General features: G+C 46.6%; 1 protein-coding gene across 1 annotated transcript; it reads right to left on the reverse strand.

Moving 5' to 3' along the window:
- Positions 1-2,672: 2,672 nt before the first annotated feature.
- Positions 2,673-36,960, reverse strand: LOC138450587 (neural cell adhesion molecule 1-like). Its single transcript, XM_069604846.1, has 9 exons — positions 36,576-36,960; positions 20,867-20,953; positions 18,166-18,378; positions 16,559-16,705; positions 14,893-15,027; positions 10,790-10,907; positions 9,972-10,135; positions 8,359-8,557; positions 2,673-5,313 (listed from the first exon to the last, which is right to left on the reverse strand). Exons 1-9 carry the CDS (start codon positions 36,625-36,627, stop codon positions 5,253-5,255), a joined length of 1,176 nt encoding a protein of 391 aa, XP_069460947.1. The 5' UTR covers positions 36,628-36,960; the 3' UTR covers positions 2,673-5,252.
- Positions 36,961-72,089: the final 35,129 nt, after the last annotated feature.

A 72,089-nucleotide genomic window follows, 5' to 3' on the forward strand; every position in this document is an offset into this window, starting at 1 on the left:
TTAAAAGATGTATGGTGTAATGTATGAAATGTGAAAATCATAATCCTCGTGGTACCTGTGTGATTGGTGTGTCTGTTGTAGGTGCGCATGTCGTAGGTGTGTGTTTCTTAGGACCATGTGTTGTAGGAGCATGTGCTGTAGGAATGTATGCTGTAGGAGCATGTGTTGTACAAGCGTGTGTCATAGGAGCCTACATAGTAACAGTGGGTGTCATTGGAGCATGTGTCTTAGATGCATGTGTAGTAACAATGTGTGTTGTCAGAGTGTGTCATAGGAGTGCGAGTCGTAAGTACCCATGTCATGGGTGTCTGTGTCGTAGGTGTGTGTGTGTGCCGTAGATGCACGTGTCATAGGTTTGGGGGTCTTAATATCATGTGTCATTAGACCATTTGTTGTAGGAGTGTGTGTTTTAGGAGCATGTGTTGTAGGTATGTGTGTCATAGGTGTGCATATCTTAAGAGAGTGTGTCGTAGGTGTGTGTGTCATAGGTGCATGTGTCATAGTAGTGCATGTCGTTGGAGCGTGTGTCTTCAGAATGTGTGTCATAGGAGTGCATGTTATATGAGCATGTGTCGTAGGAGTGTGTGTGTCGTAGGAGCTTGTGCAAGAGAACAGTGTGTCATAAGACCATGTGCATTAGGACCCCATGTCATAGGTGCATGTGTCGTAGGAGCGCATGTCGTAGTGAGTGTGTAGTAAGAGAGTGGGTTGTAGGAGCGCATGTCATAGTAGTGTGTGTCATTGGAGCGTGTGGTGTAGGAACATGTGTCAAAAGAGCATGTGTTGTAGGAGTGTGTGTAATAAGATTGTGGGTCATACGCAGTGTTTTCCTTATATATATGAAAGCTCACATTAAAGTGACATTTTATTTTGATGTGTGTTTTCAGAACAAACAAACATGGTATATACCTTTTACAAGTCTCGGGAGGCTAGCTCAGGGGCAACATGCTCGCCTTGGAAGCATGACGACACGGAGCAACACAGGTTCGATCCCTGGGTTTGCGCTTAGAAACATCTGGGTATTAAGCGCGTTATAAATAACCTCTCATATCATATCATACAATTCGTACTTGAATTAATGAGCACAAACTGTACAAAGAGCTGCAAGAGTTTTACAGTCTGTACATTACGAAATTGAAATTTCCAGAAGCCTGACATCAAAGTCAGCCTTGACTATAATGTGAGTTTTCAGGAGATTTAAATCACGTAATGTACGAATCGTAAAACTCATGCGCCTCTTTCTACAGTTCATGCACATTAATTACAGCTGAAACCTGACATCAAAGTCAGTCCAGACTTTCAAGTGAGATTTCAGGAGAATAGCATAATGTGTGATCTGTGAAACTCATATGCTCCTTACTACAGTTCATATGAAATATGTGTTATGTTATGTTAACTGAATTTGTGTAGCGCACTTTCAACCAAGGGCGTCTTGACGCTAGGAGGCACACAAAGTTCGAGAAAATCTGCTTCTCTCTAAAGGATAAAAAAATTCGAGGTGGAGTTCAATTTGTAGCCGAACATATTGGACTAGGCTTAATGTATACAAATCTACGTGGAAGAATAGATGCTGATGGCAAAGGCTTCTGGCATGAAGAGCACTATGGCTAGCGTCTTCTAAGTGCAGTTAGAGATATGATCGGCCGTGCAGGATTTGCTTAGCGATTAGGATACCCTGTTTATATTGGCTACGTTGTCTCATAATACATATAATAATTGTCTTATAATACAAGGTCTTATAATGTTCATCATACTTCATCTGACATTTTTCTTCTAAGTGAAAGTTTTACTTTTTTTGGATAGCTTGCCCTTGCATGAATCATTTAACAATTCTCATGAGTGTTTTTCTTTAATGTTTTCTAATGCTTTGTCGAGGAACAATAAAATTGAGAATATCTGAATACCAAATATAGAAGTCTTGGTAGGCCACAACAAGGTTTTGATCCTAGGTCTCCCCTTTGCAAGAAAATATGATGTCAGGGAACAAGGCCTTTTCCAGTGGCGGGTAGAGGCAACCCACCGGTAGTAGAGAGAGGGAAGGAGACCGTGCAGTAATCAGTAGAAAGTGAAAATGTTAGGTACATCTCTTTGAACCTCAGAAATAAAGATCAAATCAAGCGTATGATCTGTTCATTGGATAAATCAATTTACAAACTGGTTACCTAGAATGGATTCCTATGGAATCTGCCTCGTCTTTGCACCTGGTCAAGGCCAGGCGATTCCATAGGAAACCATTATTAAACACTGCCTACAAAGCATATTTGAAGGGAGCATTTACTTTTCCAAAGACAGAGTGGAAAATGGAAGAGTAAAGGCGAGTGTGCTCTGCTTTTTCCTCTTGTCCACTCCACCTCGTGGAACTGTAACATTTTATGTATACAATTTAGATGTTTGTATTAAATCACTCCTTATATCGGATCCAGAAAAACAGTAAGCCAATTTTCTTCAGGAAAAATCAGATCAGAGGAAGTAGAGGTAATCAGGTTGAGAAGTTCTACTGATTGCTGGGTGCTGCATGCTAAACTATAGGGCGGCGTTTGAGGAAGACACACAGGGAAGGAGGCAGAGTCAATGGTTTGACACCCAGCTTGATGTAGGGTTATGGCAGTTGGTGCCCCGAAGGAAATGATGGTGTATCCGTCATCCAAATAATAAAACAACCACAACAAATCTATAACAAAATGGCGTTTATTTGTCACGTGATATCAGGTAACATATGATACATTTCATACAGTAAATCTTTTTACAGCAAAAGTCAAAGGTCACTTTATTTTTAATCAGAATGCTTTGTAAATAAGCTTAAAATGGTTAAGGGAGAATGGCCTTGCTGTTTAGAGCGAGAGAAAATCACAGGCGTAATTGATCTTTAGCATACATGGAAAGCGCTTGAATGGCGCTCATTCAGAAATGTAGTTCATGAAGACATACATTCTAATATTATTTGTTCTGAAGGCAGCTTTACCAAAGTAGGAAGGATGAGCAGCTTAAACGTTCTGTGACTTTCAGCTTGACAGATGTCTCCTCAGCTGCAGGCACGTTGCTCCACTGAGCAATGTTACCATCATGCCCACATATCAAAAGATCAAACATATCAGGGCTATCATTGTCAATATTTACAATGCAAAGCTAGCTGTTGGTTACAAGTTCGAGTTTTTTTGTCATTGTGCAAAATGCACAACCTTCTGGTCAGAGGAAGCAGGCTGCTGAGGGAATGTGGTGACCCAGTCCGAGTGTGGGAGCATGCCTCAGAAGGAGCCCAACACGTGCACCTTGTGCACAGATCCGGTGTGGTGGTGGCCTTGAAGTGGAAGTCACAGGAGCCAGTAGACCTCTTTGTTCTAGGGGTTATGTGGGTGAGAATCCGATTTCATGTATTATTGTTATATCATGTGTCTATAAGCCCATGTTGTGCTTAAGTGATTATGATTACATTTACATTGTGCAAGAATTTGGTGTGCTTTGTGCCAGATAGAGATCTGACCACCGAATGTGGAGCTTATTGTACAGATTTTAACATACTATAAGAAATCTCTGTTTCTGTAAAGAAGGCCTGACAGGCATATTAACCCACAGACCACGATTGACCTGAAAAATGAAAGTACATTTAGAAGTGTTTTACAAACAGACCCTGTCTAAGGATACCAGGGGGCCATACTACAGAAATGTAGGACTGGTGTAAGTGCCAATTTTTCACGCTATAAGAACGAGAGCAAAAACTGCCTAAGTGCAAAACACATATGCTCTCAATACATTGGACCTCATTACGACCCTGGAACCGGCACAGCTGCCACCAGGGTCATGTTTTTATCGGCACCCGGCAATGGGGACTCACTGGGGCATTACAGCCCTGGCAGACCCGGTAATTCCCCATTGCCGGGTGCCGGTGACAATTACTCCCCATTCCCATTGAGTCCCATTGGTCCCATTGGACTCAATGGGAATGGGGAGGACGGATGCACTGGCACAATTAACAAATGGTGCCGGTACATCCGTCAATGTCTGCGAACGGGTGCTGGTCCACCCGCCAGGTCAGACCTAGTGGGCAGAAAGGCACCGGCTCGCAGACTTGTAGTTTGCCGGTCCTGTAACAACAGTGCCGGTATCTTACCGGCACCGTTGTTACCGGACCGGCAAACTTGTAATGAGGCCCATTGTTGCCCTAGTGCAAATATTGTGTACAATTGCACTTAAACTGGTGCAAAGCTTCCGCAATCGGGCCCAGGAGGACACCTGAAACAATAAAGATTGATAACCACAGATATCATTGCTCAGTATTGAGCAGTACCAGTCTTCTTGTATGAAACCCCCAGTAACCCTTGCTTTCACGAGCTCAGTTACCAACTCTGCCAGGATTCTTGGACGCAGTTACCACTAAGTAACCTTCAAATGTCCAATGTCAAGCAGTCCCATGCTTCATATACAACTTCAGGAAAGTCCCAATACCCCCTGGTTTATCTTGGACATATTGCCTGATGATGTATCATCTGAAAAGGGGCATTAGACTGCCAAAGCCAGTCTCTATTTCCGAAACCATTACACATAGAAACATCCCTGAATCATCCTATGGTTAATACAAATTCTGAGGACTACCCCCACCACATCCCAGCAAATAGACAGAGAACCCGCTCGGCAGGGGGTAATTAGAAATACATTTCTTCACACAAGTGTGATTGGTGGATCTACAGAGGCCTCGGCATCCACTGGTTCTCTCCAATGATCAGAGTCCGTTTGTGTGGAGTGTCTGTCTCTGTTAGCCAGAAACTGTGCATGCTGCATGGACAATTCAAACCTCCAGGAATCTCGAAAAGATGATGGCTGACATCAATAAGACTTCGATAAAAGGTTGTTCGGCTGAGAGCACTCTATGGATTGATTGCTCCATGAGAGGGGGTCCTTGTATATTGAATGGGTGACAATGTTGAGCAGGAACCCGGTACAAAGGCTGTCCTCAATGGCCAGCAGTCTTGCATAGAGGACGGATAACTTCAACAGGCACGAGAGCTCCGGATACAGCATGGCCATTTCCAAAAGCAAGAAGCCTTGTATACAAAATGTCCAACTCCATTAGTCAGGAACCTTGTATGCAAAATGGCCGGCAGGCCAGACCATGTGCACATTTCAACTGCCACAGTCGCTGGCAAAGGAATAGCGATGAATTCCCTCCAGCCCCATTGGCACACAACAGTTTATGCAGAACATCTGCCCATGTGAAGTTTGGAGGCTGACTGTCCTCTCAATCTCCACAGTAGACATCAGGCTTCAATACCGGAGACGTTGACCACTGCGCACCTCGCTGACTTTTCAGACGTTTTCCTAGGAAGAAAATAGAGAAGTGAGAACCACTGCACTTCCTGTTGCTTTCTCTGGGTCAGAGCACACAGGAACACACAGGTACTTAAAAAACGTTTGTATTTTTGGGAAAAAAACAATTCTCAATCAAAGGAAAGTCTATAACGGAAGTAGGTAAAACCAACAGCACAACAGCAAACAGAGAAGAAACAAAGGCTTGCAGTGAATAAGATCTACAAGTCAAAGACAGCCCCCCTCCCAGAACCGACAACTCCACCAAATAAATATTTCATCCAGAAAATAAATGTTTTGCATGGCAAAGGTTTTACAACAAAATAATTCACAGATAGTCAATGAACACCTGCAACAAAGGAGCACGTAACTAAAAAAAACATCATGCCCTTTTCGATACTAAGATCTTGGGAAAGCACTTCACACTCTGCCATGTGTGAGCCCCAAATGTTGAAGATCATGGTAGTGTCAGCAGTTGATATAGACAAGATGTAATGATCCCAGCCACTCGAGTCGCACCACTCTCATTAAATGTATGCCTCATAGTTCAGCTCATTCATTCCTGGCATTGCAAATTCTTTCCTGTTCTAGAGCATTGTAGTTGACTCAACTAATCAAAAATGGCGGATACCTACTTTTAACAAAACTACACTTGATCCTCTTCTATAATCTTGTTACCATCCCATCTCAACACTCATCTTGTGAGTGTAGAATAGATCGCCAAAAAGATAGTTGTTGGCTAAAAATAAAGTCTGAATTACTTAAGACTGGGCTAAAAACACTGTGTGCTCATAAGTGTACCAAATGGATTCAAAGGTTCACTACGCATGTGCGGCTGGACATAATGGGCAATATCCTGAGCAATCCCATCTATGAATGATAGGTTGAGCCATTATAGGCCGGTTGTACATTACAACTTCTAGGTTCCTGGTGGTCTCAGACTGTTAGTCACACACCTGCCACTTGCAGATCATCTCAAGAGCCCAAAGTCATGATCACCCATTCTGAGAATTCTCCATTGGCTCCCAGTTGAGGCCTGAAGACGGTGTAAACTAGTTGCTATCATAATACACTTAAGTGTATGTGTAGAACAGTTCTAAGCTATATACCACACCGAGATCTGCAATGAGAATCAGCCAGAAAAATCCCAATCCCTGGTTTCACTTGCTTATAGGTCTTGCACAAGACCGATTTGGAAAATTAAAGCACCAGGCATTAAATCGCCACCAAATCGTTTTCTCTAGAGTGTGCCGATCCATCCACTAATCAGCAAAACGACAATAAATAGCACTGAATGGGGGCAGGGAGAAAAAAGGGCAGCAGAGTGAAGAGATGGGGAAAATCACTTGGAAAGGTTGACAAAAGATGCATCATCTGAACATGAAATGAAGAGCAAGCGACCTGGGAGACCCCAGAACTAGTGGCGACTGATGTTAACCACGCTAACATTTGAGAAGGCCTCACCTATACCTTTCTGGCCTTTTCTAATCCCCCACACAACCGGTATTCCTTGTCACCTGTGGCTATTATGCACTTCTCAGCGGCTGTGTGCTATACTGCACTGCACATATGTGTTATTTTCGTGTTATGTGCATATCTAAACAGCAATTTCGTCCAGAAATGATGGACAATTGTGTATTCCTAGGGGGCCAGAGCAAGGAGGCATCTCCATGGACATAACGAGTGTTTAGTCCTCACCAAGAAGCTGCGCCACAGACCAAGTTTGATTTCAAACTATTCATTTTATTCAAATATTACTATTCACTAAGGAGAGGCCCTCTGATTGATGACACATGTTTCGGCACGCCTAGTGCCTTTTACAAATCAGGGCATTTCTTTTAACAAACCTTTGCATTACATATGTGTATGTTGCTCTTTCTCCTGTTATTTGCTGCGAATTTTACGGGTTAATCCCACCTATCAAGCATCTAGTCCCTCGTCTTGCTATGGCTCTCCGGAGAGCCGACGTGACACGAGGGACTAGATGTCATCAATCAGAGGGCCTCTCCTGAGGGAGTAGAAATATTTGAATAAAATAAATAGTTTGAAATCAAACTTGATCTGTGGCGCAGCTTCTTGGTGAGGACTAAACACTCGTTACACTTATCGGAGGTGGGGCTTTAACCTCCGTGTTCCTCACATATGCGACACTCTCTACAAGCAACAACAAAAAACAGTTGCTAGGCATAATAAGTTGATTGTTGTAACCCCCATTCAAATTCCATGGACATGCCTCCATATGAGATTCCTTCTTACCAATGTACCATCACCGGGATTCACTGTTGCACGTGGGGGCCTCGCTAATGGCTGCAAACGGAGCAGTCTATCATCATTTCTCTGCCATTGTGTATTGTTCTAGACTAAAACAAGAGGGTCCGCACTGCTGTGGGTTTAATTTATAATTAGTTCGAGTAACAAGTTATTTGTCAGGGTGTACTACAAGGGTATCACTCACATTTTTAGGCTGTAGCAGACTCTGAAAGCAAACAGGGTAGACTGATGATTGAAAAACCATAACAAATATTTATTTAACAAAGAAATAGTTGTGTAAACAATACATAAACAACTAAACATAAAGCAATATAACAAACATATAAATGCATTTGTCCGATGGTTGGAAGGTTAATAGTCAAGAGACACCAAACACAAAAACTTAAATATAGGTTTTTCTTCAAACTTTTGAACAAAGTAGACAAAAGAGAATTCTAAAAGAAACTGGACAACAAACTGCCAACTGTATGGTGGCCTAGATCCCAGCCAATATCCTTATTTATGGCTTATATTGGGCCACTGCGCAAGTTGTTCTCAAAAGAGTTGGCAGGAGTAAAATTATTCTATGTCCTACGACTTTCAGAGTCTGCTACAGCCTAAAAATGTGAGTGATACCCTTGTAGTACATCCTGAAAAATAACTTGTTACTCGAACTAATTATTAATTAAACCCACAGCAGTGCGGACCCTCTTGTTTTAGTCTAGTTCTTAATCCCTTTCTTCACTGCTTATGGGATAATTCCCCCCTTTTCTTTGTGTTAGTATATTGTGTATTGTTCTGCCTCACCTGTCATCCAGAATATGTCCTTTGCCGCCGTACGGGTGCTTGCCCAGCAGATTCACCGCAAGGCACATCAAGACGCCGCACTTATTGGTGTAGTAGCAGGACACGTCGACAATCAGAAGCACCACGAGGAAGATGACCATCACAATGCCCACAATGCCGCCTGCACCCATACCTTTGGGTTGGACAATAGGCTGTACGTCTGCAGAGACAGAGACATTGGTTAAGAGGTCAGCCTAACACATTGCAGGTCTAGCAAGAGTACAGGGAACTTTCTCTTGGGGTCACAAAATGCTGAATGCTTGTCTCGGGAGGATAGCTCAGGAGCAAAGTGCTTGTCTTGAATGCAAAACGGGGCGAGGAACACAGGTTCGATCCTCGGGTCCGCGCTTAGAAACCTCTGGGTATTAAGTGCGTTATAAATAACTCATTACAATTACGAGAGGAGAGACCAAGTGACCCCAGGAGAGAAGAGTGGGGTAAACATAAACCCGAGAGGATCTAAGTAATCATCAGAGAGAAAGCAGATTATACTAACGAGAAAGTGTGGACAAACAGGTTAGATGGTTATCTGAAGTAACCAAGATTGGAGTTCTTCCATCAGACAGAAACCAGGTAAGTTATATGCAGGGTTTATTGTGCCCAGTTGTACATGTATGTCCAAGTGTAGTACAGGAAGAAACACTGCCCATCCACCCACCAAATCAGGTCACGCTAACTGTCCCCACAGAACATCATCCTTAGAACAGCACCCCCATTCCACTGACACCATCACATTCCACTGACAGCCATCCCACTGACAGCTAGGCATTGCGTAATGTACAGCTGGCACATCGCTACAGTATCCTTTCTGTTCTATTTTACAGGCATTCGGTGAAGCAGGCAGAATCAAAAGACGCGTCAATTGATGGCTCTCTGTTACAATAAGCAGTGGAGGTTAGACAATGAATGGGTCAGGTGTCATTATTCACTCTGGCATAAGCCATGCAATGAAGGGAATAGACTCGAAGGAGCATCATCTCCTCCTGTCTCTGTTATGCGTTTCATTAAAAGGAACAGGATCGGGGGACTCTGAACCCAAGTTTGCCTCTATGTTATGCTATGCAGTGAAGGGGGCATAATCAATTATCCAGTTGTTCATGGAGCCTTTAATCTCCATGGAGGGTAACAGGACAGACTTGATGACTCCCTTATGCCTCTGTGATACAACTGAACGTGGAGAAAATACATTTACAAGGTAGACAATAGGACAGTTATACGCCCTTGCATCACCATATTGTATTGTCACACCACATAGTGGAGGAAAGGATGGACACAAAGTTAGGGGAGTAGATTCCGAGCAGCATATTGATCACATGTTTACACTGTAGGTCGTGATAAGCGACAGACTCAATCATCTCTGTTTCACTATGAAGTCAGCGAGGGACTCAATGGACCTCAAGACCCTCCCTCATTAGCACGATGGGCAGACGTGATGCTATAATAAAGTGTCCTGGCAGGTTAACACCATGCATAGAGCTGGGAAAGGGTTCAATGTCCGAGAAGTCTCCGAGGAGCGGCCGCCGGAAGACGTCCCTGGGAGACGTAGGAGCTGAGACTTGGACAGGGGCTCTTACCTAGAACCTCGAGGCTGATGTTGGCCAGAGCCTGGCCGAGCTTGTTGCGGGCGGTGCAGGTGTACTCTCCTTTATCAGCATCGTCCACGCTCTCAATCTTCAGTTCACTTGCATCAGAGTTAAATGTGTATTTTCCTTCGGTAGCCCGTACAGGTTTCCCGGCCCTGAAAGGATTGATAACAAGCCATGAAGCACTTCACCTGTGTATACGCACTATATAAAAAAACCAATAAATAATTAAAAAAATGAATCTCTCTTCAGCAGAAACAAGTGGCTCTTCGTAAGATCAGGCTCTCTTTATACAGATGATGTCTCTCAAAATTTGCACAAGGACTTCCCCTGAGATAGTTATGTGCTGAAAAGTCTTTCTATTACAAGACCATATGGCTTCTTCTCCCATTAGAACACCTGAGGATTATGATGCTTCGGAGAAGCTCCAATACACCTCCTTATGGAGTGTCCTTTGGATTCCCATATGGTCTGGTATGTTCTTATTCATATCTTTCTACAGTGGAATGCTGCAGGTGTCTCTTAAAAGAGCTGCCAGAGGCTTGAAGAGTTCTCCTTCCAGTCTAAATAGAGGTGATTTGTTGCAGCAATATTAGAGGACCCCAGAGGGCTTCTGCACTTTTGCACCTAGCACAATCTTCTCTCAGGCTTTCAAGTGGACTGAGAGAGTCTGACTCCTTAAGTCTGTAGTGTTGTTAATCCTCATCTCTCATAGTGGGAATCAGCAGTGCCCTGTGATTCACTTTCATTAGGTGTAGGATCGGGCATCAGATTTGGAGGTAGTCTCAGGAAAATCAGATTTTGCTCACCTGCTCCACGTGATTTGCGGCTTGGGGTGTCCCATGACCAGGCAGATAAGGGAGGCAGTGCTGTTGGCTCCTCCCATCACACTTGTTGAATTGTTTTTGAAGTGGGCGCTTGCGGGAACTGGGGAAATACACAAATTGAATGGCGGTGTCAATTTTTCAGACTGTGAAGGAACAGTAACATCCGGAGGGAGTCCGCGCTGCCCTCCAGCATACGACGGCTGGGCATGGGCCTGCCATCCTCAAACACACACAGAGACACAGAGACAAAGCACACACTTAAAAATACACGCAGCGTATGAACCGATGAATGTCCTGATCCTGAAGGTATCATTTACTCAAATGTCTAGCAGCAACAGACAGTTTTATAAGCTTAAAACAACATGTGCACAGGTATCCTGAGCACTTCCAAAAAGTAACAACATGTTTGTAGGTCACTGAGGATGACATCGGAGTGGTGTTGCCCAAATATATTTCTGTGATGACCTAAATAGCACACATTTTCAAGGGGTCTTCTGCACCCCAAAACTAAATCTGTAGAGAATCCTGTCTTACTCAGCTGTGCGGGTGGCTGCCCTCATTGCAGAATCTCTCTGTCCTAGCGTAGGATTGAAGTCCTACCACACTCCACGTTATAGGTTCCGGCCGCGTGACGGGGTACCAAGCAGGCCACCCTGTGAGACTGTCTGCTTCTCACTTGACCTCGGATATATAAGTAAAGACGTGTGCGCTGTGGCAGAATTCATACACCACGTAGTGTTGCATTTCTGTCTCCTACAGGACATACTTATGCATTACTTGTTCCTGGGCACAATATAGGCCCTCCATGTGAGTGTTAGGGATTGCATGCCTACACGCATAGGTCGCGGGTGGACTTTGTGCTCATCCCTGCCCTGTTCTGCCTCTCCATGTCTCCTTCTTTCTTTCTGCTCCCCATGTGTATCCCCCATCGGGTATGCACCCTGCCTGTGCTCCACCTCACCAAGCCCCCGTCTCTGTCCATACACCTAGTCATCCCGGTCACATTGCCCCGCCCCGGCTTATTTCCTGGGTCTGTGTTCCTCCTCATACTGGAATCTGTCTTTTGGGGTCATTGTTGTTCCCACAATAAAACGTGGGTCCCACTCATGCATCTGTCTGGGGTACCACCAGGACGAATTTGATACAGATGTATTTTGCCCCAAAATCATCTCCGTTTTGTAAAATGTGATATTGACCACATTTCTTCATTGCAGTGAGGTTTTCGTGGATTTCTCTTTTGTTATATCTACATTTCTTTGGTAGCTGTGGAATAGTTTATTTTTGGCCAAAAATTGCAACATACAATTTGTCATTTCTTATTAGATGTAAATGGATGTGATATGATTGGTTATTTATAAGTGTTTAATACCCAGAGGTTTCTAAGTGCGGACCCGTGGATTGCTCTGCGTCGTCTTCCTTCGAAGGCGAGCACGTTGCCCCTGAGCTATCCTTTCAAGACAAGCCTTTTGGTGTATTTTTGTGCATTTTTTGTGGTTTGTTCATTTTTGTATTATATCATTTTAGAATAGATATGTTTGGTCTTTTTTTGTAAGTGGGAGTTGTTTCTTAAAAATTCTGCTTTAAATTCTATTTATCTATGTTCCCTTTTGTAAATGATATTGTTCAAAATGATTTAGAAATGCACACTAATTAAATTATTGTGCATTTTGTTTCATGCCTGGTGGTAGGGTAGGGGATTTATGGAAATGGTTTATGCTCCTACCGCAAACTTGCATTTACTGTGTCATCACTTTCTCGCCTATTTCCAGATAGGCAAAACACTAAAAACACAACAAATGTGGCTCTTCCAACAATGCCTGCAAAACTAATAAAAAACCCTCTCTCTCTCCCCTAACTGTGCATCACTAAGGTATCAAATGCCAAGCCAAAGCTGGCACCATCGGATTGTAAAGCACTCCACTGCCCTCGAGCTACGTTCATGCTATAAGGAATACAACTAAAACAAATGTACAGTTGTAGGCTTGTGAAATGCCAAGGACACATCAGGTGTTTGGAGTTTGCTCAGCCACTCCGCTGAACCCTAAGTGCTTGGCTACTTCCAGCCCATCTCTCCGGGGGTGGACTGGGAACTAAAAGAGGCCCCTTCAAATAATGACAGGGAACCAAAAGAGGCCCTGGAAATAATGTCCTAAGTGGCCCCATCTCACACATTTTCAGCAAGCCCAATGCTTTTCCTATGAGAACATTTAGAAATACCACACAAAAGAGGCCCAGGGTGTAAAGGCCCACTGGGAAATCTCCAGAGTTCCCTATAGGCCAGTCCACCCCTGCATCTCTCGCCCACTCACCCCCACAAAAATGGCTGCACCCAATCCTTCAGGCCTTGCACTACTGACCCTTGTGTACCAAAAGAACTCTTGAACAGACTACAGTATTCACTCCAAAGATATAAGGTATTGAAGATATGCCAGGGTTAACAGTTGGCTTGGCACTACTTCATGAATGCACATAAATGCCACGAGATTGTTGAAACATGTTGGTTCATGCATAGTTTGTTCAATGTAATATATGATTTACCTTAAGCAATAAGACCCGAGCCAGAGGAGCATTACCGTGTCATGTAATGACCCCTTAATGAAGACCCCCTCCCAGGCCCACAGTGAGGGCCTTATTGCTATTAGAAAAGGTTCTTTCTTCAGTTGCAAGACGCTCCGACGTTTCGCAACTGAATAAAGAAAAAAGAATGGCCACTGTGGAAGGGAAAATGAAGTCTGTTCTCCCTTTCAATGGCGGCCATTGAAAACCATTAAAAAAGTAAACAAATAAGATGGCTGCCATGCAACGGGAGGAGGGACTACTCGTAGTCACTTCTCCCGTAGTCCCTTTTCCCTTTGCATGGTGGCATGTCGCAGATTGAAAGCGGACACTTCAGGGACAGAAGTGTACCTGGCGTGACTGCTCCCGAAAATGGAGAAGGTAAGTGGGGCGGGACGGGGAACAAAATTTGTGGAAGGGAGGGGGGAAGAGAAATGGGGGGAAGAGGTAGGGCAGTTTCCTTCTTACCCGGCGGCGGATGATGGCAGCCTCCAGCCCTGACGAGGCTCAGAGCGGCAGGATTACTGTCTGGTAATGCCCCCATTCCGAGCCTCCTCTTTGGCTGGAAGCCCACCACACCCACCTCAATGGGTACTTATTTGATATAGTAACAGAATGAGACAATTGTAAACAAGATGTGAAGCAGTGGACTTCTCCATGCACTGCTCACCTGGCTACCCTCTGAACTCTGGCCCAGGCTCCTGCATGTCCAGTTGCCCTCGCACTGCCTTCGGGCTCCCCCAGCACTTATGCTCTGTATCTGCAACCCTGCATTCCTTTCTCTGCGCACTTGTGAGCCACACGCTGGCTGACCTAAAAGGCTTTTAAAAGTATACTCTCTCGTTTTTTATAGTAATATTACTTGTCACTTGGGTGACAGTGTTAGGGCAGATACATGGTGAATGTTAATAACAGGCACTTCTCCTGGCCAATGACCTTGCAACAAAAAAAAAACAATAGTGTACAAAGAACATTACATAGATACATTAATAAACAAAACGAAAAGAGAAAAGTTGGGATGATGGTGGCTTCGGTTGTGAAAGCAAACCATTTGTTGAAAACCATTTGTTGAACATGCCTACTGCAGTATCAAAAGGACAACTAATGATCCACTGACAATGCTCTCACACTCAGTTTGTGGAATAACATTGAGGGTGATGTCAATATTGACTTACCTTGGGCATTCAGCTTTGACCACAACAGTAACTGGATTAAGAGGTGCATAACATTACTTGGGAATGAGGTTGCACACTGTACATTTACCAAGCAACTAGTTTGGAAATGATGATGGCTCAAACTGCACATAACCAGGCCTTTGTAAGGGACAGCCATCTTGGTAGTGGAAAACCAGAGATGTTCTCGCATCTCTTTCTGATTGGTAGAGTGGAGCATGATTACTGCTTTCATAGAGGGCACCAACTGGAAGAGGATGGATCTAGCAAAACACCCATTACAATTACAATTCATTAAGGAGGAAGATGGCAGGTGCTCAACAGTACACTTGGAACCTTGGCTAATAATGTACATACCGGTGACTGAGAGCGTGAAGTTTATCTCGTCAAACTCATTCCTCGCTTCAATGCTGGCCCTGCAGCTGTAGAGCCCGGAATCAGATGCCTGCACTTTGTTAATGCGCAAATTGCCATTAGTAATGGAGATACGACCTGCAAGAGAAAGAGGAGGAGAAAGCGTGACACACAATAAAATGGCAGCTAATAGACCATGGAGAGATGAACACTATAAAGAGGCAACAGCTTGTTATCTTCAAACAGAGGCAGGAGATGCAGACGCACGCTACCAATGGCTGCAGAGCATAGCACCTACAAATTACCACAGATGGACACACGGTATAAAGATGCCGCTGATTATTATTATTGTATTTATTGAGTGCGGACCTAGCTTCGAAAAGCAACAGAGCGCTTTACAGCGGTATACAACAATACAGATAAACAACGGAGCGCTTTACAGAGGTATCCAACAGTACAGATGCATAAGGGAGCGTTTTTAGAGGCAACAACAGAACAGATATACAGCAGGGGGTAGGATACGGAGGGGCACAGAGGAGGGCTTCAGCTGTACTGGGTAACCGGGAGGAGAGGGGCAGATGGCATCTAGCGAGTCAGATGGTGCAGGGGAAACATGATGGACTAGAAGTTGAGGAGGCTGATTGCTGTCAAACAGAGGCTGGGGCTATATTGAAAACCAGCCATGGACTAGAGATACATGAAAAGAATAAGGATCAAAATACTGTATAACCACACCACAGGCTGGAGGGTCAAAATATCAGGCTCTGAGAGTGTATCAAGTAACAGCATTCCGTTGGTTGGAGACACGAGAAGAAGCCATGCAGTGCCTTGAGATACCGCATAAGCAGGCCACAAAGAAAGGTTAGAATATTAGTAGGCCACGGGCTTGAGACTATTCAGTGGCCGTGATCCACTAGAAGAGAACCATGTTCATCAGATACAGTACAAAATCACCCAACAGTTCCGGCCTACTATAAAAAGGCCAATGCTGAGCTGTTCAATAAAAGTCAACCAAGGTAAAAGGCAACCACAGGATGCCGAAATATTGAAACCAGGACAGCAGTCTGGTTTGCATTGTAAACAGATCATACGCTCTAGACAAAGTATGATCCAAAGCAGGGCTGATCATGCAGGATGAATAAATCATGGGCTGGAGACGGACATAGCAAGGACAGAACAGAGCTGAACATGCAGGATTAACAGACCACCTGCCGGAGCCAGAGTGAGACTAAGGAGTGTCAATGAATGTGAAAGGGGAGCAGAGGAATACGTGCTGTGTCAATCCAGTTGCGGAGTATGGCCTTCGGTGAAACCAATACAACGTTTGGTTGCAACCAATCCCCAAAACAAGGCATCTCACCTACTGCTTCTTTACTGGGAGGATACTATCCCCTTCAAAAGCGCCTTAAAATGATTGTACACATTTTTATGAAGTAATGGCGAACTAATTCAAATCAGAAGACTACTACAGAACATCAGACACAAAAGACAGAAGCAAGTAAAGTTGAAGAATGAGGAAGAAGTGAATATTGCATGGCTTATGGACAGCCCTAATAAGCAAACGGACAACGTGCAGACATATACATTTAATTCAACAGTGAGTCCAAAAGATGGCCGACCTGCCCTGGACAGGTCGTGCTTAGTAAAGCACTTTGTGCTCCCTGCTTACCATCTCCGGGCTGTTCGATGTCCATGCCGTTGCGTAGCCAGGTGATTTTGGGCATGGGGATCCCAGTGGCACTGCATCGCATCTCAGCATCTGAACCCTGTTCAAGCTCACGGAAGAGTTTCTCTTTCGAAGTGATGACTGGTCTCTCTACAAAGTCAGCAAAATGCAATTAGAACTCCATCAGTAGGGGGCATGGGTGCAGGAGGCAATGACATTCTGGGTTGGAGAACAAGGGTACATCTGGGGAAGTTACAATTAGCATGACGCAACCTATCCCACTCCAAAATGACAGAGGTCTGAGTGATGCAGCTGTCAGGTCACTAGATACATATATGTTCAAAAGAGACAACAAACGAGGCAGGTTCTGCAAACACACTTACACTCCAACTGAATTTCAGTTGGTTCGCCTATTGGCCAATCTGTAAACAAATATATTTTCGTACTTACTGCTGTTTTGTATTTCTACTCAAGCTAGCACAAAATGGCTTCCTTCCCCACTCATCTGAATGTGGATAGTAACACCATTCTCAACCGTGCAGAAAATGATGGGTACGTGATTGGCTGGAATAACAACCTAACCTTGCTTACTCTGAGTACAACAATTTCAAGGTAAATGGTGGAGAGGTCCATCCTCAAATTTTTGTACAGCTCCAAAGATTCCGGTTGTGAACGGTGCCGGTGCTTCATTGATTTATCTGCCAGCAGGGGATTGAACTACGGTCAGGTCAGGCCTGCCAGTAGTTCACAGCCCCTACGGGCAACTACGGAGTGAGCCGGTCCGGAAAAGGTGCTAGTAGACCGGCTCACTTGTAATGAGTGCCAATGTCTGAAATTGCGGGATGGAATGTTACTCCGAGTAATTCCTAGTGACCATGAAGTTGGGCTATGAAGTTTTGGCTCAGGCATTTCCATCTATCACTTCTTGCATTTCCCAATCCCATTCTGAATGATTCAGATTGAGTCTGCCTTTGACAGTGTAAGACTCACCTGCAAAGTGCCAGGCCACAGGTAACCTATGGGGTTTTCAATCACTAATCTGCTAATCAGAGCCCCATCACACTCCCATCTTCCCCTACCACTGTTCTGTTCCCAGTCCTCCTCTGTATCCCTGTCTTAACCCAAGTCTTTGGCCGGCAGACATATTCCGTAATTTTGAGACTACTGGCGCTGTATGAATTGTGTGTGGCACCACCAGCTTTCTCAAGGTTCTACGTTCTGAAGGCAATACTTCGTCTGAATCTTCCAATCACATGTGTACAATCTACCGGCTGGAGGAATTACCGCATTCCTGTTAGTGTGCCCCACTAAATTCAATCAATCATGTCAATGAGGTTGATGCAAATGTCAGTAAAGAGTTGAGAGAGGCTCCAAAAAAATTGGTAGTTGTTGGCTAGGTTGGTGTCTCTAGAGTCAGGTTCTACTAAAGCTGAGTAAGCCAGTGACTGACGGCGATTCTGATCAACTGCCATATCAGAGGCACCCCGCTTCCAGATTAGCTACAGAGTTTTCTGTATCACACTTTGGCCCTGTTGACTGAGTGAACCCTGATTACTTTTTTATGATACTCTTTATCAAATGGTACCAGTACATCTAAGTAATGCTCTTACGGATCATGCGGATTTGGATGCTCTGCTCGGCCTTCTCCCCGTTTTCGGTTTCAGCTTGGCATTGGACCTCACCGCCCTGATTTTCCTTCAACAACATGATTTTTAACCCAACGGAGCTTTCATCAATTGTCTGCAGTTGATACTCTTCATCATCTTCCGTGGCAAAATCTCCATCTGGCTTTAGCCACTGAAAGGAGGCCTCTCCGCTGACAGCTGTAGAGGAACAGATTGGACGAATGAGAAACGACGACAACTTAGAGAAGGAAGTGAAGGACTAAGAGGAATAACTGAGGGAGGAGCAAAGTGAAATGCAACATGGATTGACGTGATTAAGTTCAAGGTGAAGATATTGCAAATAGTAGAGAGGGAAGGGGAGACTAGAAAGACCAAGATAGAGAAAAGGGATTTGGAAATAAAGAAGAAGGACTTAAAAAAGCACAGAAAGAAGAGAATGGGAAGGGGGTAGAAATGAATGCAAGGTGAGAAAGGCGGACTGATCTATAAGAGGGGAAGGCTTGTGAAAGAAGGAAAGCAAAGAGTAAAAGACTGAAGAAGGGGTCAGGCAGGAGTGTTGGACGAAGTGGAAAAGAGAAGGATAGCAATCGATTGAGGGGAGTAGGGATAACAGGGAGGAAGGGGTAGAAGGAGATGTGTGGTGAATGAAACAAAGAGTGATTTTGAAGAACAGAATTGAAGGCCAGACGGGTTAGTGTGAAGGACTATCAGAGAAATGATGGAAAGTTGCATTGGAGCAGGCAGAGGATAGGATGGAGAGGGCGAGCGGGGTCAGGGGTGAAGGAACTTAATAGAATAGAAGAGTGAAGGAAGGAAGGAAAGTATGAGGCAATGAGGAATTGGAGAGAATGCTGGAAAGGATCAAGGGAGCAAAAGAAGAATAGGGATAAAATGTGAGAGGCATAATGCATAACAATCTCTGTGGGATAATAGTCCAGGTCCTCAATTCTAGTACCTGACCCTAAACATTCCCCTAATTCGGAAACCACTAAAATTCATCAAAGTAATAGTAGTACACACGCTGGGTAATTGTGATAGCTCAATAAAACTAGTGGCCCCCAGAATTAAGATACATAAGATGGAGAAGCGCTTCTCTGTGTCCTAACAAGGGAAGCTTGTAGAGAAGAGGTACTCATCATCGGAACCGGATATCCAGAATCGGGTGCCCCTCAAGAACACAGGAGGCGGGAAGCTCTGAGCATGCCATGACCTACTGAGAATTGATGTCTAGGAGACACTAGGTGGCTCCGTCTCAAACCCAGGAACCAGGGCTTTCATGATGCAAACTATTGTATTCTCTTGATTTGGATATTCTTCAACTTCAATTGGGCACATTCGCCTTAGGCCCCCGATGCCAATTATTTGCAAATGGAAATACGAGATCAGGAAAGTAGGCTTTCATAATACGGAGTCATCTAGCCATAATGCCAGGACCTCCCCCTGCAGAGTGGGGCCGCCACTCTCCTGATATTTCGAGGGATCACACTTTGTTGCCTGTGCGCCTTCATCAGAGACCGCCTCCCAACAGGCTGCATGGCCAGAGAGAACAATCTCCCCTGGATGGATCCTGCTCAATTCCCTCTGCACTGTGTGGATCTGCTGGAGGATTTCTGTGTCTTGCCTCTGCCCACAAAAGGAATATAGTCACAGCGGTGAGGCCAGACAAAGCTCTGTCATGCTGCCCCGAGAGGCGGTATTTCTCCAGTGTGGTTCTGACAGACTGCATGAAATATTACCACTTGTGTCTTTTCAGTGGTTTGATTTATTTTTGTGACTTAACAGGATAAAATAACTACCTTTGTTTAACCCAGAGTTTGACATTCTATATTCAGTCACTCTTAGTCGGAACTTTTTAATGGGCTTGTGGAAGAGTCTAAAGGATCAGATATGATTTTTTTCATAAGCTATAAGTATGATCACATCAAAAACCCTACTGATGGCGTATGAACTTGTTTGGCATCTCAGTGTACTTTAAAGCTTATAGTTTGGAAACCATGCGTCACATGCTTTTATACAAATGTGTCACATGTACTACTCAAACCATTTGTCAAGGAAACTCACACATTGAATTTTTGTGAATGTGGGACACTTTTATGGACACCCGGGCCAGACTTCCCAAGGATCCCATTGCTATAGCAGAACCCGAGCTGGAAATAATGGAGCTGTGGGACATTTCATGGGATTACCAAGAAGAACAAGGCCCCCCAACTAACGTTCAACTCAGGGACGGCGATGGGAAAGCTCCTGTCCCTCCATAAACCTAAAGATACATCTCTACCATTTCCTATAGAACAACCTAACTTGCAGAATGGAGACAGGTTCTACATGTGTGACTGGGAGAATTACAAGACACCGCACTAACTCCACTACTTGTTCTCTCACAATGGAACTTGATCACTCAGACGGGTGAGCGGGAGATCTGAGAGAACAGCAAGAAGAGGTAGTGATGGAAGAGAGAGGTGTATCTTAAAAGTGGGCGAGAGAGGAGACTAGAGGTAGAAAGTAAGAGAATACACAAAGGGATGAGTTCAGGGGAAGCTCACAAGGCAGAAGAGGAGGGACAGAGATGCAGGGGTTAATAGGGAGATAGAGGGATTGAGAGGAGAGAAAGAGATTGGGCAGATATGGAGGATGGACATATGAGATGGAGGGAGTGGGGAGCGGACAGAGAAAAGCTGACACTTACCTTTACAGATATATAACTTGGGCTCTCCCAGCTGAACATCTCCATTGGCTGGGATGATGCTAAGGGCTAGTTTCTGAGTATTGACTCCTGAGGGAGAAGCAGAGAGATAAGACCATTAATATGATGGCTTCATTGGCATCCATAATGTCCCTCAGGCAGAGTCCTCTTGTCAACAGAGTTGGGGGCCTGAATAGCAGCCCCGAACAGGGCTATGGTCATGCGCTCCACCTTTCTGTCACACAGGCACATATTATGATGTAGGCACGTGACCCTATTATGGAACAGATGCATGCCGCCTGGCCTTGTTTCTGATGCAACCATGGGCAAGGGCCAGAGAAAGGAGTTGCCACCTGGGCCGCTGGAGGGCACTTGTAAGGGCAGCGGTGCAGTACAGATCCCCGCAGCAGGTGACACCAAATTATCCAGTTATTGGGAAGGCGCGCCTTTGGCCACCGAGAGAGAATGGGCTGGATGGGTGCCCCTTGATCAAGGACACTTATGGCGAGACACCATTCAACAAGTTCAGAGAATGTACAGAAGGTTCGTGGGTCAGGCCTATTGCATAAGTGGCACTGTCTTGACAGCTCGCGAAAACAGTGCTGCCCAGATAGTATTCCACCTTTTCTGTATTGGGCTCATTGTGGCCCTCTTTAAGTCCATGCCAATATGTGGCACCTGCTTTGACTCCATTTTCAGTCATTTCAAGGTGTATGCACCAGGCAGGAGACACAGTTCATGCGGTGCCCTCTCCCCCTACTCCCACAATGTCTCAGCTGCTGAACTGGCACTGATAAGCACTCAGCATCACACAGGGCAAGGCCAGATAAACACAACACAGCACAGTGTAACATCCGTAGTGCAAGGTAACTGTGGCAGCTGTGCCATGTGCAGAGCAATTCACAGCAAGAGGCGGCACCGCCGCAGCAGCCCACTGTGCCACCTAAGAAGCAGCAAACAGAAACAGAGCAGCAACATAACTACAGCACACTGGCTTTTGATGGCAACCCCTGGCAATGGGATGGGCAGCAGCAAATGTGGCAACGCTTAGCAATAAGATGCGTATCTATTGGTTTGATATTAATGCCTGGCAATGAGGTAGGCACTTGAGCATTTAATGACATGGTGTAAGTACCTGGGCATTTCATGGTGATCTCTAGTAATGCTGCAAATGCCTGGGTATTTGATGGCAGTCCAGTGCAATGGGATGAGTAGAGCAGGGGCATAGACTTTTGGTTTTCCTGGCGGGGCATTGTAAGTACAGGGGCTTTAGAGGAATTTCAGGGCAATCGCTGAAAAGGGGCATGTGATGGGATTGGGGCCTTTGATGGGAATTCAAGGCAACAGGGCGAACGCCGGCCACTGGAATAGAACCTCTAGCAGTGCAGCGAGTCTCAGCGTGTGAGGGGGAGCCTACCTGAGGAAGATAGCCCCAGAATTTGGAGGCAACGCCTTCCAAGGGCACGAGAAGCCAGCCTTTTGGTCTCGTTCTTCAAAATGGGACGAGCACCTGTTTCTTTTTATTTTTCTTATGGCAATCCATGGAAAGACGGTGAGTAACCGTGCATTTGATGGACATCTATAGCAGATGGTAAATCTCTTGATATTTCAGGATAATTATTCGTGATTTATACACTGCTTCATGCCAGCTTCCTTCAGCTTCTTTTTATTATTTCCCAAATGCGATACTTAATTCCTATGGCTTAGGAGCATCAAGGGCTGAGCCGGTCAGACTGGGGTAGTGGACCCACAGCATTGTCCTGTTCTCCAGATGATAGGGTGACCAGATTTAAAAAGTAAAAAACCGGGACAGGGCAACTAACATAAAAGTAGGACTAACTCTTGAAAGTGGCACTGTCAAGGCACTACACTTATGTAGCGTTTGGAGGAGAGGCGGTTTCAGTGTTACTGTTAAAATAAACACATTTTATAATCAATTTCTAACAAACGAACACTATCTTAATTTGTAAAATGCAGCATTTCTTCTTTGCGAGCTATGCCTGCCAGCTATGAAGACACACTACCAAAAACCGGGACCACTGCAGTTTCCAATGGGAACATAATCTTGAGAAAGGGGGACAGAGCAGCAAAAACCGGGACAGTCCCGGAAAAACCGGGACGTCTGGTCACCCTACCAGATGAGCATGTTGCAGTAGCGTTACTCACCACGTTTGTTGACAACGAGCCTTGAGTACCTGCTCATTTTACGGCAACGCCTGGCAATGGCTTGTGTATCTGGGCATTTGAATGGATTTCCTGTCAGACTACCTGGGCATGCTATGGAAGCACCTTGCACATGATGCAAGTCCCTGGGAATGTGATGACAATGACTAACAAATGGCGTGAGTAATGGGGCATTTGATGATAAAGGCCGGCAAGTGTGACTGCCTAGTACAGGCGCCTGCAACCTTTGTCTCTCCAAAGGTTTTGCACTACAACTCCCATCATCCCTAGCCAGTACAGTCAATGGTGAGGGATCATGGAAGTTGTAGTCCAAAACCTCTGGAGAGCTGCAGGTTGCAGACCCATGACATAGTATTTAATTGCAATGTCTGATATATGTTGTATATGCCATTTTAATTGTAAATGAGTGCCTCAGAGCATGATGGGAGCACCTGCCATTGGATGACAATATCTGACAAATGACACGTGACCTCACCATCTTCAAGAAAGCTATTGCCTCTTACACTGCAGTTGTGCTGTCTGCCTGCGATGTCACTCTGCTAGAAAGAGCTATTTTGTCCTTTACAGAGGATGGGCTATTTCCTTAAAGCCTAAAAAGAGGAGTAGGGCAGCTAGCTGCGTCACTCCCTTTGTATGGTGTCAAAGGTGAGGCAAAAGGTTTACTTGACTGCATCATGTTGCAGCTTTAATGGAAATGATCTGTATAAAATACACGGACTGGGAAAACTGTTCGGTGCAGTGGAAAGAAAGCAAGCATCGGTAAAGGCAACAGGGCTGCCTTTAGTATATGTGTTAGATGGCAATGTGATGTCACAATGTTTGTGAATAGAAAGTAGATCTATATTTTGAAAGATTCTGCTTTGTTGTCATTACTTTGAAGTTGTATTGTTGTGATAAAAAGTCAAATTAAATAGTAAGTCAATATGTGACAAAAAGATACATGTGGAAAGTTTGTATTGCAGAAAAATATTGCTATTGCATAAAAAGATAGCTGTAAACAACGGGTATTTTTGTCAATTTCATGGCAATTTCCATTTGTGATGCTGCTTGGAAAATGTATTTTAGCAGCGCACCTGTTGTGTTTATATTATACTTTTGTGCTTATTAGGTGTGGTTCAATGGAGTCATAATTGACCTGACCATGAAGGGTTTCTTCTTGTGGAAGTGCATTTGAGTAGATGACCATTTGGCTGCATGTGTTGTTATTTGACAAAGGTACAATGTTGCACCTTTCTATGCATACATTTTGAAGGTGCATGAAAAGTGGACTTTGCTGTCTTGTACACGGGAAGAGCAGCGCCTTTCTATATGGAAGTGGGTTCATGATATGAACATATGTGTGCTCCGAGTTTAGTGAAAAGGGTAGCATGTTATGCATTTCAGAATGTTCATTTGAGGTGAAGCACAAAGGGGTGCCTATTAATGGTCTGACATGTTTATAGATGTCCAGTTTTCCAAATAAAAACCTTTAGTTCAGCACCTGAATCCAGTACAAACAACTTTAAAATCCATTTAGTGACAGGTGAATGAATATTTGTGCATCTCGTAAATTGATTTGAAACAGTTCCATTTGTGATTTTAATATATTTATTGAATTGTGATTATTATCTGAAGAGGCATCAGGTGTCTCTCAAAATCCAAATGCCACAACTGTGTTAAGTATATTCTGACATGTTTCTATATACACAAGGGCTTCAAGGCGCAACACGGCAAGGGAGTGGGGAATAAAGGGAGGAGAAGACAAACGATCTTAATAGGCCTTGTGTCTTTGAGATCATGCAAGTGCTCATCAAGAAAGTGCAGTGGATGAGGGTACAGGGACAAGTGCACCCAGAGCAGCAGGGCCCTGTGTTACGTGCAGGGAAGGCTGGGACCACAAGGGGCAAACCCAGCCCAGGAGTGCAAGGTTAGCCACGCGGCAGTGCAAGTAGGGCCAGGTGGCAAGTGCAGGGAGACTGGTCGGGGGGGAGGCTGGTGTCCTGTAAGAGTCAGAGGACAGCCAGGCAGCGAGTCAGCAGACGGAGAAGGAGCAAGGGAAGGTTAGCAGAGGAGAGGAAGCGAGAAAGAAGAGTAGAAAAGGTAGGTCTTGAGGAGCTTGTGGATCGTAAGGCGGTCCGGCTCAAGGCAGAGCGAGGCCGGGAGGCCTGTCCAGAGGGAGGCACCTGCAGAGGAGAGAGCTCTACCCCCCAATTTCCATTTGGAGAAGCAACTCACTCGCAGAGAGTTAGAAGTGGATGAGAGAAGGGCTCTCAGAGGAAGGTACTTAGGAAGAGAGTGTTGAAGGTAGTAAGGGCCGCTGCCGCAGAAAGCCTTGTGGAAAATGCAGAGGGTTTTATACTTGATCCTTGCAGCCACCGGGAGCCAGTGGAGGGATTTCACTGTCAGAGAGATGCTGTCCCTGAGCTTGAGACCAAGGATAAGTCGCACAGTCCTGTTCTGGATGAGTTGAAGAGGGCAAAGAGTAGAGAAAGGGGCTGTCGCAGTAGTCCAACCTAGAGAGAACCAGGGCCTGGTTCCCCCAGGGAGCTTCTGGGGGAAGGTGAGAAAAGGCAGAATACCTCTGAGGAGGTGCGGCTGGAAATAGGCCTTCTTGGCAAGGTCCGTAATGTGAGAAGAGAAGCAGAGAGTAAAGTTGAAGATCACCCCAAGGTTTTTGCCTTAGAAGTTGGTGAGGGTGCAAGGAGGGCAGCCAGAGTGAAAGAGGAAAGGCTGGAGAAGGGGTCCACATGAAAAGGATCTCAGTATTGCTGGTGATAAGGCAGAGATTGTTAGAGGTGCAGGTTAGCCTGAAAGAGAGCTGGGTGTCATCTGCATAACACTGGAAGGGTGAGGAGAAGGTAGAGATCAGGAGGGCCAAAGAGGTCAGACAGATGTTGAAGAGCCAGGGGCTGACCTGCAGCATGCAAGCCCAAGCTCAATCAATGAAACTGTCCAAAGCTGTCTATATGTCTCATGTTTTGCACTCATTTTACTGTCACAGTGACTATTCTGAGAGAGGAAATGAGCACCATACCAAGTGTGCATTGCATGCTCAGAAGGAATGAACATGTGAATTACTAGCACGGACATGTTTAATAAATTGGTGGTCATTCTTATGTTCCCAAAATGCACTTTGTTTTTATGCAAAGCAGCCAGCAGCCTATATTCACGACATGCACAACATTCAAAACTTAGCTCTGCCCCTAGTCCCACTCACAACACTGACAATCCTGCCCCAGTACCGCCACACCACTGCCAATCGCCACTCCCCTCCCCTCACCCTGCCTTCAGGGCGGGGGGGGGTGGAGTTCCCCCAGTAAATTGTGTCCATTTCCAGCACTGCAAAGACCCTATGTAAACGCATTTTTTGGCTCTATATGAAATTAAGTAGTTTCTCAGTTGCTGGGCACATCACGCAGCATGTGCCCCATTTTTCATCTGCTCATAGCAGAAAAATTAGGCCGGGTTCGGGATTTCAAAGCTTTTGACATACAAATGCTTCACCAAAGCCACAAGCAAGTTGAAAATAATCCCACTGCCTGAGCTAAGAAAAAGCTATATTTTCTGGTTTGAGGCCACCAGAAAGACGTGTGCATAACATTTAAGCACACTAAAACAAATACAATGTTGCCATGAGATGCATACATTCATATATGACACGGTTTGAAAATTAAATAAATTGCCTTCTGGTTAAATAGTTAAGTAACAACCTGCGAGATTTTAGATGTAATTTATATCCTATAACCAGTTCTAATCTCGGTTTAGCTACTTGTCTGCTTTGTGTGATCTTGGGCAAATCCCTTTATCTTCCTAGAATTGACTTCCCTTGTTTGACAGCATCGCAGATGCTAAACCATGATATTAAGTAACACATAAAAAAAACGGTCTCCTTGCATGAAAGCATTCTCTTTTCCCCAAATAGTCTTTCCTGGCACGAGGGACCTGCTTGTCAGAAGAGGCTATGGCGACATCTTAAAATAGATGTTACTATAGATAGCTCGGGACAGATGGGATGGTTTATCTTGGCACTGGAGAAGGTGGGTTTCTGATCTTGGGGGATGTTGTTATTACAAGTTTAATGGATCGTGCTTCCTCTGTTTACTTCAATGTCTTCCTGTATTGTTCTGCATCCCCCGCAGGAAGCAGGCCCTGGCTCTGGGGCAAATGCCGTCCAACAAATAAAGAGCGGGCTCACAGACCAACAGAAGACTAGGTACATGTTGCTGGGCTGGCCAATAGGGACATCTCCTAATAGGATGGCGCGGCACTGCAGAAGAGCTAGGACGGCTGGTACAGAGCCTCCTGACACATGGCAGGCTTTGCGGCAAAAAGAGACAGGCCCTGAATACATCACAATCAGCGTTGCTGAGGCATCTGCCAAGATGGCGCCCAATTTCCCTATCGGCTGACCTGCCAAACTATGGACTTCGGGCCCACTTGATTTTTAAGAATGTCACCCAAAATTCAGCACGTGTTCAGTTAAAGAACCGAGAGCAAAGTTTACAATAATGTTTCCAATTATGTATGACAAAATATGTGCATTGAATGTTGCCTATTTCCGAAGACAACTGACATGTGAAATTATTTGGGAAACGTTTGTCGAGTTTGCTTCAAAATCTGTAAATTCTCTAATTTTTCAACAAATTATGAACACTATGTCCAAGTGGAGCTTTCTGGCAAAATGCAACATTGTGCAGACTGCGGTAGCACAAAGGGCTGCTGTATTGGATTGCAAATGTTTCTGTCCATCAAGGGATGTGGAAGAACCAGGGAAAGGTGCAGCATGAGGGAGGGAGAGAGAGAAAGAGAGAGGGAGAAGCCATGTAAGAGAAAGAGAGAAGGATGAAGCATCTATGAACAGTAGTGGAAGACGGAGAGACAGAAGGACGGGGGCTAGAGAAAACAGGAGGGAGGGAAGTAGCAGGCTGGAGTGGTAATTCAAAGAGAGACAATGCAAAAGAGAGACTGATGGAGATTAACGTAAGATGGTCTTCTAGAGAGCCCTTCTGCCATGTTGGTTGGCCATGCTGCGCATCAACCCGTAAGGAAACGGGAACGCAGGAGAGACAGATGCGAAACCTATGATATTGATTGATCTGTGTAGGTCGGAAGTACCCAGGACCTCAATATTATTCTGCTTCTATGGGTTTGGTGGTGACACTTGGGAGTATGTTATCCGGAGGGGAGATCCAGCGTTCCGGATCTGGGAATGGAGGATGAGGGAAGGCGATAGTCTGGAGACTCCACACATTACCATAAGCTACATACTAAAGGTAATGTAAGCCAACACGTTTTGGTTCAGAGAAAGGGCTTCTTGAACTCTGAAAACCCTAGACCCCCATTTCACCTTGTTTAGTATGCTGGGTTTCAGGCGGAGAGCCACGTCAAACCTGACTCTAGCTTGCCCTTACTTGCTCAGGTGCTGTTCTCAGTGGCCAGTTGGGACTGTTGCCCATCTTGGCAATGCCCACCTGGACAGTGAACAACGTTTGTAAGGTGATGAGGGCAGAGGCCAGAAACCCTAGTTGTTTCTCCCAGAGGTCTACCCTAGTGTCTCCCACAAGCCTCAACTTCCTCGCACATAGTACCCAAAGCCACTGGATATAATGAAACGATACCCCGTCACCCCCAGGATTCTCCCCAACCCCCACTCACTGGGTGTTATGGCAGCCCCAGAACGTTGCTATCAGAATAATGCTGAAGCCCTGGAGGTGGCTCTTTATGATGAAATGAAGAGCAAGAAATATAAAAGATGGAGTGTGGGTTCCTCAAAGATCCTCACAAAGCTGGAGGTACCATCCTTTGGCCTAAAGGGGCTGCGGCGGCTACAGGAAGGTGGAGAGAAGCATGAAGACAGCGAAAGAAAGTGAGCTGGGTGGGGGTGGGGGGATTGGATGCGTAGTCCAATAACACTGCAATCTCAAGTTTGCAATGTCTCTATAAACAACAAACATTGGGAGAGAGAGAGAGGGGAAAACAAAGAGAGAGAGAGAGAGAGAGAGAGAGAGAGAGAGAAAGAGAGAGAGAGAGAGAGAGACAGAGACAGAGAGAGACAGAGAAGTGGGTGAAATGCTCTTAAGGAAAGAGAGAGACAGGAATATTAAGGAAAACGAAAGTGATGAACTCTGGAAGAGTGTTAATCAGTTCAGTGGCTGATCATTTCAGACCCTGAATTTCCCTCTGAAGCAGTGGTCGAAGTGAGCGGGAGCGGACGGGAGTGCTGCTCCTCTACATTTTTAAATGACCTTTTGCAGCTCCTATACTTTTATTTTAAAAAGAAACCGTTCCGGAATGATTTCGTTTTAAAATAGAAGTGTAGGAAGATGTTGAAACTTGCACTTTCAGTGCAATGCACTGGACATTCCCTTAAACAGCAGTTGCATGTGTTTGGGGTGTGTATTGTGTGTGGGAGGGGATGTGGTGATGGGGTTTGTGGGCAGTGGGTGCAGACCGGTAGGGAACATAGTTCCACTACTTCTTTTTGTACACTTCTGTCACTGCTCTGAAGGGACCATGTACGTTTCCCATCAGACCTAACAACAGTCCCATGGAAAAAAAAACTATTATCCCAAAATTACGGCTAAAAATAGCCCAGCTTCACTCCAAAAAGGGCTTCAACATTTCAGCATTTGTTTAGGGAAGCGATCTTAGGGAAAGACAGCATATCACCCAAGACTGATATATCTACAGCAGCCATGATCAGAAGCTGAACGCCATTCAGACATCAACCGCAGCGAGGCCACCAGTAGTGGCAGAAGGGCGCTTTACAAGAACACCTACAGTACTTGACATCCTCCCCCAATCCCAGGAAAACTCAACTCAAACCTTAAAACCCAACCAAACAGAAACCCAATCCATACACCAAAGTGCAGTCAAACACTGAATCTGATTTGCACATAGAACCCCCCCACTCAAACCCGACACCCAATCAATTAATGAACTGCACTTAAACACTGACCCCTCATCAAATGCAGACTGAAACTCAAACATCATTCCCCATTTCAACAATGAACCCCAATAACAACACTGATCCTATCAAACGTCAGTAAAGCACTGCACCCCAATTCTAGTATCTGCCCATACTTGACAAAAGCCTGTGCGTCAATGCCTTGTCACAGCCCCACTTCAGTGGTAGAAGAGAAGCGGCTCCCAGATCACGGAGCTGGACATTTTGGCGCTGCTGGCTCGGCGCAGGCCGGTTTGGCATGGACATTTTGCCGCAGGAGCCAGTTTGGCAGGGGCAGTTTGGCGCAAGTTTAATTAACATTGCATTGCAGTTGCAATGTTAATTTAAAAAAATATATATGTATATAGTTTTAGAGCATTCGCAAACCCTGGCATGCAGAACTGCGAGAATGAACCGTTAACCACAAGGACATGGCAATCGTGTTGATATAATCTGCAACAGCTGCTTATATTAGGCATAACGTATTCAGAATGACCCACGTTAAAAGAAGTAACTGGCGCGTGCAAGATTGATAAAATCTCTATAGCTAGTGGTTACTTTGTTGGTCTCACAACCCTGCAGACCAGGGTTCGAGACAGTATTAAAACTTTGATGTGGTTTATTCAATTAAAATCCTTGAACTATACCGCGCCGAAACGTGCTGGGGCCAAAAGATCCCTGCGCCGAACCGGCCGCGCCGAAGGGCTGTACCGCCCGGATCAAGCAAATCGTCCCAGGGACAGGACCGTTCTTGGAAACTCCGGTTTCCTCACCAAAGAGCAACTACGCGACCCCTCGAGTCCAGAACACCTCTAGAGGCGCAATGGGGACCCCGAGTGAGCTCCCCCTGACTGGGCGTTATGTGGCGGCAGAGGGGAGCAGGTGAAGGTGTAGAATTCTGGACATGTCTTTCTCACAGCAAGAAAGTGACATGTCCGACGGCCCAGCTGATGAAGACGCGGAAACGAGCTGTTTCCTGATACACGCGGCGCGCGTGCTGCTCGCTGCCAGGCTCAGGGAATTCTATCACTTTACGGAAATGAAAGACTTTCAATTGCTTCGAAAGAATAAATATTTCAGAGAGAGGGCAGTGTGTGTGCCAAATCGCTGCCCAGACAGGACGAAAGGCATGGGTAAGAGAATTAACTTTCAGGAACGTATACGTTTTAATCAATCTTTCTTTCTTTCTTTCTTTCTTTCTTTCTTTCTTTCTTTCTTTCTTTCTTTCTTTCATTATTTCTTTCTTTATTTCTTTCTTTCTTTATTTCCTTCCTTCTATCTTTCTATCACGTGTTGCCCCAACAGGACAGAGCTATTCAACCTTCTCCCTCTATGTCAAGTGTACCGTTTTGCCCATGGTTTACAGTTTTTTCGGTGCCCACTCTGAACTTCTCCTGCCCTCATTCTTTCCCCACCGAACCTCAAATGTACTTAATAAAAGGGCATGACCCCCAACCTAATAACGCTATGGCAATCTATAGACCTTCAACCCTTCTGTTTGGGGAGGTGTTACTTCCCAAACACGCTTCCCGTGAAAAACGTTTAGTTTGACCTAATATGCTAAAACGTCTTCAAACAAAAAACGTGTGCCTACTAAGTTCACAGAGGGCATATATTAGAACATCCCAGGCCGCTTGGTGTCTCAAACTGCAAAGTATTCATCTTAAGTGATGTGTTATGGTGTTTGATGTAATGTGTCAAAATATGGCCAAATATAAATCAGTTGACATTAGACTTTGTCACCAATCAAATTTCCAACTCCTCAACCCCGTCATGTTAGTCTTTCAGAAGACTAGGCCGACAAGAATTCACGCACATCTTCCAAGCTGGTCAGATGGCACTGCGAGTAGAGCGCTCGCCTTGACATCGTGCAGAGCGTTCTGACACAGGTGCGTATCCTGGCAGCGCCAAACTCAGCCCTTCGTGCTTCCAGAGGTCGATAAATGAGCATCACACACCGTGGGAAATAGGCAGCGCTCAGATACCTGAGGAATGGTATCACTGTATAAATGCAAAAATATATATATATATATTCTAGAAAATACCTTGAGAAAAAGCCAGCTAATGAGGGCGCATCCGTGACACAGAGTCGTCTTCAGTCACTTTTGGGGAGTGCCTAACAACTGCGGACCTTAATAAAACCCACTAAAGGCGTCACTTTTATATTAAGGAATTGTTGTTTGCTTATTGCCTGTTTGCGTATTGTTTTATTGAGTCTGGGCACTCGCCATGCTCTTTGATGTTAAAGCGCCCGTTGCCTTATCCTGTGTCTGCAGGTGAGAAGCCCCTCCCTGGCTTTTGCTGTGATTCCGCTGGGGATTAACAAAAATTAACAGCTCTGCTCCATTTGACACCATTCCACACCAGCTCCACTTTGGAGACATGTGCAGTGTAGCTGCAGAGACGCCTGTACCTGACCACCGACATATATGCACTGCAATGAGAGACGCCTGTACATGACCACAGACATATATGCACTGCAATGAGAGACGCCTGTACCTGACCACCGACATATATGCACTGCAATGAGAGACGCCTGTACCTGACCACGGACATATATGCACTGCAATGAGAGACGCCTGTACCTGACCACGGACATATATGCACTGCAATGAGAGACGCCTGTACCTGACCACGGACATATATGCACTGCAATGAGAGACGCCTGTACCTGACCACGGACATATATGCACTGCAATGAGAGACGCCTGTACCTGACCACGGACATATATGCACTGCAATGAGAGACGCCTGTACCTGACCACTGACATATATGCACTGCAATGAGAGACGCCTGTACATGACCACGGACATATATGCACTGCAATGAGAGACGCCTGTACCTGACCACGGACATATATGCACTGCAATGAGAGACGCCTGTACCTGACCACGGACATATATGCACTGCAATGAGATACGCCTGTACCTGACCACCGACATATATGCACTGCAATGAGAGACGCCTGTACCTGACCACAGACATATATGCACTGCAATGAGAGACGCCTGTACCTCACCACCGACATATATGCACTGCAATGAGAGACGCCTGTACCTGACCACGGACATATATGCACTGCAATGAGAGACGCCTGTACCTGACCACGGACATATATGCACTGCAATGAGAGACGCCTGTACATGACCACGGACATATATGCACTGCAATGAGAGACGCCTGTACCTGACCACGGACATATAAGCACTGCAATGAGAGACGCCTGTACCTGACCACGGACATATATGCACTGCAATGAGATACGCCTGTACCTGACCACCGACATATATGCACTGCAATGAGAGACGCCTGTACCTGACCACCGACATATATGCACTGCAATGAGAGACGCCTGTACATGACCACGGACATATATGCACTGCAATGAGAGACGCCTGTACCTGACCACGGACATATATGCACTGCAATGAGAGACGCCTGTACCTGACCACGGACATATATGCACTGCAATGAGATACGCCTGTACCTGACCACCGACATATATGCACTGCAATGAGAGACGCCTGTACCTGACCACAGACATATATGCACTGCAATGAGAGACGCCTGTACCTGACCACCGACATATATGCACTGCAATGAGAGACGCCTGTACCTGACCACGGACATATATGCACTGCAATGAGAGACGCCTGTACCTGACCACGGACATATATGCACTGCAATGAGAGACGCCTGTACCTGACCACGGACATATATGCACTGCAATGAGAGACGCCTGTACATGACCACGGACATATATGCACTGCAATGAGAGACGCCTGTACCTGACCACGGACATATATGCACTGCAATGAGAGACGCCTGTACCTGACCACAGACATATATGCACTGCAATGAGAGACGCCTGTACCTGACCACCGACATATATGCACTGCAATGAGAGACGCCTGTACATGACCACGGACATATATGCACTGCAATGAGAGACGCCTGTACCTGACCACGGACATATATGCACTGCAATGAGAGACGCCTGTACCTGACCACGGACATATATGCACTGTAACGATAACGAGAGATGCCTGTAACTGACCATACAAATCTATTCCCTCCCGTGCAGATAGTTACACTGACTATAGAGATGCCTGTAACCGACCACACCGATATGTCCCGTGACATGAGAGTTGCGTATAATTAATCATAACATACGTATATGCTGACATGAAAAATGCCTGTAGCTGACCATAACGCAGACACTTGGTATAAGAAATGTCTACACCTGATTATAGAAATATACACCATGGCAGGCACAGTTCCCCTTAAAATTTCAGTATAACTCAAGAATGCAGCCCCAGGAGAGGTGCCTGGAACTGACTTTAGGAATAGATGCCCCGGCCGGAGGGGTACCTCTTAATTATTACCAACCTGTCTTTACTGAGTGGAGACATGCCTGAAGCTTACCATTGATATACATGCGCCGGCAGGACATGTGTCTGACCGGCCTTTGACATGAATTCCCAGAAAGGGGCGCTGTCTCGCGCTGCAAGTAGGAACAGGCTGTGTGCATTTACAAGAGAGGTGCACCTTGCGGGCAACCCACTCTGAAGTAGTGCCTTTTTATATATGTATTACATCATTGACTTTGTTAACAGGCGATATTTCTAGACCACTAATAGTTCATAATTGATTATCGGTGTATCTGCACGTATTTATGATGCTTTGTTCCTAAAGAAAAATACAAATCGTTGCATAGAGCAAAAGTAATACATCATTAAAACCCGCAAGCTGGAGAGGTGCGTCTTTCTGGCCACGTGCAAGTGTATACCACACACCGTTAAGAGAGGTGCCTCTGAACGCCAACGAACATACACGCACTGACAGGAGGAGCGCCTACTGACCATAGAGATGTCAATGCTGCCAGGAGGGTTGCGCATCACTTACCATCGACATATTTACACTGGCAAGAGGGGCGCTTCTAACATCCATAGAAATGCACACCTGCCAGGAGTGGTGAATGTGACTGGCCATAGAAATGCATGCACACGCACACACGAAGTGCCCTGCCTCTACATGTGCGTAGACACATAGACATATAACAAGAGAGTCGGGGTAAGAGATTGGAGCACGTCAGAGTCTAACACGAGCTTCGGCTCCCCTTCCCGAGACGAGGACAGGATTCAGCTCAGGAGGTGACCAGTGTCTCAAGTTAGAGCGGCGCCCATCGTCACCAGTGGAATTAATGGATAGTAGTAGCCTTCGTTGACTGGCATGCCAGGGTACCCGCTGGTTTGCAGCCTATCCGTGTCTCCTGTGCAGTGGCCATCCCTTGGTGTGTTCCTTGTCAGCAGTGCAATAGTCGGCAGCACTGGAGGATGCCAATTCTTCTCTGGAGCCCCGGGCAGCAATGGCGTGGAGCCTTAAGCAGTGCAATGGTTAACTGCCCTGGCGTTGACCCCTAACTGCCCTGGTGTTGACCCCTTTTTCTCAGATACCCTTGTCGGCATTGGCGTTGAGCCTTGCCAGCAGTGCAATGGTTAACTGCCCTGGTGTTGACCCCTTTTTCTCCGATACCCTGATCGGCATTGGCATGGAGCCTTGCCAGCAGTGCAATGGTTAACTGCCCTGGTGTTGACCCCTTTTTCTCCGATACCCTGGTCGGCATTGACGTTGAGCCTTGCCAGCAGTGCAATGGTTAACTGCCCTGGTTTTGACCCCATTTTCTCCGATACCCTGGTCGGCATTGACGTTGAGCCTTGCCAGCAGTGCAATGTTAACTGCCCTGGTGTTGACCCCTTTTTCTCTGATACCCTGGTCGGCATTGACGTGCAATGGTTAACTGCCCTGGTGTTGACGCCTTTTTCTCCGATACCCTGGTCGGCATTGGCGTGGAGCCTTGCCAGCAGTGCAATGGTTAACTGCCCCGGCGTTGACCCCTTTTTCTCCGATACCCTGGTCGGCATTGGCGTGGAGCCTTGCCAGCAGTGCAATGGTTAACTGCCCCGGCGTTGACCCCTTTTTCTCCGATACCCTGGTCGGCATTGACGTTGAGCCTTGCCAGCAGTGCAATGCTTAATTGCCCCGGCGTTGACCCCTTTTTCTCCGATACCCTGGTCGGCATTGACGTTGAGCCTTGCCAGCAGTGCAATGGTTAATTGCCCCGGCGTTGACCCCTTTTTCTCCGATACCCTGGTCGGCATTGACATTGAGCCTTGCCAGCAGTGCAATGGTTAACTGCCCCGGCGTTCATCCCTTTTTCTCCGATACCCTGGTCGGCTTTGGCGATGAGCCTTGCCAGCAGTAAAATGGTTAACTGCCCTGGCGTTGACCCCTTTTTCTCCGATACCCTGGTCGGCATTGACGTTGAGCCTTGCCAGCAGTGCAATGGTTAACTGCCCTGGTGTTCATCCCTTTTTCTCCGATACCCTGGTCGGCTTTGGCGATGAGTCTTGCCAGCAGTGCAATTGTTAACTGCCCCGGTGTTGACCCCTTTTTCTCCGATACCCTGGTCGGCATTGACGTGGAGCCTTGCCTTGTTTGCATTGTTCTCCTTCCCTCCCCACTCCTCTGACACTGCCATGCTCGCCACTAGCGTCCCCTGGAGTCCTCTGCAGTAACGTCCGCCCTGGGTGCCCGCTTACCCGAGAAAGTCATGACGAGGAAGGCGGCGAGGGCCCGTCCGGCAGCTGCCATCGCCTCCCGCTGGAAGAAGGGCTCTGGGCTCGGGTGGAGGCCGGAGGAGGAGAGGCGCTGTCCACTGCTGAGGCTCCCTGCAGCGAGCTCACGGAATCTCCGCTCTCCACAGGGCCTCGGTCCTGCCAGATGTATCGGCTGCAATACGCGGCGCCTCTGTCCGTTCGGGATGGTTCTGGCCTTTGTGGAGGTCTCTGTCTGCAAATGAGAGGTTTTCCCAAAGATGAGCAAGCTCTTTCCGAGGTCGGGAGCGGCTCGGGGCTGTGGATGTCTCTCCTCTTCCCAAGTGGGCCTTTTATTCCCTTCTCTCCGGGGTCTGCCCCCATTGCCGCTTCCTGCCCCGCTTATCACCCCCCGGATCTCTGCACGTTCACCACTTCAGTAACTTTATTTCTGGCGCCAGCCCTGGCCCCCTCCCGTCTCCTTCAGGGACAGCCTGCGAGGCGACGAGCAGTAGAGGGTGGGGCTGGGAGGAAGAGGAGGCCAGGGAGGGGCGCTTCTGAAACTTGTCCGTGACCTTTTATCTTTGGACAAACACAATATCTCCGGACAGAGGTCTTTACCCATGAGAAGCCGCAGAGACAGCTGTCTGTCTGCTTCACCCCGCCCCCCCTCTCTCTCTGTCTCTCTCCCCCTCTTTCTCTCTCCCCCTCTTTCTCTCTCTATCTCTTTCTCTATCTACCTATCTCTTCATCTATCCATCTATCTACCCACCCATCCAGGCACCCGCCCATCTATCTATCTCCTTGCCACAAGACATTCCCATCTACCTCTTCCCATTTCTATACATGAATCAATACGTTTGGAAAGTTCATCCAACCCTGGCGATAGCGTATCTGCTTGTGCCAGGTAATGGCATTAGCGCGTCTAATGTGCACATTCCCTCCTATGTTAAGTGGCCAGGGGGAGTGCTTCACGCACCTGCAGCCTGCTGCCTCCCCTATCCGGCTCAACTAACATCAGTTTACCAGAGAACCGGCATGAATATGACATGATATGATAGTTTATTTATATAGCGCCTGTACGCAATGTGTTTCAAAGCGCTTCAAGGCAAGGGAGGGAACAAGGGAAAATACAATGACATTGAATAGTCCTAATACCGTGCAACTTTGCCCTTGCACCTGTGCACTTGCACGTGTGCAACGATTCTGTAATCTGGCCTTTGAGTATCACAACATGAGGGATTCTTCATTCCTAAGAAGTTGGATAAGCTTAGATGAATACGCCAGAGGAAATCACGCTTCATTACTTCCCCCTGCCTTATCCAGTCCACTACCATTATTAATTCACCCATCTAAGTTTCTTCAGACTACTAGTTGACTAGGCTGATATTAATTCATCAAATGGTGGACAGCTTTACCCTTCAACAGATGTGTTTATGTCGTCTTATTATGTCGCATGTGAGTGTATGGTATATGAGTACATCATATCAATGTGTGGCATATAACAATGGCATATATTGTATAGCATATGAGTCTTTGGCATATCAGTGGTGTATGAGTGTTTGGTATGTGACTGTCTGGAATATGGGTGTCTGGTGTATGAGTGTTGGCTGTATTGCATAAGTGTGTATGGTATATACGTGTATGTTGTGTGAGTGTATGTCATGGAAGAGTATATCCTGAGGGTGTATGGCATGTGAGTGTGTGTCACATAAATATGTGTGTAGCCTAATGTAACGCTCACCTGATTCCCACGGAGGCGCAGGTCTGGCTTCGAGTGCTGATGCTTCTTCAATGGTGAAGCGCAGGACTCTGAAGATGGACAGGAAGGGCCCTCTACTCTGGCTTCTCCGGCTCGCAGGAATATTCCCCTGTGCGTGAAAAGGGAGTATTACCTACTGACTGAGTTATGCTCAAGCCTCCCACTCTCTTCCAACCCTCCACGATACCCTTCCACGATTCCCTGTGAAGTCTCACCTTAGGGTCTGAAAGGACGAGCTCTCCATCCTGCTTCTGACGCAGGGGCGCGTTGAACCCAGTTACTTCACTGGATTGAGGTTGGATGGGAGTTCAGGTAAGCTTGATCATACTGGTAAGGCGCTGTAAAAGTTCTGTTGCAAGTTCAAAAGTTCAAGCTTTAAATAATAATGTTCATTGTCTTTTTTCAGGTGATGAATGAAGATTCCTTTGGAGACTTCTTGCAACAAAGCGCTGATGTTGATGTCTTTTCCCCATAGGGGCCGGGGTTTCGGAATGCCGGAGATATGGCGCCGACCCGAAGTGAAACGTGCAGTTCCAGTAAAGATCTGGTAAGTCCTAGATGAGCGCTCAGGTAATGTTTTTGCATTCGCTCATCTAATGTCTTTGTCTTTTTTCCCCATAGGGGCTGGGGTCCTGCTTGGAAGCAGCAAGACCCGAAATGAAATGGGAATGACCCAACAGGTAAGTCTTATTCCCTTCCTTCTCTCACCTCTTATTCTTGTCTTTTTCTCTAGGCTCTGGGAAGTGGCTGTGTATCTGGATGATCGCTGCTGAAGATGGAGGAACCCAGGAAAGGTGAGTGAAATGCAGCGCTGCAGCGATCGTAACGAAATGCTTTTAAAAATGATGTCTTCCCTTTCAGGATCGTCGGTGATGTCTCCGTGTTGCAGATTAGCTGGTAGGTCTCTTGTCTCCCTTTGCAGGTGACCCAGGATGTTGACAGGCGTGGCTGAAGTCCAGATGCAGGAGCTGACACGGTGAGCGTCCAGCTGCGAGGAGCAGAACAACGCGAAGCATGAGTTGCTGATCGGGTGTGGTTTAAACAGCTTTGGAAGAAGTTCCAAGTGTGTATCCTTCCTCCGATCAGGTATGTATCCTTCCCCGACCACACCCGGGTGGAAAGTAGTCCCACAGGTAAAGTAGTTCCTATTCAGGCGTCAAAAGGGCCTGGATGTGGCAGCATGGTCTGCATCAGGTAAGTGCACATTAAAACACTTGAACACATGTCGAGCTTTATGAGCCTGGCGCCTAAGGCGCCAGGACAGAGGTCCAACATGAGCCTGGCGCCTAAGGCGCCAGGACTGAGTCCAAAGGGCCCCAGCTTGGGCCCGCTGGCACTCCCCTGGGGGAAATGATGCCTGCCTCTGGGGTTGCTGGGTCGGACCTGGCTCCTTGGAGGTAGGCATCATGACACCTAAGTGTGTGTGTGCATAAGTGTGTGTGGCATAAATGAAGAGGTGTAAGAGTGTGATTGTCTGGCATAAGAGCATGTGGCATAACACTGGGTACCGTAAGTGTATGTGGTGTCAGAACATGTGGCATACATGTGTGAGGCATAATAGTGTGTTGCACAAGAGTGTATGGCATAAGATTGTGTGGCATAAGAGTTTGTGACATACAGGTGTTTATTGTAAGAGTGTGTGGAATACGTGTGTGGTGTAAGTGCAGATGGTGTAAGCACGCATGGCATATGTGTGTTTGTATGTGTGTGTGTGTGTGTGTGTGTGTGTGTGGTTTATGTGTGTGTGGCATAAGAGTGGCTGGTTTAAGTATATGAGGTGTAAGAGTGTGTGGCTGAAGAGTGTGTGAAATAATATCATATACAATAAGTGTGTGTGCTATAAGAGCATATGGCACAAGTGTGTGGCGTAAGAGTGTGTGGATAACAACATGTGACATAGGAACACTTGGTGTAAGAGCATGTGGTGAAAGTGGGTGTTGTGTAACATTGTTTTGCATAAGAGTGTGTGTCAAGTGTGTATGGCATAGCATTGTGTTGTGTAAATATGTGTGGTGTAAGAGCGTGGTGTGTAAGAGGTTTGGCATAAGAGCACATGATGTAAACGCATGTGCTCTAAGAGTGTATGGCATAAGAGTGTGTGATGTAAGAGTGTGGCATAAGTTTGCATGGTGTAAATACACATTTCATAAGGGTGTTGTGCATAGGAGTGTGTGGTGTAAGAGAGTGTGTTGTAAGAGCATGTGGCAGAAGAGCACGTGGCACAAGAGTGTGTGGCATAAAAGCAAGTGGCATAAGAATGTATCATGAAAGTGCATGTGGCAAAAGTGTATGGGGCATAACACTATGTGACATAAGCACATGTGCTGTATGAGTGTGTAGTGTGAGTGTGCTTGGCATGAGGTCAAGCTTCGTAGGTGTACATGGTGTAAAAGCATGTGGCATAAGAGCATGGGGTGAAAAAGTGTGTCACATAAGAGTGTGTGGCATACAAGCATGTGACATAAGTTTGTGTGACGTATGTGCATGTGGCACTGGCCCGTGGTGTAAGACTCGTGCCACGCTCTCCTCCTCTGGTCTCTTGAACGTCCTCCTCTGCCTTTTATCCTCAGCCAACTAACCTAAACTGAACCATTCAGAAACACCTTCTTCAATACCCCACCCCTTCCCAGTATTGGTTAATTACTCTGTCCAATGACTTACCTGTCTCCAGGGAGTGTGACAGGGGAAGGGCTGGGGAGGGCTCTTAAGGGACTGTAAACACCACCCCTTTTCTTAGGCAGTCGGACTGCATTTCTGCTTTGGAGCCTGTAATGGCTCACAGGGACCCGTTACTCTTTTAGGCCTCTCTGGAGGCCTTTGTCCATTTGTATCCCTGGTGGTTTAGTGGAATTCTTTAATATGCCCTATCCCTGGTGGTTTAATAGGTTGTGCTCCTCATGTGCCGGCTCCATTCCTGGGTGCCGTGTTGGCTTGAATTGTCGCCCCATCCTCCCTCCTTCCAGCTGGTGTTGTGCTGCTCGTTGCAGCTCTTGGTGCTACACAGTCTACTGCGGGATGGTCTCCGCTTCCGGCATTCCTCCCTGCTCCGGCATGCATGGTTCCTGTGATAAGCCTGTTTTGGCCTTTGCAGGTAAGTAGGAGCGAGGAGGGGGCCTGCCCACACTCGCTTGAGTACCCAGATGGCTGTTAGGGTTTGGGCTCCCTACCCCCTGACAGGGCTGTGCATGCACTCTCATCCCCAAGCACCACATTCTCCTACCTACCAATACCTCACCTTGTATACACATTCATCAATTGTTCTCCATGCTCCCTTGTGCTGTTCTTACTCAGTTTGGTCTTTTGGTACTCCTTCTCTTCCCTTGACATCAGCCAACAACCCACATCTTCTTGCGTCCTATGCCCCTCTATGTCCTCCCCCTTCACTATTCATTGGGTCTTTCCCTGGACTGGTACCTCAAGTTAGCCCATGCCTTCCTTTCCCCAGGGGAGGTGTTACGGCTCTAGTCAATAGCGGCCTGCTGCAGTGAGAATCATATTCAATGTCCCAGTTCATGTATGGGTGTTTGGGATGCCAGTTTGACAAGGGGACTGCTTTGTTGCCCAGTCACAGGTAAGAGTATTGTCTTTGTGGGTAACCACATAGAGATGGCTGTAAAGCTGAATACAATGCTCTGCAGTTCTGCCCCCAGAATGGATATAGTTATTTGGTGTGTGTAGCAGGTTGGGGTCGCTGACTTGCTAGGTTGACCATTTCACCGTCTTGCATTCGGTGACATCATTCCTTGCACCGGGTTGCACGGGGTGCTGGATCTGTGTATGGCTCGTTCTGAATTTGCAACTTTCTAGCTGCCTCTCTCGTGGTTCCGCTTCTCGCTCACACTTCCACTGCCGGGTGTTATTGAAACTGAAGTTTCCTAGGGAAAACAAAAATAGGCTGCCCAGCAGTATGCACAACAGGTATGGGGAAATAAAAGGTTGTACTCAATTCACCTAACCAGGCACATGTAGAAGGGATAGAAAAAGGGGGACCCCTAAATCCCATCCTAACAGTGTCGTGGCCCTGGTCCTGTAACATAGAGCAATAGGACATTCCAAGAAAGCATCCATTTTGAAAACAAATGGCTTGGTGTTGTATGGTTGGCACAATATGGGGACATAGTAAAAGCATTATACAGGTTGTGTGATTGGCCAGGGAAACTCTCTTCCCATATGGCCAGGGAAGGATAGCTACTACCTGATCCCAACCCTGGGGGTCTCTGCCTGAGGGAGGACCAGGGAGATGACCCACGTGGGAGGCAAGGAGACTCACTGGCAGGAACATGATATCCCCTCTTCCACTCAGGGTATGACATCACTCCAAATTCCTAAATTTATATGGCATATTTTGGTATAGATCCAGTCCAACCACTTTACACTGACGGTAGGGCTCTTTCTAACTCTTTTTACAAAAGAACTGAGACAAGGCTGTGCAGGAGATTAATGCAGAGCACTAATGCTGCAGAACTATAGTCATGGTCTAGTGGTTGGAAGGATCCGATAGGTGCTGATACATTTACAACCCCCAGAACCCCGAAGGAGAGAGAGTTCCAGTTTACCCGACTCGGGTCAGGAAGCGAGAAGGAAGCCAGAGACTGCAGAGAGCAGAAGAGATCCTTCCGACACTGTCATAAGAAGCAGAAGGGAAAAGGGTATGCCGCACAAAGGCTTACAGTAGGAGGCGCTGCGAGAGAAGGCCCAGGCATGGCGAGTACCAGAGTGCAGATGGGATGCCGGCAGAAGTAGAAGGTGCCCCGCTGGAGAGCCCGAATACCACACAGAAGGCTGAAGCATCCAGACCACACCGGTTAGCCCAGATCATGGAGTTGGGCCCCCGGGGCGCTTTGCAGCATGTGCGGCATGCTGAGCAAGGGCAGAGACATTCACAGGGCATACCTGGGCAAGGGAGCCTGGACACCGGATATAATTGAGAATTAGATCAATTAAAAGGGGTCGGAGGCCCAATACCTGAGTCAATTGAATTGCTGCATGTGAAGAAAGCCCTTGCAGGAAAGTATACCAGGCAACCTGTTGCAAGTCTGGGACCCGCACACAAAACTTAAAGTGAACGTCATGAAAGTCCTGGCAGGAGAGTATACAGGCAATTACAAATAGACTGTGAAATTCCTGTAGAGGAAGAGAGCCTCTTGAAATTGGGAATCCCAGGGGAAGGGAGCCATACTCCTGGGCTAAGAAGGTGAACAAAGTATGGAAATCAAGGAGAAGGAACCCCTTGAGTGTGTGAAATCTAGGGGATTTGCGGCATTGGACACATTGCATTTCGAGAGGAAAAGAACTGTGATTGTGATCTTTGAGGATGCTGGCAAACTCAGAGGGAGGGGACACCATGCCCCCTCTGAGAATTGTGGAACTTTGTGCAACTTTGATCTTGTGTTTATTTTGTTTGCACCTTTGGAAATTTGTGCTGGAACATGGAAACATCCTATAGATGGCTAGTTTAAAGACTAAGTGAGAAAAACTTGGCGGTAATGGAATTACCGTCAATGTTCCCGCTCTGCCATACTATGACTATGGCCCTGGAGTGGAGGATTCACCTAAAACAATGAGGTGATGCCTGGCATGTTTAGAATTAATCTTAACCTCTAGCATTAATCTGGGCATCGCTCCAGACCATCGTTCTTCACCTGCCAAGCCATTACAGAAGGGGAAAGACCATATGAAAATCAGACTTGGCCAAACCCCAAAAGGGGCAGTCCAGCCTGAACTGCTTGGTCACATCCCTCTGCACGAGACCACAAGCATCCCTAGACATGTTTCAGCCTTGTTGGGCCTCATCAATGACGAGTAGCTTGGGTTTCTAGGGCCAGTAGGCACGGGACCCACATCTGGGAATACCCGTCCCACTGGGGGTGACAAAGCAAAAACAAAGAGGTGATGCTGGAAGATTTAGAATGAATCTTAACCTCTGGCAATATGCTGGAGGTGAATCCTCCAACTCTTCACTGAAGAAGTGGCAAAATCGGCGGCATTACCACGGCAGAATTATTGCTGCAGTAATTCTTCCAAAAAAGCCCCATAGACTCCTATGGACTCATCAAAATTGGGATATACACCGCCACCACCACTTGTAATCTGGCAGTACTTCTGCCAGACCAAGTGGTGGCAACGGTAATTCAGTTGAATAGATTTACCGCCGGAATACTACCCAACCCGATATGAGGCCCTATATCATTTGCAATTTATATTCTTTAGCATGTAAGGGCGCAGATAGGATTTTGGACATAGGATGGAGAACTCTTTATTTTTGGAAATTCTGGCCCTGACATCCTTTAGAGTTGTTGAGGCAGGGAACCCCCTCCTAGTGATTGGGCGAGATAGATCTTTTCCCAACCCTCTTTTTACTTTAATAAAAATCTGTAGAAACAATCCCAATTCCTCTTTGTACGAGCCTTACTCCTGATTCATTTCAGTTGTTTAACCTTATTCTGGTAAAAATGAATTCCCTTGATCAAAAAGTAAATTTATATGTCATACAGTTCCACAATTGGGGGAAATAAATCTCAGACAGACATTATATAAGCTCAGGGAAAATTAGGTTTCCTTAAAGATTTGAGGAGCTGGCCAATCCATAATAGGTGGCACCTTCTGGAGATCCATGGCAACTCCTTCGGCAGACAGAACAATATCAATAAGCAACCAAGGGCTTATTCAAAGCACCCTCCTCAGATTTAGCAAAGAGGTGGTTTTCGCATAGGTGGTTTAGCAACACCTGTTTTACATGAAGCACATACTCTGTCAGAGACCTTGAGAATAGCAACATTTCATCCAAGTACATGATTAAAGAGTTTAAAAGGAGATTCAAAAAGAGAAACCCAGTCTATAAACCAGTGCAAGACTGAGGGCACCTCAGCAAACTGAAGGACATATTGCAATGTCGTAAGTGTCCGCAAGGTTGATGAAACACTGTCTGCTAATCATTTCTGGGTTTAATCCAGATTAGGTGGTAAAGCCCTCATAGATCATGCTTAGTAAAAATGGAAGCCCACCAGAATGCCTCCAGAATATCAGAAATAAGGGGACATGGGTGCATTTCTGTCATGGTAATATTGTTAAATACATAATAGTCAAGGTAAGGTCTCAGTTGTGTAGCGTATTTCTTGGTCACAAAAAACAATGAGGCAACTACCAGTCTTCAGGTTGGCCCATTACTGGTCTTGCAGAGCATGTTTCTCAAAAGGGACAAAGTATACTGAAGGGCCTCTGGGCCCCTGGGTGTGTGTCAATGGCACAGTCCTTTGATCGATGAACATAGAAAACTTGTTCCCGTTTCTCCCGAAACACATGTTGGTATTCACAACGCTTATCGAGTACTCCAGAAATGGATAGAAGGCGGATGTGACAAAATGACCTCTTCCCCGCTTGAGTAGAAGGGTGAGTAGTGGCTAAGGCACCTACTAACCCCTCAAACTGCTACAAAACAAGAGTGATCATAAATGCCATACAGGTAGAACAGACACAGTTATGAGATACACCTCAGTCACCTTTTGTGGTAACATGGGCTGTGGAAAGGCTATACTCTCAAGAGGGGTGTGGATGTGATTGAGTAGCTCCCCAAACAGTACAACAGTACAAAATAACGGGAATGTCAAATCAAGGGTCTACAAAATGATATATATTTAATTGAAAACACCATCTGCAATATTAACCTATTAGAAAAATTTTACACAAAACCCATCCCTGTGGAAAGAACAGAAAATATGTAAAAGATAACAAGACATACCACTCTAGGTAATGACATGGGGCGATAGATGGGTAATAACCACAATGATTGTAAAAAGGGTATGTTCTGGTGCAAAACGGGATTAAAAGTGATCAAAGTCTCTAGGTGCCAAAGGTGGACCAAGGAGCAGTTAGCAGACACCTTTCCGAGTTCTTAACAGTTCAACAGCATTGAGCCAGGCTTCTTGGTACTGTGTGAGCCGGCCCAGCCAAGTTTGGGTGCAGTGGTTCGTGTATTCCCAAGTGTGGAGCGGGTATCAAGCTGATTTGAAACAGTAGTTCAGAGCAGTTTCACAGTCTGTGAGGAATCTGAGGGCATCCTCAATTCTTTCCCCAATATATCCTCCTCCCTGACCCTGGGGGTAGATAGGCGAGGGAGGATCGCCTGGGTGGAGGAGACTTGGGGAGTGTGGGTGAAGCACCCTTGGTGAGACACAGTATCCCCCATTTCCCTTTTCTAATGAATCCAATATCTCCCAGGCCTTTGTAGGCTATTACCAGTCGCTTCCCAATCTTTCCAGTAAATCATCTCCTAGTAAACACCATTCAGGTACTGGGACAATGAAGAGAGAAAACAGTCAGAAATTCTCTCTTTATTGACTCTTACACACAGACATCACTTTGGTATTGGGAGAAGGAAGAGGCATCAAATACGGAAGAAAGACTGTTTGACAAGGAGCGGTATAGTCTTTCTGAAACCTTAATAGATGCCAGGAACTTTAAAAATTCGGACACAATAGCAAGAAGAGGACTCCTTCCTCTTTGGAACACGGCGGGACACGGAACGAGAAGTGGAGACCTGGAGCTGCAGCAGTAGAGGTGTGGAAACCGGAGAGAAGCCAAGTCGAGCGCAAGTAAGCCGTGTGAAGTGGAACCAGCATTATGGAACACTGCAGAGACGCCGTGAGCATAGGGAAGCTCCCTTGGTGTTTGCAGCTGCAGACCAGCGAGAACAGTGCTTACTGGTGCTCCAAGGAAGGCAGCAAGGTGAGGCGAAGTCCTTCGGAAGGAAACCAGAGGCCATGGAAAGGTGGCGCTAAGCAGCGAGAACCGAAAGGGGTTTTCCAGTGCCGTAAGGAAAACGACAGACAAGCGAATGGAAATCTGTGAGTCTGCCCATAAGGCCCCGGGGCATGTCAATTGCACAAAGGCAGCTAAGAAAACTTGACTATGTTAGAGGTCCGAGAAAGGGTGACAAACTGTTAAAGAGGCAAATATAAACCATTAAATTGAATGAAGGAAGAGTTGAAAAAGCATTGTCTTGAACTAAATGAACATTGTGAAGAGGCAAACAGCGTTGCTTAGAGTCAATCAAGCATTGCCAAAAGTCAAGCAGATATTATTAAGTATTACTGAAATAAATTAATGGTTGTGAAAAGAAAACCTGGATGCAAGAGTAAAGTACAATGAGAGGGCGCCAGACACTTTGGTCAAGAGAATTTAATTTAGGTAGGAAAATCCCACTCTAGCATAAGGCAAGTTAGGCCTTTTGCAACCCTCTTTATAAGTTAATAAAAGTTTATAGCCCAAACTTTATTCCGTTTTCTGTGTCTACTTCATGATGCCTTCACAGGTGGCACTCGAGCAATGCAGTACAATTGGCCCACTAGGGTCTATATGACAATCAGTTCTGGTTCGAGACTTAGTTACTGCTTGTTAGCGCTCATGTGTGACACTCCAGCATTTCAAATCGAGGTACAGTGATGGTTTGAAACTGTGATCCTGATGATCCAAAGTGTGGTTTGACTAAGCAGCAAATAGATGTCAAGCCGGTTCGAGTCATTTGGTATCCACTTATTCGTGTGATGCGTGACACAATGCTGCCAGCAGTTTGAGAGAAAGTCTGGTAATGAGCGGATGGTTCAAGCCAAACAGGTGACGGACTCAGCGAGGGATGCAACAACAGCTAGCTGAATTTAACTGCGGTTCGAAAAGGATTCTCAATGGAGTGCGGCTCGTAAGTGTCACCAGGCTCGGTTTGACAGTTGGTTTGATGGCAAAGATGCGGGTGACTAGAAGTGCAGTTTGGGTCGAGCGGTTCAGTACAGGCTTCAAAGGTCGCCTTTTTATGGAGACCCCATGTTCTGGTTGCCTGACTATAAAGATCAGTAATGAAGATACTGACGGTTCAAAAGGCGGTACGAAAAGATGCAATGAGCTTCTTGTTATAGCCGGGGCATCAGTGCACTCACTGGCAGCATGGTGCAACTGCAAACTAGTTAAAAGGCACAAGACAGTGGTTCAAAGATCGGGTGATTGCTACAGGCCGCACCAGAGGGTTCTGTTAGTTTGACTGGGTCCAACGAGCTTGAATCATGGCCTAAAGTGGCTCTACAGTAAAAATACAGGAATCTTGACTATCTTGGCTTTCAGGATGCTGTGAGTTCCAATTCAGGCACTCAAGGATATGATTAGTCCTTGTTATCTGGCTCCCACCATGGGGGAGGCTGCCACACAACTGCATGCTGAGATCCTGTGTATCTTTGTGTCTGCCAAAAAGGAAGGTCTTGCTCCAGCAGCAGGACACCCCAATGTGCCCTGGAGATGGTTAGGGAGTAGAGCTTGCATCTGCCTTGGACACTAAGCCTTTACCTCCGGCAGAGAGCTTTTGAAAGATCAACTTTCCCAACAAGGTGCAACAAATTCTTTCCTAGGTGTCTGTTTCAAAGTCAATCTAAGAAGGGGTAGGAGACCCCTTCTTTTAAGGGCAACATTTCAGAAGTGATTGTACACAAGCAAGCCTACCTTAAGGAGACCAAGCCCTGTTCTTGAGACAAAAGGTCTTTGCCTTCTGATCTCTTACCAAAAATTCTTTGTTATAGGGGAAGTGGAGGGTAAAGGAAGGAAAGATAGAGGTAGTGAGAAACAAAATGGCTGAACTTTCCCGCATGTGAATGGATCACTTTCTGTGTAAACTAATCCTGCCCCTTCCCTTGTCAATAGCACCAAAGGCCATTTTGATATGCAACGCCGTGGTGTAAGGCTATTCCTTTTGGGGTGGTTGTGCCTTTTGATTCCTGTTTCTCAGGCCAGCTCCTATTGGGAGGCTGGCTGACTGGAGAAGGTGCTACCTGCCCTCACAAAGGAACAAGGAGATGTAACCCAAAGGGCTAAAGCCTTGCTGGGAGCAGCAGAGAATCCTGGCTGGGGTAAATATACATATCCCTTCCAAATTTCATCTGGGCACACAAAGTTGACACTTGTATGTGAATATCAAGTTGACATGATAATTATGAGAAAGAACAAGATTGGATGTGTACCAACGAGAAAATCCTAACGTATACATCCCTAAAAGATCTGCCACCTACTTACAACCGCCCAAAGATTCCGCTGAAATATTGCGAAAAATTTCCTGAAAAAAGGCTGAGAAAAATTATTTTACGAGCCCGTCTGAATCTTCTGCATACGAGAGAAGTTTTGGCTAAAAGGGCACTGGCAAATTCTCCTCACTGCCGGGTCTGTGGACTGGTTGACCAAATAGAATCTGTCCGTCATCTACTCACCTCATGTCCTGGACTGGCACACGAAAGAAGGGCCTACTTGACACCACTCATCACGTGCCCGCTCACACTCGACGAAGAGACAATATGGTTTCGGTTAATTGCAGGCGATTCCACCAGATGGTCCAGAGCGGCAGCTAAATTCCTTGAAGTAGCCCTGGCAAAAGCCAGTGACAGTACTTCATCGCCTGCAACACCAACAACACCAGCAAGTGATCTTCAAGGAAATTCGAGAGTGGTGTCTTATGTCTTAAGTCTTAAGTCTTAAGTCCTGGTCTAACTTCTTAGAAGTAGTACGAACACAGTTCACTACAGCACAGATTTGTAAAAAACCTTAAACAGGTTAACATACAATAAAAAAAAAAAATTATGAGAAATTCCATCCACCATACACTAACTCAGGTATGGCCTATATTGAAAGTTTAACATGCAACCAGGACTGTCATATGGAGTTTTGGAATAGAGTTGCAGTTTTCTTTTTATATTTGTATTTTCTTACATTTGTAGAGCACCTTTGCCAAAGTGCTTGACAATAGATACATTACAGCAGTACAATTTAATAATGAGAAATGATGAAAAAGGGGTTTACAACAGACGCTTTAAGAGGATGAAAGAGAAGAGGGAGGTTTTATAATTGAGTGCATAAGGTATGAAAGCAAGAGGTAGCTTGAAGGGGCAGTGGAAGAGCGTTCCAATGCTTACGGACAAGAGCTAGAAGAAGCAAAAGCAAGAGGGTGCACATGGTGGCTTAGGAATGGAAAGAAAAATAAAAGTCTGAGAGCAAAGAGAGCATGATAGAGTTCAAAAGGATACAAGAGAGCAAAGATAAGATAGAACAAGACTGTGCTGAGCTTTATAGACAAAGCAAAGAAAGTGAAAAGGAAGGTAGTGGTTGAAAGAATGAAGGGAAGCAGAATGGAGCAGAGAGCAACGGAGGAGTGAGGTGGCAACTGGAAGAGAAGACAGATAGTTAAGTTAAAGACAGAGCGCAAGGGGATAAGGTGAGACATAGGAAGGATGAGCAGAAGAACAGAGCAGTAGTTGAGGTGAGAGAAAATAAGTGAGTAAAGCAGGAGTTTAGCATCCTGGAATGAAAGAAAAGGGTGGGCGTGGGCAAGATTATAATGATGGAAGCGGGCAGAATGGGCAATATTAGAGATGTGTAGAGAGAAGGGAAGAGAGTGGTCAAAGATTACCCCAAGATTACAAGAAGAGGAGGAGAAAGGAAGAACGGAAGGTGGGAAAAGATTACCAGGAGGAGGAAGAGAGGGAGAGGGGGAGGAAGAAGGAAAATAAAAGACCTCAGTTTTTGAACGGTTGAGGTGAAGCAAATGAGTATTGTAAAGAGATGGAGTGAATGAAGAGAAGGAAAAGAAAATACGTGTACCATCAACATGAAGGTGGCAAGACAGATTGACGGTACTGATGAGGGCAGAGAGAGGAATAGTGTACAGAGAGAAAAGAAGAGGACCAAGGACAGAACTTGTCGTACGCAAAAAAGAGAAGCGTAAATGAAGAAGAAAGTTGACCAGCTCAGAAGAAGAATACGAGCAATGTGGTAGGTCAGAAGGAGGAGACGGACAATTATGTGCCATGTTCACAAGGATTTTATTTAAATAATAAAGAAAATATCTAACTTTCCTTATGTGAAGGGTTTCCCTACCTAACGAAACTAAAATAGGGCGCTCATCATAAGACGTACATTTCAAAGTAAATAGTCTGTCCCCTGTTCAAAAAGCTAAGATACTCTAGCCCTACCACTAAGACAAAAACAACAAAAGATGAGGAGAATGACTCCCTTCTCCTGGGATGCTTTACAGCACATATCCTTTTAATAAGGAATCTTCCAATAGTCTCTGGCTGTTCCTCCTAATATGTTAGGCGATCCTCTGCACACCAGTCCACTCCACATCAGAACACCGCACACATTCCCCCTACATCTCCTCCCACGGTTCGGGGCTCAGGTGATTCGGTGAACCCAAAGGACCGAAAACATCGTATCAGCTTTGGTGTACGGGCTAGATTGCAACCTTTTCTGCATTGGCAATTGCCTTGGAGAACGTATAGCAGAAGGGGCGGCGTTACGTCTTCACGTCGGTCACGTGATCCAGTGTGGCGTTCCTCACGTGACCTTGGTGGACGTCACATGACCCAGAGTCACACAGTATAAAGGTCTGAGAGACAGAATGCTCATTGCTTCTCAGCTGTCTTCAGACCCTGTTTGGCGTTACGGATTGCTCCTTGTTACTTTGATCACAGAACTCTACCTCGGACTCCTTCGGACACCCCTTTGTACCTTTGCTTGGAACTGTTTACCTGTTGCCGGATTTTTGGACTTCACCTCGACTTGTCTTTGGATCATCCCTTGATACCTTGCTGAGCTTCTACGCCATTTCCCTTCTTGGGATTCAAGTCAAGCCCTCTCTCCTACAGGTGGTTAACCCTACATCCACACTCACCTGCGGTTGTACTATTCCTGGGACCGCCGCATCATCTGAGTCTCGAACCTCTCTACTAGGTTACCTGGGTTTCCCCAACACCAGATAGGTAAGACTCTTTAGATCCTATCGTTTACCTGGTTGTATTGTAATTGCCTGGTACTTAACCTCGTTTCCTTTTGATAGCAGCATCAGTGTTCCAGAGGTTCCGTGGATCTGGGAAGACATCTCTCACCTGTGGCCTCAAAGGTCGCACAGCGGGTTTCTATTAGTTCCCCTGTGCGTCACTTGGGGACGGAGGTCTCATCGGTCTACACGACTCTCAAGTCAGAACATAATAGCCCTTCCAGTTCCTTCAAGGGATCATCCTTGAAGACTTGTTCTCGGCGCTCTTCAGACTCTTTCTCTTCACACTAAGAAATGTAGATAAAGTCTCTGACTCTTGCTTATTCTGTACTCGTGGTCTTCTCTAGCTTGATGATGAGCTTCTGTATCACTTCCACACTTTTGGTACTCTGGTCAACTACGGGGACGAGTATGCATGGCCCCTGAGTGACCTTCACCCTCCTTATGCCTTGGCATTTCAATGGAACAAGTGTGTAGGGTTTTAGAGTGATTTTTACTCTTCTTATATCATTGCCATTCGCTGGGATGAGTTTGCATTGTCCCTGAGTGGTCTTCACTCTTCTAATATGTTTGACGCTAGCTGGGATGAGTATCCAAGATTTGCAGTGATGTTTATTCTTCTGACATCTTGGCCACTCACTGGGATGAGTATGCTGGGTCCCTGAGTGATCCTCACTCTTCTTATGCTTTGGCAATTCACTGGGTCGAGTAGTGATTTTCACTCTTTTTATATCTCTGCCACTGTCTGGGACAAGTTTGCAGGGCCCCTAAGTGATCTTCGCTTTTCTTATATCATTGCCCCTTACTGGGATGAGTATGAAAGATTTTGGAGTGATTTGTACTCTTCTTATATATTTGACACTCACTGGGACATGTATGCAGGGTCCCCGAGTGATCTTCACTCTTCTTATATCTTTGCCCCTCACTGGGATGAGCATGCAGGATTTCTGAGTGAGTTTTACTCTTCTGATATCTTTGCCACTCGCTGGGACTAGTTGCACATTTGCTGAGTGATTCTCTGTACCCCGCTCCTTGGGTCTCCCACTCTCCCCTCTACCTGTAGTGTCAGGGGTCTGCATCACCGGATCAGCGTTCTTTTCTTCTTTTCCATATTTGGTCAGGATGGTTCTCTGGTTTCTCTTTCTTTTTGCCTCCGACACGCTACCCTGCGTCTCTGGGGTATCGGGAACAAAAGGGGATTCTCCAGGTTTCCTTTCTAGGGAACCACCTCCTTCCTAAAGTTATCGGATTGCGGTCCTCTTCCATGTACAGAGCAGCTCAGGTCTGGACCTGGCGTACATCTTCTTTTGGCATGTTTGGGGATGCTTGTGGTCTCATGCAGAAGGTATGTGACCTAGCAGTTCGGGCTGGACTGCCCCTTTTGGGGTGGGACCAAGCCTGATTTGCACATGGTTTTTCCACTTCTGTAATGGCTTGGCAGGTGAAGAACGATGGTCTGGAAGGTTGCCCAGAGCAACGCCAGTGGTTAATATTCAGTCTAAGCCTTCCAGCCATCACCTCTTTGTTTTTGCTTTGTCACCCCGAGTGGGACCGGTATGCCCAGACGTGGGTCCCGTGCCTGCTGGGCCTAGAGACCCAAGCTACTCCTTACTGATTAGGCCCAACAAAGCCAAAACTTGTTTGGCGATGCGTGTGGTCTCGTGCAGAAGGGATGTGACCTAGCAGTTTGGGCTGGACTTCCCCTTTTGGGGTGGGAACAAGCCTGATTTGCATATGGTTTTTCCCCTTCTGTAATGGCTTGGCAGGTGAAGAACGATGGTCTGGAAGGTTGCCCCGAGCAACGCCAATGGTTAAGATTCAGTCTAAACCTTCCAGCCATCACCTCTTTGTCTTTGCTTTCTCACCCCGAGTGGGATGCGTATGCTCAGACGTGGGTCCCGTGCTTGCTGGGCCCAGAGACCCAAGCTACTCCTTATTCATGAAGCCCAACAAGGCCGAAACATGTTTGGGGATGCTTGTGGTCTCGTGCAGAAGCGATGTGACCTAGCAGTTCGGACTGGACTGCCCCTTTTGGGGTAGGACCAAGCCTGATTTGCATATGGTCTTTCCCCTTCTGTAATGGCTTGGCAGGCGAAGAACAATGGTCTGGAAGGTTGCCCAGAGCAACGCCAGTGGTTAAGATTCAGTCTAAACCTTCCAGCCGTCACCTCTTTGTTTTTTCTTTAGCACGCTGACAGGAAGGCTCTCCTTCAGCCCTGCTTGGACGTCCCTCCAGGGACTCTTCCCAATTTGGTCCCCTTGATTAGTCGGCCAGCGTACCGCCCTCATTTCATCTCTGTAGCTGCTTTCAAGTGCATGAATCAGCGACTCCCTTGGTTTCCCAGCCTTTTCGATCCGGCCCGTTTGAAACTCCCAGGCTTCACTTCCTGCTTCTCTCACACCATCTCTTTTATGATGCACTGCTGGGGCTTCTCAGGAAAGTCCTTTGTTTGTGTTTGTGACACATTCAATATACTGCTGCTTCCTCTCAGTATTTAATAGGCAAACACTCCATATTCCTCCTAGGTTCTTGCTCGTCACAGTTTGAGGTTTTTATTCTGGTAAATGGAGTCTGGATATTTGTTAGTAGTGCAGCGTTGGACTAAGGAGGTAATATGAAGATAGTTCCTCATGGGAAAGTCATTATCCCCAAGAGGGAAGTTTCTCCCTCTGAGGTCCCACTTCCTCCACCACTAGGGGTATTATTGCATATCATGGTCACCTCCCTAGCTTCACAGGAGCTTGAGGAAAGTAATTGAATCCCTCGATTCGTCACAGCAGTCTGAAAGATAAGATTCAAACCACCTTAGACCAGACCCAGATAAACTAAGAGAGGAGAGGAGAGAGTAATCAACAGTGTCAAAAGCCACAGGGAGTTCGTGGAGCATAAGAATAGAGGATTGTTTATTGTGTCAAGCGGAAAGTAAGGAGTCAGAAACGTGCAATAGTGCATGTTCTGTAGAATAAGCAGGGCAGAATCCAGATTGGATAGGTGGAGAAAATAGGAGATTTCACAGTGCACAACCCACTCGAGACGTTTGGATAAGAAAGGCAATAGGAAGATAGGTCAAAACATTGTAGGGAAGAATCCAAGGAAGGCTTTTTGAGAATAGGAATGATTACTGCATGTTTAAATAAAGAAGGGGAGATGAAAGAGGCAAGGGCAAGATTGACGAAAGAAGAGTGATAAGGGTCCAAGACTGTATAGATAGAAGGGATCAAAGCTGAGGGAATGGAGTTTAGCAAGGAAGCACTAAGGTGAGCCTGTGCCACAAGGTAGAGTTATCTGCATCGGATAAGAAAGAAAAAGAAGAGAGAGAGGGAGGAGAGGCAGCAGAAGGAGGGGCAATAGAAAGATAGGGAGTTAAAAATGACAGCAGTGAGGACAAAGAGGGAGAGGAGAAGGAGGAACGAAGAGTAGTCACTTCAGACGTGAAGAACTCAGTATAGTCAGCGATGGAGAGAGAAGAGGAAACAGAGGGATCGAGGGACTGTGGGACAAAATGTTGCTAAGTAGTTGGAAGATACAAGGATGATAGGAAAGAGAAATTGTGAGAGATGAAAAATACGGGTTCTTTGCAGAAAGAAAGGAATCATAAGAGGAATGAAGAGAAGGTAAAATGCAAAGATCGCCAGGAGCAGCCGACCTTTTCCATGGTTTTCAGCCATGTGTAGAAAGGAGCGAATAGATATAAGGAAGTGAGAAAGCCAGAGTTAGGAAAGATTATTACTAGGAAAGAAGGGATGAGAGGGGTAAGAGGGGTTGAGAGTGGAGCGTACGGTATGGTCGAGTCAAGATAAACAGAGGCAGCTTCTGCTTAAAGAGAGGTGAAATTGTTAGTGGGACAAGAGTGGAAGAGAGAGATGAGTGAAAAATGGAGCAGGTAGTAGGAAACAGGGTTGCGTGGGAGAGGGCAAGGAACAGAGAGAGAGAAAAAAACAGAGTGGTCAGAAGTGTAAATAGGATGTGCAACTACTCGAGTGTCACAAGAGAAAGAAGTACAAATTAGGTCAAGAGACAAACCAGAGGAATGAGAGGGAGGAGTAGCAAGTTGAGAGAGATGAAAAGAGTTGAGGAGAGGAAGAAGTGGAAGAGAATCATGGGTGGTTAGCAGATGAAGATTGAAATCCCCAAGGCGTATAAATGGGGAGGAGAGTGAGAGAAGAGGAGATAGCAGTGAATCCAGGCCAGCAAGAAAAGAAAAGCTGGACATTAACGGTTTAGAATGCAATTGTGAGTGGACAAGAGAAATGGGCAAAGTGGTATTTGAAGGAAGGAAAGGCAGCAAGAATAATAGGAGGAGTAGGGGACAAGAGGAATGGATAAGAATTCTGGTGCCCCACCTCCTTGCCGTAAAAGCAAGGGGTATGAGAAAAACTGGTTAGGTGAGAAAGGAAAGAAGTAGGCAGGGACGTCATTTCACCAAAATGCCAGGGGTAGCAGAAGTGACATCACACAACCCTTGACCCCTGATGACATCACAGGAAGTGATGTCATTTGACCCCACCCCAAAGTGATATCGCGGGAAGCGATGGAAGACCACCTTTCACCCGTTGACAAAACAGGAAGTGGCATCACATAGCATTGTACACTACGAAAAATATGGTTACGATATCACTATAATGTGATGTACATTTCATTCAAGAATGAATCGCCTTTTGTAACGTTAAAATCAGTGTGTATAGGCCCATATTACCAAATGACTGTGAATGCAAGCAGACGTCCGTGACCAAATGATAATGAGGTGTTATTATATAGTACTTAGGCTTAAGCGTTTTATATAGAAAAAATATACACCCAATATCACCCAACCTGTGTTGGTACTCATTTATCGACCTCAGATGGATGAAAGGCTTAGTTAAGGCGTTTAAGAACAGACTAAATCAGTGGCTCACCCCCTGAAGTGTGCCTGAAATACACCTTTACTGAGTCTAGCAATTATTGTATAGAATTCCAGAAAGAGACATTATTTGGTATTCCTATTCTTTCTTATTTAGGTCAGTGCTGAAAGTGTTAGACTTGTGGCACTCCTGTTCTTATTTTTCTTCTTTTTTTTAAGGGGCCTGAACAAGAAAGCCAGCCACTCCAGAAGCAAAGAGCCACATGGTGATATCCCAGCAGGGCACAGTCGTACATTATGCTTTTGGCATGGACCCGGTCCACAGATCCCACTTTCTGAGATGTCATTACCTGTATCATCTTGTTATTAAATTAAAATAAAAAAGGCCAGTGTTTTACGTCCATTTCAGATGGCAATTCCTCACAGTGGGAGAAAGTCTTGTTGTGGTCCCATGCCTGCACAGAGAGTGTTTGGATACTTCCCAGGTATGCAATTTGAAACAAGGTATTCCATTCTTCAAAACTGGATTATTGCTGACCAGCTGACATGAGGATTATGGATCCCGAGCCAGTGGGGGCTCAGGATTAAAGGGAAAGGGGCTGCTTTGATCACGTCAAAGGACCAGACTTTCTGGTGTGAGGCTGTATTAATGTTGCGAGCTGCGAGTAGTCTGTTCAGTTACTTGCCTGAACACCTTTGCTTGACCAGTCACTCCTTTCAGCCAATGATCATCCATAAAAATACTGTCTGCACTTCAATCCACTAGGCTGGAGAATTTAGCACACAATCAGGCTAGAATGAGAAATTCAGCTGTAGAAGCACCAGGTGGCATCCTGCATTTCCATTGCAATTAAGGATGGGAATTTGGGACTCTTCCTTTTTTCCCGATCCCTTGTCCCTTTCAGGATTGGAAGCAGATATTTCCTGATTGTGAAGGAGGTGCAATGGGACACTCTCTGACTAAAGATTTCTTGGAGGCTCAGAGCATGCATAGGCCTTGGTCGCATCACCTAGATTTTCACCTGACTTTTCTTGCTGATGGCCCTCTGAGAGAGTGTAATTTGGGCATCTTCTGGCCATTTTGTCTGCTTGAATCTAGTCATCTAGGTGAGTAGATCGTGGTTCCCTTGATGGAACTCTGATAATGTTTCTTGAGACAAACAAGCCGGTTTGAAATGCCAAACATCGTTTTCAAGCTAGCTACAAACCCCCAACACATATTTAGCATGGAACTGTCTGTAGTCAGAGTAGCCACCTATAAGGTGCCTCCACATAGATTCGAAAACAAATAGTTAAACTTTGCCTTTAAACTGCTCATTGCATGCAGACAGATATTTGTTAGGTTTCTAGGAAGTCTAGCCAATTTCCCAGTGGACACGCCAGACAGCAAGGGATACAGGTTAAGGGCTCCCTGGTAAGCCACTAATTGTCTTGTGTTGAGAGTCGTGAAGATATAGAAGGCCTCTGTCCCCAAGTGCCGCACAGGGAGAATCACTAAATCACTCCCTGTGCAACCTTTGCGGCCACAGGTGGAGATAATCCGAAGCCGGAACCGAAGTACTAGGAACCCCAAGGCAGCTGTGGAAAAAGGCAATGATTAGATACCAAGCAGTCAGGACACTACATACAATAATCCGAATACAGTCAGAGTCTTACCGGGGATCTGATGAAAGGGATGGAAAACCTGAATGGGAGGATGGTTCCGGGACTCACGTAGGCAAAAGACCCACCCTGCGGGATAGGTGTACCTCGCCAGTCTCCACCTGGAGAGTGTATTGAAGAGGGCCCCAGGTAATCAGGTGGCAGCCACCAACTGGAGAGTGAGATTCCCCGTGTAGAGGTGCAATCAGGGAGGCCCAACAGAGATCCGTTGCAGACGAAGGTCTGAAGCCAGGAAGAGCAGTCTACACCAAAGGGATAAACAAGAACGAGATCCAGAGGAAGTCCGTAGTTCAGTCCGGGGTCAGGAGCCGTGATGAGCAGAAAAGCCGATGTCGCCAAATCCAAACGTGATCCACAAGAAGTCCAGTAAACATAAGCCAAGTCCAAGGAAGCCAGGTAAGCAATACAGGAAAGAAAGTCAAACAGAGTACTCCTGGTAAACCAGCTGTGAAGCGTAGGATACCGGCACTGCACTGCTTAAATATCGTCCACTTCCTGGTCACATGATGTCAACCGGAGTCACGTGACCGCGAAACCGGGGCACGTGACCGTTTCCTCGGGTCACGTGATCGGGCCACAACAGCACGAGCGAGTGTGTTACTGCTCGAGCGGTGGCCTAATCTCCAAGGCAACTGCCAATGGAGAAACGGCCGCAATCGTGACTGCAGGGTGTATGGCGTTTGTTTGGCCAGCGCGCGAGCCAACCGGGGTTGCCTACGTGAGCACCGGGAGACAGGTGAATGGGAGGGATAGGACACTGGACTGGGTGTCGGGACAAGGTCGTAGGAACTACCCGAGGACATGACAGAGCCCCCCTCAAAGGCCCACGACCCCGTGGGCAGGAAGGATGTTCCCTATGAAACCGGGAGATCAATCGAGGGGCATGGACATCCGAGGCGGGGACCCAGGTGCGTTCCTCCGGACCATAACCCAACCAGTCAACAAGGTACTGCAGGCGACCCCGAAGGAAACGGGACCCCAATATGCCCGAGACCTCGAAAACATCAGGTGCATCCAGGGACACGGGGGCAGGAGAAGGGCGAAGACGCGTCGAGGATGGGCAGGGCTTGAGGAGGGAGGTGTGAAACACAGGATGTACCCGCCAAGAGGAGGGGAGAACCAGGCGATAGGCCACCGGGTTGATGACATGGGAAACAACATAAGGACCCACAAAACGGGGCATGAGTTTGCGGCAGCCCTTCAAGTGGAGATGACGGGAGGACAGCCAAACCCGGGACCCAACGGGATACAACGGGGCCATGGTACGCCTAGCGTCTGCGGAGGCCTTCATGGATGCCTGTGCCTCCTGCAGATGAACGAGGACCTGGGTATGGAGGGCTGACATGTCTCGAACGCAGGCTACTGCTGCAGGGTTCTCGGTGGGAGAAATGTCGGGGATAGGGAGGACCCTGGGATGCTGGCCATACATGGCGTAAAATGGAGAGAGACCCGTGGAGGAGTGAGTAGCGTTGTTGTAGGCGAACTCAGCGTAATGTATGTTCTGGAACCAGGTTGATTGTTGTTGTAGCATCAAACAACGCAGATATTGTTCCATGGACTGATTTGTTCTCTCGGTCTGGCCATCGGTTTCCGGGTGATAAGCGGAGGAGAACCGGGCATCGATACCTAGAAGAGCGGTCAATGCACGCCAAAAACGGGACGTGAACTGAGAGCCTCGATCGGACACCAGGACAGAGGGAAGGCCGTAGCGGCAGAAAACGTTGTCAAAGAATAACTTGGCCAAGGCAGGGGCAGACGGGATACCATGACAAGGGATGAATTGAGCCATCTTGGTGAAGACATCGACCACTACCCATATGGTGTCGTAACCCTGGATCTTGGGTAAATCGGTTACGAAATCCATGCTCAGGGTGTGCCAGGGTTTTGGTGGCACGGGTAAGGGTCGCAGTAGCCCCAATGGACGACCCCTACGATGTTTGCCCTGAGCACAGACTGAGCATGTGTTGACGTAACAGCCCACGTCGTGCCTCATGGACGGCCACCAACACCATCGTTTCAAGAGATCCAAGGTGCGGGCCTGGCCCGGGTGACCATTGATCGGGGCGTCATGGGACCACTCTAGGGCTAGGTTTCTGGTGTCAGTGGTAGGGAGTACTAGACGGTCCTGTACATATGGCAAACCGTTGTGATAGGTGGGATCCCATTCTGACAGCTGATCGGGGTGCCTTTGAACCCAGGAACGAATGTCTTCTACTAGTGCCAGAGGGGGTGTGCATGTACAGACAACATGTCCCCGGGGTAAGAGTGTGTCGGGAAACACCGGTAACGAAACCCCCCCAGGGGAGCGAGACAAAGCGTCCGCCTTGCTATGTTCTGTACCAGAGCGGTGTTTAATCTGAAAGTCGAAAGCGGCGAAGAACAGATGCCACCTGACCTGTCTACTGTTTACACATTTCAAGGCTGCCAGGTCTTGCAGGTTCCTGTGATCTGTGTATACCGTAACCTTATGTTTGGCCCCCAACAGGTGGTGACGCCAAGTTCGGAAGGCGTCCATTACCGCCAGTAGCTCTTTTTCGGTTACGGTATAGTGGGACTCTGCGGGGCTGAACTTACGCGAATGGAAGACCACAGGATGCAACCGCCCTGTAGTGGAACAAACCTGTGACAGAATCGCCCCCAACGCAAAGGAAGAGGCATCGGCCTCAACGACGTATGGTTGTTCGGGATCGGGGTGTTGGAGCACCGGGGCAGTGGTAAAAGCGTTCTTCAACGCCTCGAAGGCCTGCTGGTGTATCTCCTGCCATTCAAAAGGAACAAGAGGACTGGTAAGGGACGTAAGAGGCGACACGAGAGAAGAGAACCCAGAGATAAAGCGCCGATAGAAATTGGCGAAACCCAAGAAAGATTGCAAAGCCTTTAGGGTCTTTGGTGTTGGCCAATCGAGGATAGCTCGAACCTTGGCATGATTCATGGCCAGACCACCAGGCGTGATGTTAAACCCCAGAAACTCCACGTTAGACACATGGAACAGACATTTTTCGGGTTTGATAAACAATGAGTGTTCTTGCAGTCGGGACAATACTTCTCGTACGTGTTGTATGTGTTCTTCCAGGGTGTGAGAGAAGACGAGAATGTCATCAAGATACACCACCACAAACGTGTCTAATATGTCCGAGAAGATGTCGTTCATGAAATGTTGGAAGGTGGCAGGGGCGTTACACAGGCCGAAGGGCATGACCGTATACTCAAAAAGGCCATACCGCGTACAGAAGGCGGTCTTCCATTCGTCACCCTTTCGGATGCGGACGAGGTTATATGCCCCCCGCAAATCCAGCTTGGTATAAATGGAGGCGTGGGTTAACCGGTCCAGGAGGGGAGAGATGAGTGGAATCGGATAACGGTTCTTCACCGTAACGGCGTTAAGCCGACGGTAATCCACACAGGGACGAAGGTCGCCTTCTTTTTTGGGCACGAAGAATATGGGACTGGCTGCAGCCGACTTGGAAGGACGAATGTGACCCAAACGCAGCGCCTTATCAATGTACTCCTTAAGAGTCAGGTCTTCCGATAGGGACAAAGAATAGATGCGGCCTGAAGGTACCAAGGCCCCAGGCACAAGGTCGATTGGACAGTCATAGGAGCGGTGAGGAGGGAGTACTTCAGAGGAGCCCTGATCGAATAGCAAAGTGTAATCCTGATAAGCCACAGGGATGGGAGCGGTGACTAAACCCACTATGTGTGAGGCAGGGGGAATGTCGTCGCCCAGTATCGTGAGTTGGGCGACAGCACCGAGTGCTAATGCTGGTGTGTCTGTTTCACTGTCCACGGGGAGGCAGTAGTTCTGACAGAGTTCAGATTCGAAATGGACGTGTCCCGTTCCCCAATCTATATGCGGGTTATGTTCTCGTAACCAGGGTATGCCTACTATGACGCCGAACTGAGGCGTGGATATTAGATCAAAATGGAGGATTTCCCTATGGACTGACAGGATAGTGAGGACGAGGGGGGTGGTCTGTTGCTTAATGGGACCAGAAGCAAGTTCCGTCCCATCAACTGCTTGAACCGGTTCGGGTCGAGGTTTATTGATCAGGGGTAGGTTCAATGTCCGAGCCAGAGCGATATCAATATAGTTCCCGGAGGCCCCGGAATCGATAATGATCCGCACGGGGTGGATAATCCCAGGGGCAGGTTGTATGGTGGCATCTACCTGAATGGGCCTGATCTGACCAAATGACGGAACGATTTTCGGGGAAGGGTATGGGGAGCTCGATCCTACCCCCGTATCTAGGATCGAGCTGGATGAAAAACCTGCTTCTTGGGTCTGGGTCTCCGGGGACACTCCTTCAGAAAATGCCCCCCTAAGCCGCAATAAAAGCAGGCATTCTCAGCCCTTCTGCGCTCCCTCTCTCTCTCGAGGTGATGGGACTCCTAACACCTCCTATTTGCATCGGCTCACCGGTGGCTTCAGAGGACGACGACGGAATAGCAGAGCTGGCCGTTTGGGAAAACCCGGCCTCAGCCCTGCGTTCGGAGCGTCGTGCGTCTACTTGGAGAGCCAGGTCCACCAGGGCCGGGAACTGGACTGGCAGAGACGGTACCATAGCCAAGGCGTCTTTCATAGGACTGCTTAGTCCTCTATAGAATTCCACCGATCTCTTACTTTCAGGCTAGGAGGTCTCTGCTGCCAGTTGGTTAAATCTTGTGATGTGTTCAATAAGAGAGCCCTTCCCCTGGGACAGGTCCAGTAGTTCTAGATCATGGGATTGTGCTTTATACCTGGTGTCGAACACTCGGGACATTTCCAATACTAGCTGATCGAAATCATAGAGGGCAGGACGGTTGGTTTCTAACAGCGGGTTTGCCCAAGCAGCAGCCGTGCCGGCTAGGTGAGAGAGAGTGAATGCCGCCTTGGTGGTAGGATCCGGAAAAACAAGGGGTCGACACAAGAAGTGCAACTTACACTGGTTAAGGAAAGTCCTAAACCTTCTTGGGTCCCCATGGAACTTTTCTGGGGCAGCCAAAGGAAAGGGAGAAGGCAAAACCACCGGAACAGGAGCCGAGGGAGTCGGGATTGGGTGTACAAGGGGTATCGATGCTGGAGGGGCGTCTCCGAGCTCCGGGTCCAAGGGTAAGGGGTGTTGGGTGCTTTGTAACAGGTCAAGACGCTGATGGACCGCGGTATTAGCCGCCACCATATCGGCTCGTAGTAACGTGATTGCTTGGATGACAGCAGCCAGGGGGTCTTCGGCGGCACCCTCCATATCTTGCACGACAAGGCTTCACAGTCTGTCTTGTGTTGAGAGTCGTGAAGATATAGAAGGCCTCTGTCCCCAAGTGCCGCACAGGGAGAATCACTAAATCACTCCCTGTGCAACCTTTGCGGCCACAGGTGGAGATAATCCGAAGCCGGAACCGAAGTACTAGGAACCCCAAGGCAGCTGTGGAAAAAGGCAATGATTAGATACCAAGCAGTCAGGACACTACATACAATAATCCGAATACAGTCAGAGTCTTACCGGGGATCTGATGAAAGGGATGGAAAACCTGAATGGGAGGATGGTTCCGGGACTCACGTAGGCAAAAGACCGACCCTGCAGGATAGGTGTACCTCGCCAGTCTCCACCTGGAGAGTGTATTGAAGAGGGCCCCAGGTAATCAGGTGGCAGCCACCAACTGGAGAGTGAGATTCCCCGTGTAGAGGTGCAATCAGGGAGGCCCAACAGAGATCCGTTGCAGACGAAGGTCTGAAGCCAGGAAGAGCAGTCTACACCAAAGGGATAAACAAGAACGAGATCCAGAGGAAGTCCGTAGTTCAGTCCGGGGTCAGGAGCCGTGATGAGCAGAAAAGCCGATGTCGCCAAATCCAAACGTGATCCACAAGAAGTCCAGTAAACATAAGCCAAGTCCAAGGAAGCCAGGTAAGCAATACAGGAAAGAAAGTCAAACAGAGTACTCCTGGTAAACCAGCTGTGAAGCGTAGGATACCGGCACTGCACTGCTTAAATATCGTCCACTTCCTGGTCACATGATGTCAACCGGAGTCACGTGACCGCGAAACCGGGGCACGTGACCGTTTCCTCGGGTCACGTGATCGGGCCACAAAAGCACGAGCAAGTGTGTTACTGCTCGAGCGGTGGCCTAATCTCCAAGGCAACTGCCAATGGAGAAACGGCCGCAATCGTGACTGCAGGGTGTATGGCGTTTGTTTGGCCAGCGCGCGAGCCAACCGGGGTTGCCTAGGTGAGCACCGGGAGACAGGTGAATGGGAGGGATAGGACACTGGACTGGGTGTCGGGACAAGGTCGTAGGAACTACCCGAGGACATGACACTAATGATCTGAGAGTAGCATTATCTGTCGTGTGGGCCTCAACTTTGATGGTGAAGGCATGCACAACTGTCACAAGTTGCTGGGGTTGGTGCAGACTGGCTACAATTCTTTGGTGTTGCAACCTGTCAGTGACTGGCCATACCTGCTTCTCCTTGATACCAGCTCAGCTTGAGGAGATAGGTTCTTTATCTGCTGGAAGCCATGACTTTCCCAGGAAGGAGAACACTGAGGAAGAGGTGACTTCCAGAATGACAACCAGAGGGTAACCCTCAAGGGGAGGAAAACCCTTGTCTGCAAACTGGAACAGGTTACACCTGTGTTATGACACACATGCTCAGTATAGTAGTGGTGGCTTGACACGTCGTGATGCAATTTAGGCTTTCTGACAATATACCCCTCAAGAGTACAAAAGGACAGATTGAGGTGAGTATTGGCCGAAAATATGGTACACCCTGGTACTCCAACAGCTGGCTGCAAGAAAAAATAACCAGATATTAACGTGTGGGTCAAGGCAAAGGACTCTCCAAAGCAAGATACTGAACTGATACTCACAAACAAGAAAATCAGACTGGGGCTGAATAGTTCCAAGTTAGATTTGTGAGTACCTTGAAAACAAGGAAATTAACTGTTACCAGGAGTTCAGAAATAGCAAGAAAGTCTTGTTGCTCCCCTGGGGTTACTAGGTAATTTGTTATTGAGCGGGCTCCGTCTATGTTTATCCAACGAGGCATTCAATGGAACCCTGACAACCTGCCAAGTAGAGTCTTACAGAAGAGAGGACGCAAAGAATTAAGGGTGTTATATAGGGTGTCTGGATTGAGGAAAGTACTGAGAGATAAAGGGCCAGGAAGCAAGGATAAGGTGGTAGTATGGAAAAGGAAAGGAACATCTGCTACAGGAGGCAATACCTGAGTGTTGCAACCCCCAAAGTCGAGTCTGACTCAATTTCTATCACTATCATCCTTGGTTCTCAATACCTGAAAATATTGGGAGGAGCAGTCAATCACCAGATTTTGTGATGTGTACTTTGCATCTGAAGGACAATGATGCCAGTGTCACCGATGGGACGAGGTAGATGATCTCAAGCAGAGCAGTGGCATGACACAGGTGGAGGGTTCGGATGATATGGTTACCAATTCAGAGACGGTTGTTGTGTCTGCAGTTTTATTCAAGGAGACCTTTGAAAATATTGTCGATTACCTTGTCTTTGGAGTTGGCAGGGAGGAGGAAGTACTCCAGGAGCAGCAGGGAGTGGTAGCCACAACGTTGAATGGGAATGAAGGGCAGAGAGAAGAGGAAGAACGGTTGTGCTGATGCAGGCGACTAAGGAGCATGGGCAGATGAACCAGACATGGTCTCCCAGCAGATGGCTCAGGATGTGGAGACCGGGGCCACAGTGACATTGTCTGAATAAATAGAGGGGGCAAGTTGGGTTCAGGATTTCCACAAAAGGGTGAAATCAAGTCAGAAGACATCAGTGCCCGGTGTTACTGCCATGTCTGAGGCAGGCTGTCTAATATGCAATCCCTGCCAGAAGATAGCTCATCACGGCAACCCAAATATGAGTGCCTGGGCACATCTTTGATGCACAAGAAAGTTAGGCTTTTGGTGTGATAAAGTATCCCAATAGCATCATTGACCAGCAGGTCCACTTTACTACCAATAGGAGCACAGCTGGTGGTGGTAGAACACATCTACTTTTGAAATACATTAAACCACTACAGTCAGAGTCTAAGACTCCACAAAATGTTCTCATGCCTCATCATCTACATAACACTAGCTGGCTCACACAAATGTCTTCATCTGCTGAGAAATGTGTTGGTGTTGTCTTGCAAGTGATGGGAGATTTTTTTCTCCTACCGTAGACTTTGCTGATAAGATGCTCATCAATTTTGAGAATAGTAAGCTCTCTCATGTGTATGCCATTGAGCCATACCTTACACCCTGAGACAATAGCCCAAGCAGTGCTAAAAACCTTAGGCTTTCCACAGATAATTGAACAAGTACAGATGGCCAAACTGACCACTTACCAAACCAGAATTCCAGGCGATCATCACAACTAACTGGCTGCCTTTGTGTCAAGAACATAGGCATCAACTATCTGGTCTGTACTTGTCAGCCTGCTAAATTTCATGTAGACTCTGATCCATATCATGTCAGACTGGTGGAGTTTGTACCATCGGCTCTTATGGTTTTCCACTCTCTGAAAGCTCACCCTTGTGTGGCCAGAAGTAGCCAAAGGAGGCGCGGAGAACAAGTGTGCACTATTAGATGAATGTCTTTGCAGTGGTGGAGTCCTGCGCTAGGGTTATTAATCTTTGACTTTGGTTTTCTCTTCTTGTTCCAGCTGGTCTTTTAAATATCTCTTATATATGGATACAACCCATGGCATTTTCTTCATCTTCACACGCATGCTCTGTAAATGTTGCCACCCTTTCTTCAAATAAGGGTCAAGAGAAGACACTTAGCATCTCAGCTAGTGGCAGGTACTGGTTTACGTAGGTCACCAGTAGGATGGAGTACATGCGCAAAGAAAGGTACATGCATAGTTCTGCCTAGCCTAAGGGCAGGTAGAATATTAGATCTGTTCTCAACTTACACAAAGCAAACTTTTAAGCCATGAGGAGTTAGCAAATATGACAAAACCTCTTTACTTTATCCCAGGGATCAACTCCCCTGCAGGGACGCCTGCCATCCCTTCCATGCACAAGGCAGCCTGCTGGTGAATGGCATTCGGGGGATACTATCATTGGCTTTGCTAATAAGAGGTATGGAGAAGGTGACTCAGTGCCGAGTGAGGACCAGTGCTTCCACTACATTTTCGTAGAGGCATACTGAAGTTTAAGTCAAGTATTTCCCAGCGGGGATCAACAAGGTCAGGAGCAATCTGAATGGATGGTTTTCTATAAGGAACAGGTCTGTTCATTTACTGGCATTATTGCAGCAAAGTTATCATTGAACAGATGCAGCTGTTCGTGTCTTTTTTGATATTGTGTGGCAAGCTCAAACCGCAGCATTAAAGAGGGAAATAGGTCTTTGTGCTGGGGTTTCTGCAGGCAAGGATAGTGTTCTAACAGGGCTTGTGAAAGTCTGAAAAATCAGCAAGATTCTCTGGTAGTTGTGCCAGATAGTGTTCAACCTCTGCTCATTGCCTGCAGGTGTGGGGTGGGTGACTGCCCTGCCACCCTTTCCTTTTTTTCCAAGCATGCGGATGATGCCGGCTCATGTGGACACACAAGAAAGAGATACCCAAATTGCTACCTGGCTTCCCTCACATGACACTTTGCTTGCATTTGCATATAAAGAACAACCTGAGGTCCTCCACTATCCTAATTTTAGTGGTCTGGGAATACGTGGAGATCCAAAAAGAACACAACAAAACAACCTCCCATAACACATTAAGTTTGTATCACTACAATGTCGCTAGGCAGTTCAAACAGTGTAAATCATTTATTAATGTTTCTTTGTATTATTATAGAAAAATATAAAGCATAATGTGACAACCACATATACAATCAACCTTATTTCATTCAGCTCATTCACAACTGTAAAAGATTTTACCACACACTCTCAATCATGCCTAAAACCTAGCAAATTCACCACATAAGCAATACATATCAAATATCAAAACATGTCCAAAGACAATTGAAAAAATATATAGCAATGTACGTAAACACTGACTGTAACATTCCAGTCTAATCATTTTCTGCAGGCGAGGGACTTCCTGTGATGTGAGGAGCGTCTGACATAACCAGACCATCCCAGGGGAACCGCGGATGCTGCACGGCACTGTCTCTTACTCAAATGAGCAAGAGAAGTGAACTCTTCCACTTGTTAGGAAACCACAAGTGTAAGATGTGGCTTGTAATATAAAAGGTGATGACGTATGACATTGGAGTTGCTTTGATTGCAGGGAGAAGTGCCTCTGTGACTCCAGAGTGAGAGGGTTGCGTTCTTTGTTTTTCTCCCTGTGCTGTTTCACCCATTTTCTGCCTGGTTGTGCTAACTTGGATGTGACAACCTAGTGAGCTCTGTTCCTAAATTTCAACAGGTTGTGTTCACCACTCATGTTTGGAAATTGGATGTCGCCCTGATGAAGGGTGGATTCTATGTAACCTTTCGAAATTGACAGCCGAATCTTGAGTAAGTCAACAATAAGTTGAAATCTACTATAAGAACACTCATTATTAATTGAGCCATATTTGCGCAGCTTGAATCTGTGATATGGGCTAGATCATTTCTGGGCATATCACACTTATTAATATGATTAAACCTGAATGTTACAGTCAGTGTTTACATACATTTGTATATATTTTTGCACGTTATTGTCTTGTTTGCCCACCCAATTATCTTTGGACATGTTTTGATATATATGTATTGCTTATGTTGTGATTTTTCTAGGTTTTAGGCATGATTGAGAGTTTGTGGTAACATCTTTTAGAATTGTGAATGAGCTGAATGAGATAAGGTGGATTGTATATGTGGTTGTCTTAGTATGCTTGTTCTATAATAATAAAAAGAAACATTAATAAATGATTTACACTGTTTGAACTGTGTAGTGACATTGCAGTGATTCAAAGTTATTGTAGTATGGGAGGCTGTTCTGTTGTGCATTTGCATATATGACAGCTATGATGGTGAGCTTGCTGCTTTTCTGTCATATAAGAACTCAGCCATTCTGATTCTTTTAGAGGCCTGATCCTGACCCTTACCTCTCCTTCTTCTTGTGGTCCCTTCCGTGTACTTTGCAGCAGATGCTCCTGAATGAGGCCTTGTTGTTGTTGTTGTGAATAACTGCAAAGTTGTACAAACAAAAGCATGCGTTTTCCGAGACCATTTTGGAAAAGACTGTACACTGGCACACAGTGAGTGCGTGAAGCTTCCTTCCTGTGTCCACTGCTTGCACTTGATAACTGCATGGGTTCGTCAATTCTTGCAGGATCTTTATTCGGTCTGGTCACCCATACTATATGTGGTATCATAAAAAAGCAGTGGTGTCTGAGTTTTGGTCTTGGATATGTGAACGGAGCATAATCTTTATCATGTTTTTAATGGTTATTTCTTTCCAAGGGAATCAGAGTTGGGGAATTTTCAGGAACCACCCCCCCCCTCTTCCTTATCGACGGATTTATCGCTTTGTTGCTCAGCTGATATTTTTTTTTACTTCCACTTTGATTGAGTTGTTGGCAGCTCAAGTGCCTCCTACTCCTCCTGCACCCCATCCTCTGACACCAGATGCATGTGCAATGGTGCTACATGCATAATTACATTCCTCCCCAATGCAGCATATTCGGTTGAGACAGATGGCCCTGGCTTTAAAGAGACATAGATCTGCTTCTACTGTTTGACTGGCATGGCTGGCAGAGAGATCCACATACTGTCTGGGCTTCCTCAATACAAACAGCTGCTGATGTGATAGGTGAAACACGCCCAACAGATACATTCCTCCCAACCCTTACCACATCTCCTGTGATGTTTGGGTGCTGCAGTACATTCAGCCATGTTCATTTAGTTCACCACTTTCCTTCAATAAAGGCATGTTGGTTTCTCAGTGCTTTGGCCTCTTTCTCGTCTGCCTACTACATGCATGTTGGTTTCTCAGTGCTTTGGCCTTCTGCTCCACTCAGTAAATGCGTCGGAAGATCTCAGTGCTTTTGCCTTCTATGCCTAGTAAATGAATATGGGGTTCACAGTGCGTTGACCTCCCCTACAGAATGCACATGGGTTGTACTGCTCATTTACCGACAATAAACACTCCACCCAGTGTACAGCTGAACATAACTGACTCTTAGATGCCGCTATCGCATATCATATTCGTTGATCCCTTTATGAACCGGTGGGCCAATTCACAAAACCTCAGAAGGGTCTGCACACAGGTCCCCTGATTCACACTGAAGGCCTGTGTGTGAAAGGGGCACACTTGACACATAGATGAGTGAGAAACCAGAGGGCGTCTCACCTGCTAGTCCTCAGGGATCTCTCTCTAAGGGGGCCAGGGCATGGCCATCGCCTTTGGATCCGGACCCTGGTAGTGGATCACCTGGATGAGAAGTCTTCGGGGAGTGGGGGTGTGGCAGCTGATGGTGAGACGCTGCAGTCCTCCCTTTTTTGTACATCCAACCCCTCCTATTTTCTAGGATTTAATGTCCCAACTACCGCCCCCCTTTCTGCACAAACACTATGCCAAGGAAGAGGATGACTGAGCGTAACAAGACTAACTCTTATACATCGTACTGGACATGTCCTGCTAATCGGGTCAGGCAAATTCAGGCACTTCACTTCAAGTGCATACACCTGATTCCAATTAGCTCTCCTCACACAGATAAAAGGCGTAACCTAGAGACATACTCTGAGCAAGGTGGAACACGAGTATGAGCAGAACCTCTGGGGTGAAGGCGAACCTACTGCAGCAGAGCGACGGACCAAGGAATTAGAGCAGTGTGTCGAAAACCCCAAGAGTTCCCTACAGGAGGACGTTGCATCCACAAGGCTGCGAGAGACACGTGGAGAAGGCCAGATCCCAATATCGAAGACTGCATTGTGTTTCAAGGATGCCAGCGACCCTCCCGGGTGAATGGCAGAGTTGGTGATGCGAGGCCAAGCATGTGGTACTAACCTTGAAAAAAGCAAGAAAGAACCGCACACAGCCGGTGAGTTGGCAAGCGTCTTGAGAGACTGGTGTGTGCTAAGAAAGATTGAGGCTTGCAACAATATATCGCAAGTGAAGGCTGCACGTGTGTGGATGAGACACGAGGAAAGGCAGACCTGTGAGTCAAATTTAAGATAAAGAAAGCTGTGGAATCAGCAATACTGTATAATGGAGTGGTGCAGCAAAAAGGAGTAGCCCACTCGAAAGTCTCAGTGAAAGTTGCATTGTTTGAGTTGATAAGAGTAAATGAATTGTAAAAGCGAGAAGAAAAGCTGAATATTGAATTCCAAAAGCTAAAAATTGAATTCTGACTCAAAGTGGTCCTGCGGTGGCCTGTAAAGGAAGTCCGCACATTCAAAACTCTTCGACATCCGAAAAGTGGTCTGAGCATGACTGAGGGAGACCCGAAGTGTACAAAGCTTGGGGAAGGGAACCCCGGGATGTGTTGTTGAACTGTGAAAGGTCTGAGCCCGGCAGAGGGGGACCAACATTGACATGTGAAAGGTCTGAGCCTG

Source organism: Ambystoma mexicanum, chromosome 1p (assembly GCF_040938575.1).
Source record: "Ambystoma mexicanum isolate Mex_15411 chromosome 1p, UKY_AmexF1_1, whole genome shotgun sequence".
NCBI classification, from domain to species: Eukaryota; Metazoa; Chordata; class Amphibia; order Caudata; family Ambystomatidae; genus Ambystoma; species Ambystoma mexicanum.

What these genes read in the sequence shown, in the direction of transcription:
- LOC138450587 (XM_069604846.1), bottom strand. Translation starts at nt 36,627, where the DNA reads ATGGCAGCTGCCGGACGGGCCCTCGCCGCCTTCCTCGTCATGACTTTC. An exon ending in CCTCGTCATGACTTTCTCGG is followed by an intron (nt 20,954 to 36,575) that starts GTAAGCGGGCAC and finishes CTTCTCCCTCAG; the next exon opens with GAGTCAATACTCAGAAACTA. An exon ending in CCGCAAATCACGTGGAGCAG is followed by an intron (nt 10,136 to 10,789) that starts GTGAGCAAAATC and finishes CAATCCTTTCAG; the next exon opens with GGCCGGGAAACCTGTACGGG.